We start from the raw sequence: 62,965 nt of genomic DNA, 5'->3' as shown, positions 1-62,965 counted from the left end.
ATGTTATAGGCAGGGCAAGACAAATGTATTTATTGAGCACGTTTCATACACAAGGCAATTCAAAGTGCTTCACAATTCCAAACAATCAAAAGAAACAGATAAAATCATAAATCAATAAAACATAAATACAATCACAAATTACATTACAAGTTACATGTCTCTAAACATTTCATACTTGTATGGCTTTGTAAATATTCCTTGAAGTTAAATTGTTCTGTTCAAAGCGTTTTCTTTTTTTCCTGATCCACCTCTTATGATACTATATCCTTCAATCCTTACGTAATTTTGTTTGTATTGTGTGCACCTGCCTGTTGCTTTAATTCTCCAAATTTCCCTGCTGTTGGATAAAAAACGGATTATCTAATGTTACCTTATCTTAGATAACACTTTTTAATGGGATAAATGTACTAGGTTCTTTCAAGGTCATAATTACACTTTTTGAGTGGGCTCCAGTAACATTTTACATATAATATCTGCTTTGAAAGTTAATATGAACTGCTGTTGAAGATGACCACTCTTATCTACCTGGATATTCTGTGGAGGACTGAAAGACCCCTGTCCATTATGTTTGTCTGTGGGTTGGTGGTCTGGGTCTGTCGGGGCCAGGCAATCAACGAAGTCTCACCTCCTCTCCGTTTCTGCAGCTCAAGGTTTTCTTGCACAAGGTTTTTCACATGCTTGTATAGATTTGTTGTGTTTCCACTGTATGTAACTGGTTTTTCACAAATAAGCATTAAAATAGAGCCAAACGGTGCTTCTTTTCCTCTCCTCCATGATTCCGCTGCTCCGGTCTCTCTCTGAGTCCGAGCAGCAGCAGCAGCACTGTTGTGTTTGTGTGGAGAGAGCTGAGTAGGCGGGCCAGGCTTAGCCAGTCTGCTTGTATAGCTGGTGCCACTGAGCCAGTGCATGGAGGGGGAGCAGCAAAGCACTGTGACACAGACAGGGAGACTTTGGTGAATCTGCTGCAGTCAGTGCGTGCAGGAGAGAAATTCAAGTATCTTTTTACACGACTTTGCTATATATCAGTACCTGCATTTACATCAATATTATTGATACTAGGATCGATCCGCCCACCTCTAATACATATGCTTCCAATTGGTAAAATCACCAGACAGCATGGGATTAATATCTACTGTTATGTTATTACTTCGACTACAGGCATGTCTCGATGACATCAAAATCTGGATGATTTTTCTGCTTTTAAATTCTTACAAGACAGACATTTTCTTCTTTAGACCAGAATTACCCAAAAAATAAACTTGTTGATCAATCACATAATCTGGATGGTGTTGTGGAAAATTGTATTGATGTAACCCGGATCATATCGCAGGATGAACCTGCATAACCCTTCCGTGTGAAAGAAGCTCACATGCTTACAGATGTACTATTGTGTTTCCACATTCAAGGACACAGAGAGGAGTTGAGTTACATAGGAACACGATCGTACCAGTGGCTGCACTCCTCTGAAGATTACGCCCAATTTCTATGTTTACCCAGAATGTATCAAAGTTTAGTGTGCACTTTTCCTCTCGCTCTGTTTCCTGACTGCGTTGGAGGACAGAGACATTCAAACTTTCTCACTGTCACAATTTGGGTTTGGTGTTTGTTCAGTTTTGCACTTTTCATTATTTTACTTGTTTATCAGTCAGGGTTCTGCAAGCTTTTAGTTCAGTTCTGTTTACCTGCCAGTTCACTTAACTGTCTTCACCAAATCAGTTTGTGTCACTCCCCTGTCAGTTGTCACCAGCTAGTCAGAGCTATTCACTTCCCTTCCTTTGATTAGTTCCACCTGTTTTCTGTAATTAGTCTCTACTCCGTTCACCTGCTCACTCCCCTATTTATACCTGCTTCACTCCTCCGTTCTCTGCCAGCGTTCTTTTCTAATTGCCTGTTGATGCCGACCCGATTGCCTCTAGTTATCTGAGCCAGCCTGATCCCTGTATCTGACTTTCCTGCCTGTTTCTGCCTGCTGACTTGTGTACCGGACTTAGCCTGTTTCTGGATTATCCGAGTTTGCCTTAACCCCTGTCTGTTCTTCCTGCTTGCCTGTGTACCGATCTGGATTTTTTATCTGACCACCGAGCCTGCCTGTGCTCGTCTAGCCTGTCAGCTTGTTTGTGTACTGACCCGGAGTTTGCTATCTGACTACCAAGCCTGCCTAATCCCGTCTAGCCAGACTACTTATCTGTCGACCTATTTTCACCCACATTCTGTCTTTAATAAACCTTCTTTAATCATATCCACTTGTCTCGTTTGAATACTGGGTCCGTTTGTCCCCGTTCATGACACTCGCCTTTGTAATAAAACTTACAAAGACGCATCTTTTTTCTTTCTCATGAGTGGTGTGCTCGCTTAATTGATAATTGTTTATACCCACTACAATGGCATTCAATTGGCCTCTTGTAGTAAAGTCAAAAACCTTGGTGTTATTTTTGACCAAGACATGTAATTTAAATCCCATATTAAACAGGTTTCTTGGATTTCCTTTTTCCTCCTCAGGAATATTGCCAAAATTAGAAATATTCTGTCCAGGAGTATTGCTGAAAAACTAGTCCATGCATTTGTCACCACAAAAGGAAGTCCACAAAATGCAGTTCAAAGCCTCAAGCTGATCCAAAATGTTTCAGCAAGAGTTCTGACGAAAAGCAACAAGAGGGATTTCTCCTATTTTAGTTTCCCTTCATTGGCTCCATGTTCTAAAGAATAGAATTTCAATTCTCCTTCTCACATATAAAGCCCTTGATAATCAAGTTCTATCATGGATCAGAGATCAGATCATCCCACATGTTCCTAACAGAGCACTTCACTCTGCAGGTTCCTAGAGTCTCTAAAAGATCTTTTGGTTATCAGACTCCTTTCCTGTGGAATCAACTCCCAGTTTTATTTTGTGAGTGAGACACCCTGTGTGATGAATCTTAAGAGCTGGACCCGATATTTCACACAACACCAGGTGAACGTTTTAATACGTTTATTTAAAGGGAAAGTATAGCAGAACTGGGGAGCTTCAGGGAACGGGACTGGCAGGTCTGAAGGGGTGAGAGACAGGTTATTGGCCGCAGGCTTGCACAGGGAAAATGTAACAGCTTCAAAGTAGCCACTAATCTTAATTTAATCCGTAACCAGCGTTCAATTTTATGAGAAAACCTCTCCTGAAAGGGGCAGGCAATAAGGGAGAATACAGAGTCAGTCCAAGGTCATACACAGAAGGTCGGGGAAAGGCAGAGGCACAAAAGGGGGAATCCAGCAGGCTGAGTCCAAGGTCTGATTCCAAATCTAAAATCCAGATATCCATAAGCAGAGGTACAGTCGGGCTGGGCTGAGAGGCAGAGTCAGGGAACAGGCTTGGGTCTATGTCCAGAAACTTAGAACCACAGGAGGATCTGACAAGGGTAAGGCAAAAGGCAAGAATCCAAAAATGATCTGAAGTCAAAACACAGGTAGGCAGGCTAGGATCGCTGGAAGGTCTACTCATGCGGTGGTTTTCGAGAATCTGGCATCAGCACTATGGAGAAGACAGGCTTAAATAGTGCCAAACACAGGTGCCAGTAATCAGGGCAGTAAAAGATGCTAGCAATCAGAGGATAGAGATGGAACCATCCAGAATGCCGTGATAGCAGCAGACAGCAACAGGAAACAATCATAGCAAAAGCTGTTATCATGACACCCTGTCTACTTTTAAGACTAAAACACAAGCATAAAACGTTTGTTTTTGACCAAGCTTGTGGTTACAGTGGCTTACGTTATCCTGAGCTATTGCTGTAGTTATGCTGCTATAGGCTTAGTCTTCTGGAGGACATCAATATCTATTTCTCTCACTCCGAGTTCCCCTACTGTTCTCCAATTTTGCATTATTTGTTGGTATTTCAAGCTTTAAATTGATGTCCTCTCTGTCTTTTTTTCTCTTCATAGACCTGGTCTAGCATTCTATTAGCCGTGAAACCATCCAGGGGGAAGATCATCTCCCATTACCCTCTGTAACATAGAAAGTAGTCCTGGATAAATGTGTGCTCCTGTGCTTTTTTGTGTCTCTGCTCTGTCGTCTCAAACCCCCAGTCGGCCGTGGCAGATGGCCATTCACACTGAGCCTGGTTCTGCTGGAGTTTTCATCTCCTCTGTCTCTTCATGCATGCTCAGTATGAGAGATTGCTGCAAAGCCATCAACAATGCAGACAACCGTCCAACTGTGGCTCCACACTCTTTTATGTAGAAGGAATGCTGCTTGTCAAGATTCGATGCAATCCTGGGTTTCCTTAGATAGGAAACTTTTTTGACCAATCTGTCTGTATGATTTGATTGAATTTGACTTTGTAAGGTGCCTTGAGATGACGTGTTGTGAATTTGCACTATATTAATTAAATTGCATAGAAATTGACTGTGATTGACTGGCGACCTGTCCAGGGTGTGTCTTGCATCTCGCCCTTTGACAGCTGGAGATAGGCACCAGCACCCCTCACGACTCCACAAGGGATAAGCATGTTGGAAAATGGATGGATGGATGGATGGATGGATGGATGGATGGATAGAAATTGAATTGAAGTGCTCCATCACTCTATGTTCCATACTACCAGAGAAAGTCCAGTCACTCCGATAATACACTGACATCTCATTGAAAGAAGTTTAAGCAGCAAAGGTTAATGGACATTTGAGTTTGTTTTTGCTTTTGCATCTCATCATTACACGCATATACATACCACATGCGAGAATTTGCATTATGCCACTGATACTAACACATTCCTTTGTAGTTTTTGTTAACCTTATACTTTATCCTTAATAAATGTTCCTTTTGTGCACTTTAATGTGACATGATCTCCTGTTTTTGTTGTGGCAGTTGTGATATTACTGCCATGATCATAAAAATGGTTTGACTGAATTAGATTGTAATTCTGATCACACAGCCGCAAGTGAGAGAGAGACAGCAAGAAAGCCTCTCTCTCACTCTTTCTCAGCAGGAGGTTAGCTGTGACCACTCCCTACAGATAAACGTCACAGCACATCTCTTCAGCTCTCTCACCTGACTCCAAGCTGCTGAGACACACACCTCCAAACCCTCAGATGACCAGCAACCCCCCCCCCCCCCCTTCCCGGGGCTCCCAAGGAAAGGGGGGGGGGGTCTCCTTCCTCAGCAGCCATATGACTGAAGAGCTCCCACCCCAGCTCTACAGCAGCTCTCTCTCAGACCACATCTCCCTGGAGCAGACAAAGGAGAGGGCCTGGACCATGAGGCCCTGGTCGGCCTGACCGGCGCACATCCAGCACCTGGGGAACTTCTCGTTGCCCGGGGTACATGTCCGGGCAAATAAAGAGCTAAGTCTACTCTCTTGAACCTCATCCCCTGTGGCAGGAACAAAGATCCTGCCTGCAAAACAGCTCTGTTGTATTTCTTCTCAGCCTGTACAGGGAAGAGAACCCCAGACAGAGTTGTAAAGCCAGCAGAATGACCCGCTGTGGAATTCTGAGGAAAAAACCCTGCTCAAATCAGACTGCAACCGGGTCAGAGAGATTCTCCCTACTTTTACGTCCTTCCTGGAATGGCCAATGTGGACACAACTCACAGCTGAGGGTGAAGTAAAAGGTTTATTGGGAAATGTTTTGTAAACCGTTGGACACATGATGCTTACAACAAAGGGCTAACGAAATAGCTCACGCTTGCCTTCCGTTTATTGTACTGCTAATACCATTTGAGTGTATTTTATGGTTTTAACAGGAAGGTTATCTCCACAAGGGTTTCATACATTGATGGGACATTAATGTTTACGTTATCCAGCCTACTCATTATGACTAAAAATTGCATTGTGAATGGGTTGAACACATGCCAAATGTTTTTTTAACTCCATTCCATGCTTTTTGGAATCAGACCTTCAGTGAACAAGGATTCACTGAAGTATTCTGATTATGATCAACCACTTTTGTTTTGTCTTTTGTTTGTTTTCCATGTAAATAGTTCCTTAGCTTAGCTTCTTTTTATCTTCATTTTGCTTAGTAGTTTTAGTTACGTTTCACTAGTAGAGGATTTGTTAATCAAAATATTGTGTTAATTCAGATAAACGGCAATACATAGTGATGTTCTCTGGATGTTCATTTTATTTCTGTTATAAAATTCTTGGACTTGAAAAGAAGTTGTCACTCATTTATTCTATGTGTGTGCAGGTCTTGCTGTTAAAAGATTGCTAGTGCTCGAATTCATTCCTTTCAACCATTGTCTTGATATCATCTTAAGAGCTGATCATCACCAGACAATACTTAACAGACAGAGGTTTATTTAATAAACATTAAATAACTTTAAACAGTGTATAATTGCACAACATGGCTTTAAGCCAGCCATAACAGTAGCGTCCTCTCACTCTTATTTTCATATGAGCCCAACCTGACGGGACGTGTCTCCTGCCAACCCACATAATGGTCAGATGTAAATTATTTTGGCTGATCCCCTGCCATGGTGCTGTGTTTACTTCACATTAAATGTCTGTGCATGCTCAGTGCGTTTTACATATTTCTGCGGCATTGTCACAACACCACCAATGGGCCCGGCATACCTACTTTAGTGTCTTCAGTTGTACTGCATACTCTTATGTGGACAATTTGTCTTCCTGTGGACATGGCCTCAGTTACCTTCTAAAATCCCCTCCCAGTTGTCCTGCATCACTCTTATTAAACTCAACCGGCCTCAGTCCTCCTCAGTATTTAAGCTCCTCTGTTTCATTGTTCCTCTGGTTCCTTCTTCCATTATGCTCTTCCTGGTTCTATGTCCTAGTCTCCCCTGTAAGTTTTCCTTTATTTTAATTAAATCTTGCTTTTCACAATACTCCTACCAAGTATTTGTCTCCATTTTGATCCTACTCCAACACCCCTCATGTCAGTTTTCACGTTTTGCAAAGATTTTAGCTATTAAAAAGGGCTATACATGATCATTGTGGGGTGGGTGTGTTTTGAAACTGCAAAAAAATAAAATAAAAAAATGAGATAAACAAAACATAATTTCAAAAATGTCCAAGTAGCTCTCTTCACAGCTCAGTGGTATAATTGTTATGGGACATGGTTCAGGACACAGGTAGAAAACTATTAGCAGTGAGTGATCCCTAGAGCACACTGACCTCATTTATTGTAAAATAGAAAAAATAAACTATCAAGACATACTGTTGGTAGATGATAAAACTATATTTCATAATTACATACAGTCATGATTAAAAAAGAAAAAAAGGTATAATGATTTGGTCATTACCAGGTTGCAAAATTATTGAAATCTAATCTCACTCTTGTTTCCTGTTTTAATATTGTATGAATTTCTCCAAATATGGTGGAGAGCATCTTGGGCAAACATGTATAATTTGGTCTTTTCTTTCAGAAGGACAGTGTTCTGCAAGTCTTGTGATTTGACAAGAAGCAGTGAACTGACACAGAAGCAGCACTGAAGGTCTCCTTGAAGAACCGAGCTGCGCACTTCTGTTACACCTCACCTTGACAAAAAACGCTGCAGCAGTTGAGAGCAAAGGTAACTGTGGCTGACTGAAAACAAGATAAATGGCTCTTTGTGTTGCTTTGGCACAGATGCTTCTGACAACTTTCTGTTTGTGGTAAGGCGTATTGCGTCACTTCCTGTTTTCTATTGCTGCGGTGTGGATTGTGGTTTGGTTTTCCAGACTCTCTCGTGCTTATCCTTAATCTCTTTGCTGTGACATCCGTTTTTAACACATAAGCACATTTAAAACACATTCTCTTCCCGTTTGGGAACTCCTCGTGTTTCACACAGTTTGCTTTTCTTGGCGTGGTAAAATGTCACTAACATAGCTTTAGCCTAGCTATGTCATGGTTTTTATATGTTTTGCCCACATGCAGACACAATACGGAAGACAGAGTGCAGTTTAAAGATGTTCATTAAAACGGTTCAGGTACAGGGATCGCACGGTTGTGGAGATCCGTCGAGGTCTGAATGTCAATGCCGGAGGAACTGTGGGAAGAGGAGGACAGTGTTTACGAAAGACTAAACCAGATAGAAATTCCCAGAAGCCGTGCCGCTTACCATTTAGTGGAGCGAACCTAACCGGGAAGGGGAAGGTGAGGGAAACTCTGAGGCCGAGTGCTCACGAGGGTAGCCGGTGGTTAGCAGCTGGAGGGCGGACTGATGGCAAGGCGGCGAGGGATCCGGAGCGAGCCACGACAGACAGGGGAGATCTCTGGTTTGACCAGAGATCAGAGGGAACCAGCAGAATCCAGGGAAGGGAATCTCGAGCCCAGCTGGGTAATATCCAGAGAGTACGAGGGGGAATGCCAGAGCAACATCTGAGCTTCGGGGATTCTTGGAAGCTGGTTCGTTGAGCGAGACGTCAAGGCGGGTAAGTAATCCAAACACAAAACTACAAGAAAAGCAGGAGATCCAAAATTAGTCAGGTTTCAAAGGTACGAAAAACTTACGAGTTCAGGTTTGCAGGATCAGGTCAGAGGCCACATCGAACAACGACTGGGTAAGGCTCTGGCGTCTTCCATCTGTCTATGCCTTCCTTAAGACGCCAGTAAACAGCGCTCCAAACGAGCCGCAGGTGTGGGTCACGCCCCCCAGCAAACTAGAACCACCTGTGAAGCAGAGTTCTCTGTTGAATGATGATGTTCAGTAATTCCTCTGCCTCCTTTAGTGATATTGGCACATGTAATAAATGTAGTGCTTTTGTAGTTATGGAGGCAAGGGCCTCAGAATTCAGGCCTCTGTGCAGTTGAAAAACTAGCAGATAGCCACCCTTTAGCTTGTGTGGAGCCACAGAGATTGGCTTCACGTAGCGGTCCTCCAGCAGCACCCGAGCAGCCGGGTGAAAAGGCCGGCTGGGTGACAATACGCAGGAAGCAAGCTCTAGATTCCATCCCCAAGGTCACCACCAACCCATCTGTGTTTCTAACAGATTTCCCCAACTCAGCGACACACCCACTGAGAAGTCGACTGTGGTACTTGGCAGCTCCATAATCAGAAACGTGACACCAGGGACCATAGTCAAATGCCTGCCAGGGGCCAGAACGGGCAACATCAAATCCTACCAGAAACTGCTGGCTAAGGAAAAGAATAAATACAGTAAGATTGTTATTCACGCTGGCGGTAATGACACCCGGTTACGCCGATCGGACGTCACTAAAGTTAGTGTTGCTTCGGTGTGTAAGTTTGCTAAAACAATGTCAAATTTTGTCTGGTCTCCTGCCTGATCTGACCAGTGATGACCGCTGGTTGTCTGGGTGGTGTCCTGAAAACGACGTGGGCTACACTGATAACTGACGAACTTTCTGGGGAAAACCTGGTCTGATCCGGAGAGACGGCATCCATCCCACTTTAGATGGTGGAGATCTTCTTTCTAGGAATCTGGCCGGATTTGTTAGTTCCCCAAAATGCTGACAACCCAGGGTCCAGAACAGGAAGCAGAGCCGTAGTTTAACACACCTCTCTGCAGCGTCTGTACATTTACCCACCCATTACCCTTTTGAGACAGTGTCTTTCCCACGGCCAAAACTGAACAGATTAAAAACGGATCTAAAAGGAGCAAATCATAAGAATCGCATAAAAATCAATATGACTCAACTTGAACGAAAAAATAAAACAATTAAATGTGGTGTATTAAATGTAAGGTCTCTCCATCCAAAGACTTTGTTAGTTAATTAATTGATTTCTGAAAATTAGATTGATTTATTTTGTCTCAGAAACCTGGCTACAAGAGGATTACATTGGTCTAAATGAGTCAACTCCCTCCAATTATTTAAATTTCCACATTCCCAGAACTACAGGAAGAGGAGGAGGAGTCGCAACCATCTTTCAGTCTGATTTATTAATTATTCCCAGGCCAATTATTAACTACAATTCTTTTGAACATTCAACCCTCAGTTTCCCTCATTCAAACTGCAAAGCAATAAAACTTCTTCTTGTCGTGTTCTTTTTAAGATGTTTGACCCACATGCAGATGGGCGGTCCGGTGGAACAGAGAGGGATCCGAGCAGTGGTGGCGGTATGAGTGATCTGTGGACAGCTGAAGGAACCAGTGGGGTCCAGTGGGAGTCCTCAGCCCAGCTTGGTAACACCAAGGGACCGTCAGGGTTTAGCTTGGGCATGAAGAAGAGTCTGGAGAGGGAGTCGTCAGGAGTCTAGATTCAAGGACGTCTGGGCTCGAGAAGACGCTTGGAGTGGAATCCAAGACAAGAGGCAAAACCTGAAGCACAGGAGACAAGGGTTAACAAAGGAACAAGAGAGCCTTCAGGAGACACAAGGCAAGGTGCTAGAGAGCACGAGCTTGATGTGGGAGACGTGGAAAGTGGGATGGATCCGAGAGTGAGGAGGAAAGCGGAGATGGACAGCAGTGGGGCTGATAATGGAGGTGATCTCGTAAGGGCCAGTGTAGCGGGGAGCCAACTTACGGCGCGCAGAAGGGAGGTGCTGGGTAGTAAGCCAGGCTCGCTGACCGGGACGGCAACGGGGAGCAGGATCTCGCCTCCAGTCAGCGAATTGGTGGTTTTGCTCAGCAGTTCTGTGCAGGGCCCGGATGATCTGGGACCAGAACTTCTGGCAGCGGTTGATGTGGTGTTGGACGGAGGGGATTGCAATCTGATGCTAATCAGAGGGAAGGAGTGGAGGTTGGTAACCAAGGGAGGCTTCGAAGGGAGATAAACTGGTGGCGGTGTAGGCGTGAGAGTTATGGGTGTATTCTATCCATGGGAGGAACTTGTTCCAATCAGAGGGATTGGTGGAGGTCAGGCAACGGAGTGTGGACTCCAGTTCCTGGTTAAGTCGTTCTGTCTGACAATTGGTCTGCGGGTGGTACCCGGAGGTGAGGGTGTACCTGGCCCCAAGGGCCGAGGCAAACTCTCTTCACAGCCGCAAGGTGAATTGAGGGCCACGGTCAGACAGAATCTCCTTCGGGATGCCGTGCACAAGAAAGGCATGCTTAACCAGGAGCTGGGTCGTCTGGAGGGCAGAGGGGAGCTTATGGAGGGGAACCAGGTGGCAAGCCTTAGAGAAACGGTCAATGATGGTGAGAATGACTATCATGACTTGGTAAACCTGGAGACCAGTTATGAAATCTAATGCAATGTGGGACCACAGGCATTTAGGGATGGGCAGTGGCTGGGGGAGACCCGCAGGGGGTCTGTTGGAGGCCTTGTTTTGAGCACAGACGGGAGATACTCCCGACGTCTTTGGGCATTGAGGGCCACCAGAAACATTGTGAGAGGAAGGTAAGGTTTCGGTGGATTCCTGGAAGGCCTTGGTTGTGTGGGCCCACTGATAACGTGGGGACGAACGGAGGAAGGAACATAGGTTCGATCGGGAGGGCCACTTCTGGGGTCCGTTCTAAGCAAAGAGTTTGGATGATTTGTTCTTCGATCTCCCAGTGGAGGGCGCCGAAGGTGCATGTTGGTGGTAGGATGGGAGCTGGTTCTTTATCCGCATCCTGCAGGGCATGGAGACAAGAAAGGGCATCAGGTTTTTGGTTCTTGGAGCCGAGGCGGTAGGTGATGGACAGATTAAAGCGGGAGAAGAACAGTGACCAACGGGCTTGTCGTGGGTTAAGGCATTTAGCGGACTGCAGGTAGGCTGTGTTTTTATGGTCTGTCCAAATGATGATGGACTGCTCGGATCCCTCCAACCAATGGCACCATTCCTCCAGGGCGAGTTTAATGGCCAGCAGTTCACGGTCATCAACATCGTAATTCAACAAAGGAGCTTGAAGAATGGCTTCAAAGAAAGTGCGCGAAACTGAACATGTAGACAAAGAGATCGAAGATGAAGATAGGAAGAGAAAAGAAAATCGGCAGAGCCAGTTTATCAACAACCCAAAAACAACACAGCCAAAATCGCTTATGAAATGCACGCACACACATCAGAAATATTCAACACAGTTAAAACAAACTCCGTCTCGGAGTAATTAAGCATTAAACTAATTTCTAATAGGCTCTGCCCAGGCACAATATATATATATATATATATATATATATGTATATCACCTTGTGGGTGAAAAAGAGAAATAAGAGTAAAATCCTCGGCTCCGGATCTGCGGGCGTCCTGCAGCTGTGGCAGCGGCACATGTCCGTGAGTGGCAGAAGGAAGAGGGAAAAACCCACACAGTCTCTGAGCTTTCAGACGCTTTGTTTGGCCAAAACAAGAGCGGAGTATGATGATCACTTGGAGATAGTGGCTTCCAGTAGGGTCAAAAATGAATTCAAAGTACTTTTAAAGTTGCCTTCCTGCATAGAAAAACAGGTTGGTTCAGCAACTCGGACCAGTGAGGACTCAAACCCGTGCCACGTGGGGAAAATCCCAACGGGAGGAACAGCTGTATGTCTTCCCAGTTGGAGTGGTGCTAGTGAAGAAGGATGAGTTGAGCACGCTGGGCGCTTTTATGCCCTTCCATAGCAACAAGATGAGGTCGCCAGGGGCTGGTGGTCAGTGTAACCATGTTGCATGCTGAGAGCTGGAGCCTGTCATGTCATAAAGATGGAATGGCTGTTGATTGCCCACACCTTGTTCTTACCATTGAGCTGGCAGGTATTTGGCTGTTGATGCTCTCCTTGTGCCCTGTTCATGGTTGCCATTTGCTTGTGGATTTCCGTGGTACTTATATCTCTCTCCAACATCTGGTATTCTCCCTTCTGGGAGTGCAATTCCCTCTGTGTGGATTAACTTCTCTCTTTCTGTCACCATCCGGACACATTTCTCCAGCCCGAATGACTTTCCGATGCCCCTGCCGTAGATCAGCGTAGTGTGGATCAGTGAGTCAATGTCTCACTCACTTTTAGCGTACACCTTGAAGTTGGCCTCAAGCGTGCTTTTCCACATCCTCACAGACTTTGCCATTAATGAAGACCTTCAGAGTGTTGTTGATCTTGTACAGCTGTGTTGATCCATGTGCCCACTAATCTTAGATGCTAGGATGCCTGACAGGAGCTTCCATTTTGTGGAGAGACAGGTTATTGGCTGAGGATTTCAAGATTCTTTATTGTCACTTTGTGTTACCGAGTACACATAATGAAGTCAAACAAACATACAAACAAACAGTCAATGAACAAGGGTTACAGTGTTTTTTTTCCATTCTAGCGTTCAAGAGAGATTAAAAAGTAAAAGGATGATTCAAAAGTTTGTATGGCCCTCAACTCTCACCCTCATTCGGGTGATCAAAACATCCTTTGAGCCAAGCCAATAACAACCCTAACAACTCCTCGTTACAGAGGAGTGGACCAGTTTCAGTCCAATCTGCTGGCTTAATGGCTTTAACGACCGCCCATTACTAAGGGGTGGACCTGTTTCGGTTGAATTTGCATGTTATATAAGCCATTGCAAGGCTCTTGTTTGCCAATGGTATAAAGCTTGCTACTCCACATTACTCCAGACTTTCTGAATTGAGAAAGCTTCCTGGAGAGGAAGCGAAACGTCTTCAACTACGGAAAACAAGTCAAGTTGCTTTGTTTTTTACCTTTTTTTGGAAGAATGATCTGGCACTGATCAATGGGTTTGAAGGCTGGTTATATACAAACTAATGCAGGTGGATCAAATGAGCAGATGAGTGATCAGAACAGACATCAGTGCCGAGATCCTGCCAGAACTCAAACCAAGACTGAACACAGAAACATACCAGAAAAGAAACAAGAAATAACACAAAACAGAACCTAAACTACAACAGAAACTCAAACTATGACACTTTAGCTGTTAAGTGGAGAGACCTTTTCAGTTTCCTGAGGAAGAAGAGCCATTGTTGGGTCTTCTTCACCAGGTGGGAGGTGTTCACCGTCCAGGAGAGGTCGGAGGAGATGTGAATGCCTAGGAATCTAATGCTGTCCACGGACTCCACCACTTTCCCCTGTATGCAGAGAGGAGCGTGTTCATTCCTCCTGGACCTCCTGTAATCTAGTATGACCTCCTTGGTCTTACTGGTGTTCAGAATCAGGTTGTCACTGGACTTAGACTTAGACATCTTTATTTGTCATTTTGTATGTACAGAGTGCATACAGAATGAAATTTCATTGCATACAGCTTGTACTTAAAAGTAAACAATTGAAATGTAAATAATGCAGGAAAATTGCAGCAGTGATTAAAAAGTAAACAATTGAAATGTAAACAATGCAGGAGAAGAGGACAATGAAAACCATTTGTATGTGCAGAAATGATGGTGCAAAAGCCATTTGTGCAAAACTGCATTTGGAAACTGCAAGTTCGGCAGCATTTGTAATGCTAGATTAAGATGCAATGGTGCAAATGTGCAAAAAGTGGTGCAGGGTCCAGTTTAGAGTTCAGCAGTTCAACAGTCTGATGACAAAAGGGAAAAAGCTTTTGCAGAACCTGGTGGACCTGCAGAGGATGCTGTGGAACCTCTTCCCAGAAGGTAGCAGGGAGAACAGTCCATGGTGGGGGTGTAAGGGGTCTTTTATGATGTTTCGGGCTCGGGACACACAGCGCTGAGATGAAATGTCCTTAATGGAGGGAAGAGGAGCACCGATGATCTGTCCTCACCACTCTCCTCACATTTTTCCAGTTGGTGGCATGGCAGTCTCCACACCACACTGAGAGACAGCTGGTCAGAATGCTCTCTATGGTGCTTCTGTAGAAGGTCGTGAGGATGGGCGGGGGCCGGTGGGCTCTCCTCATCCTCTGCAGGAAGTACAGCCATTTCTGTGCCCTCTTCACCAGTGACGTGGTGTTCACAGACCAGGAGAGGTTTTCCATGATGTGCACCCCCAGGAACTTGGTGCTGCTGACCACCTCCACAGCTGAGCTGTTGATGAGCAGTGGAGCGTGGTGCGGCCGGTTCTTCCTGAAGTCGACGATGATCTCCTTCGTCTTCTCCACGTTCAGGATCAGGCTGTTGTCTCTGCACCAGCCCACCAGTTGCTCCACCTCCTCTATGTAGTCCTGTCGTTGTCGTTTCTGATCACGCCCACCACCGTTGTCGTCAGCAAACTTCACGATGTGATTGGTGGTGAACCTGGGGACGCAGTCGTGTGTCATCAGGGTGAACAGCAGGGGGCTGAGGACGTAGCCCTGAGGGGAGCCCGTGCTAAGGGTGATGACATCAGAGGTGTTCTGTCCAACCCGGACTGACTGAGGTCTGTTGGTGAGGAAGTCTAGCAGCCAGTTGCGAAGGGGTGTGCCGAAGCCCAGATGTTCCAGTTTTCCCACCAGGTGCTGTGGGATGAAGGTGTTAAACGCTGAACTGAAGTCCAGGAACAGCATCCGCACATCCGTATTCTTCTCCTCCAGGTGTGGCAGGCTCAGGTGAAGAGCAGAGAAGATGGCGTCCTCAGTGGAGTGGTTTCGCCGGTAGGCAAACTGGAACGGGTCGAGTGTTGGGGGAAGACTGGAGACAATGTGTTGTTTCACCAGCCTTTCAAAGCACTTCATCACGATGGGAGTCAGTGCAACAGGCCGGTAGTTGTTGAAGCAGGTGACTTGAGGTTTCTTCGGCACCGGAATGATAGAGGCAGACTTAAAGCATGCTGGCACTGTGGCTTGGTCCAGCGAGGTGTTAAAAATGTCTGTGAGGACACCAGCCAGTTGACCTGCACACTCCTTGAGCACCCGCCCAGGTATGTTGTTGGGACCTGGGGCCTTCCTCGGGTTGACTCTCCTTAGAGTCTTCTACAAGTTGGCTGTGTCAAGGCAGAGGACCTCCTCTTCCTGATGGGGAACAGCCTTCACTGCTGATTAGTGCCTCAAACCTACCAAAGAAGTTATTTAGTCCATTGAGGAAGTCCGCATCAACTTCACCCACCGGGGGTAAGGGCGTGTTGTATTCAGTGATCGCCTGTATGCCTTTCCACATGCTCCTGGTGTTGCTAGCGTCATGGATAAGCTCCTGGATTTTCTTAGTGTGGTTCTGCTTTGCTAACCGGATGGCCTGGTTCAAGTTGGCTCTCGATGACCTCAGTGCCTCCTTGTCACCAGACTTGAAGGCTGAGTTCCAAGCTTTTAGCGCTTGACGGACCTTCACAGTAATCCAGGGTCGTTGGTTGGCTCGGGTGATGATGTTTCTTGGTGGTGCTGATGTCCTCAATGCATTTGTTGATGTAGGCTTACACAGTCATGGCGTACTCATCAATGTTTATCTTGTCGTCATAAGTTGCAGCAGCCTTGATCATGTCCCAGTCAGAGCACTCAAGACAGTCCTGGAGTGCCTCCATTGCTCCCTCAGTCCACACCCTCACCTGCCTTGCTGTAGGTTTAGCTCTGATCAGCAGGGGCATGTATGCAGGGAATAGCATCACAGAAAGATAAACTAAAGAGCCCAGGTGGGGGTGGGGGGCTGCCTTGAATGCACCTTTAATATTTGTGTAAACCAGGTCTAGAGTCTTCTCTCCCCCGAGTTGCAAAATCCATGTGTTGGTAGAACTGAGGCAGAACAGTTTTTATATTTGCCTGGTTAAAATCCCCAGCAATGATGAAAACACCCTCCATGTGTGCAGATTGGCTCAGCGATAGTCCGATTGAGGACGCTCATAGCCTCTGTTGTATTAGCGCTAGGAGGAACATAAACCGCTGTGATAATAACAACAGTGAACTCTCTGGGCAGGTAAAATGGTCTGCCACTAACAGTTAGCATCTCGATGTCCGGAGAACAAAAGCTTATGACTAATCTAGCATTTTTACACCAGGTGTTATTGATGTAAACGCAGAGTCCGCCTCCTCGGGTCTTGCCGCTGAGTTCTTTGTTTCTGTATGCGCGGAAAGTAGCTAGCCCATCCAGGCTAACGGCGTGGTCTGGGATTGATGATGTGAGCCATGTTTCGGTCAGGATCAGAGCGCAGCATTCTCTAAACTTCATCTTTGCAGAAAGTTCGAGTTGTAGATGGTCCATTTTGTTGTCTAGTGAGCGGACGTTGGACAGCAGGATGGAAGGGAGCGGCGACCTGAAGGGGTTAGCCTTCAGCCTGGCTGCTAAACCCCCGCGACAGCCGCGTTTCTTCAGCCGGCTACACCGCTTTCACTTGGCCCTCCTTCGGCGTCAGCTGCTCGGCGAGTTCGCGGCGCCGTGACCTCATCCCTGTAGTGGGACTCATCATTGTTGGAGATGAGACTCACTACAATGGTGTTGTCCGCAAACTTTCACCACTGTCTTTGTGGGGTGGACAGCAGAGCAGTCTAGGGTGAAAAGGGTGAAGAGAGCAGGGCTGAGGACACAACCATGCAACATTCCTGTGTTGAGGTTCAGTGGAGCAGATGTGTGTTTCCCTATCCTCACCACCTGGGGCCTCTTGATGAGGAAGTCACTGATCCAGGAGCGTCCTCTGTGGAGCGATTCTCCCTGTAGGCAAACTGCAGGCTGTCCAGGACAGCGGGAATGGCGTCCTTGCTGTACTTTAGGGGGATCCTCTCAAAGTACTTCATGATGACGGGGGTCAGAGCATTTGGACGATAATCATTGAGGCAGGTGATGGTTGGTTTCTTGGGGGCAGGCACGATAACGGATGATTCAGACAGGCAGGAACCATGGAGAGCTGCAAGGAGAGGTTGAAGATTACCAGAAAAACCCTTGCTAGCTGGTCAGCACACGATTTAATCGTCCGGGCTGGACCTGCGGCCTTGTTGGTGTTGATCTTTTTCAGGGAGGAGGTCACTTGGTGGAGCTGCAGGACGAGAGGCTGATGGTGCTCCTCTGGCTGGATAAGATGTTCAGGCTCTCTGTTGCTTGGAGAGTCAAAGCGTGCAAAGAAGCTGTTTAAGGTATCAGGGAGAGCCGGATCATTGCTCAGCCGCTGGTCGCTTCGCTGGTAGTCTGTGATGCCTCTCTACATGTCGCATGGATTTTTGCTGCTGAAGCGGTCCTTGATGTGCTGCTTGAATCTGTACTTTGACTTCTGAATGCCTCACTTCTAGTCCTACTGTAGGCCAGTCTGTCTTCAGATCTGAATGCTGCATCCCAGGCCTTCAACAGAGACCGCGCCGAGCTGTCCACCCATAGTTTCTGCTTAGAGAACACTCTGATTGTCTTTGTGGGTAGGACAGCATCAGTGCATGGATATAGTAAAGCACAGATGATGTGTAGCTTTCTAAGTCAGTGCCCTCTTTAAATACATCCCAGACAGTGTTTCCAAAACAGTCTTGTAGAGCTGAGCAGGCCCCTTCCTTCCAAACCTGAATGTTTTTCATCAGGTCTGGTTCTGCAGATCAGTGGCTTGTAGGCAGGGATCTGCTCTGCAGAGATGTGATCTGATGAACCGAAGAGGGGCTGCAGCAGCTTTGTATGCTCCCGGGATGTTAGAGTAAACTTTATGTAATGTATTATTGTCTCTGGTCGAGAACTTAATAAATTATTAGATCTTGGGGAGCACAGCTTTTAAATGAACATGGCAAAAGTCCCCAGCAGCTATCGTAGTGGTTTCTGGATTACTGTTCATTTGGCCAGTAACAAAACAGTAAAGTTCCTCAAAAGCTATCTTAGCATTAGCTTTTGCAATGATTATCACAGAGCTGAGCTACGTATCTAGCCAGTTTAAATGATCTGCACTTAACTGCAATGTATTTCAGGTCAGGTGAACAGAAGGAGATTTTTACCGAAGTGCACCAGATGTTGTGAATACAGATCATCAGACCAGAGATAAGGTTACCCTTATCTCTGGGCCTCCAAACTGGATAGAGTGGAGCTTCTGTTGTCCGTCGCAGGTGGGGATGAATAAAGTCCAGATTCGATGATCGGTACAGTTTGTGCACTCCGGGGTTGGGTCACAGTTCCAACAGCTCCTCTCTCCTGTATTGTATAAGAGCTTGAAGTAGTGATAAAATGGGTAAAAACCAAAAAGCAAACAAAACTAACTGGAGCTCCTTGGTGGCTGCAGTATCCTGGGCTGCCATGAGATAGTTGGTAAGGGCCGTCCCCTTATGGGGGTCTGTCATTATCAGGACTACTCAGCCATTAGTCAACCATTCATGGTGGATCCCATTCATCAGCAGTTGGTTAATTTGCACTGCTAGGCATTCATGAAGAGAAATCAGCTCCTTCAACCAGTAGGTGTGGATCATATCCGGGCCTGGTGCTGTCTAGTTCTTCATACATGAGAGTCTTTGTTGGATGTCTGCCATTGTGATGGTCACTGGACTTTGTTCAGGGAGATTATTCTGGTCTGCCCTTAGATCTATTAGCCACTGTGCATCATTGTTATGTGATGCTTTTTATCCCATATCATGAATTCTGACAATTGGCTTTCTTCTTTCTGTGTTGCCTTGATTTCAGCTTCCAACCTTCTCTTCCATGGTGGACATTGTCCATTATGGCCGTGCTTAACATTACCTTTGCCAAGCATCTCAAGGATCACTGGTGATGTACTGTAAATCAGCTCATTGGTCTCTGTGATGCTCACCGTAGTGCTGTATTCACATAATCTAGGCGATCCTGTGGGTTAGGGGTAGGGTTAGGGTCAATGTCGGGGTTAATTTCACCATGATCTTATCTCTAAGGTCAGATGTTCTCCCATTCAATTGACGGGGTGCCCCCTATCTGACTGTGTGTCTGAGTTCCCCCTTGAACTACCTGTGAAAATATCTCTTGGATCTCTAGTTGTGAAAGCAAATGCTGTTTGTGGATGTTGGAATACTGAGTTACTAGCTGTTTCGCTGTTAGTTTAGACTGTGGATATCGAAGAATTCATGTTTTCTACAGTCTTTTCATGTAGCCCCGTTGACTAGGGTTACTGGAGTAGTATCATTCCAATAGTGCCTTATGGTCTTCTCGAGTCCTTTGTCGTCATGTTCCAGTAGCCCATTTGTCATCAAAGTGTCCTGGTTCCTCAACTCTTGACGCAGACCTTTTTTGACCGGTATGAGCCGGTATGGTTCAGTTTATGCGCTCTCATCATGTATATGAGGTAGGGAGTTAGCCTTAATGGTCTTGCTCAAGGACCAATACTGGATGATGTTATAAGCCCACTATATGTACTATATGCACACTATATATACAGTGCTCAAAAAAATAAAGGGAACATTAAAATAACATATCCCAGATCTGAATGAATGAAATATTCTTATTAAATACTTAAATACTGCTGACAACATAATCTCACAAAAAACTATCTATGTAAATCAAATGTATTAACCCATAGAGGTCTGGGTTTGGAGCCAGACTCACAATTTAAGTGGAAAAACACACTACATGCAGATATAACTTTGATGTAATGTCCTTAAAACATGACAAAAGGAGGCTCAGTAATGTGTGTGGCCTCCATGGGCCTGTACAATGCCTGGGCATGCTCCTGATGATGTGGCGGATAGTCTCCTGAGGGATCTCCTTTGAGACCTGGACTAACGCATCTGCCAACTCCTGGACAGTCTGTGGTGCAACGTGGCGTTGGTGGATGGAGCGAGACATGATGTCCCAGATGTGCTCAATTGGCTGAGTTCTTGGAGTTAAATTGAAGTCTGAGTTCCCCAGACTTCAATTTAAGTCTGGGGAACGGGCGTGCCAGTCTTTAGCATCAATGCCTTTGTCTTGCAGGAACTACTGACACACTCCAGGCACATGCTATATATATATGTGTATATATGTGTGTAGAGAGAGAGAGAGAGAGATAGATAGAGAGAGAGAGAGAGAGAGAGAGGCCAATTGGCTGAGTTCTGCAGCTGAGTGTCTTGTGCAGTATGAATGGACAGAGCAGAAGCAATTTTTTTCATGTTCTTCCGATCCCAACTACGAGACAAAAACTCTTTGTTCTCATGGCGTATATAACAAGCTTTAGTCAAATAGAATTGATTTTCAGGACAGCCTTTTACGCCCATGTAAGCCACTGGGCTTTCACATAACAACCTTTTGTTACATTTTGGAACCAGTTCTGTATATTTGTACATTTGGTGTTAAACTACTTTTACAAGTTGGCAAAGAACAGCTCATATTTACACTGCCCTGATATAGTAAGCCGTAGAAATTAAAGAGGGTGTCCTTTGTATTCACTAAAATTGTAGATAGAGAAAATTCCTCTATGATGATTGAACAATTTTGGAATAAACATTTCAATTAAATCCCACAAGCCAACTTTCCCAAGACAAAGTCAATTTTAAATTGAGATATAAAACACCCATAATACTGTATAAGAGGACATGGCCTGTAGTTCTTCTTACATACATAAATGAATGTATCTGTACAATGAATAAAAAAAATGTGTAAGACTGTGACTGAGTTTACACTAATATGATAGATAACACTCACTAATGATGTAATGACTCTGCCTGGTCCTGCACAGTGTCTCAAAGTTTTGCCTCCTCAGCTCCTGCAATCAGGTCTGAATAGTTGCATCTGCAGCAGCTCCAATCAAATGGAGTTGCAGCACCTGGGGAGACCACTATATATTCTTGCCTCGCCCAGTGTGTAACTACCAGAAACTTGAAACCTTTGTGTGAGTAGACCATCAGGTGTTCTTTCAATTCAATTCAATTAAATTTTATTTATATAGCGCCAATTCATGAACCATGTCATCTCAAGGCACTTTACAAATTTAAACTAAATCAGATTACAGACTGGGTCAGATTATACAGATTGGTAAAAAATTGTCCTAAGGGAACCCAGTAGATTGCATCAAAGTTCCGACAAGCAGCATTCACTCCTGGAGAAGCGTAGAGCCACAGAATCTCCAGCAGAACCAGGCTCAGTAAGAACGGTCATCTGCCTCGACCAACTGGGGGTTACAGAAGACAGAGCAGAGACCCAATAAGAGAGACAAAAAAGCACAGAAGCACACATTGGATCACTCCATCAAAATCAGTGCAACTTCTCTGATTCTGAGAAGGTTAGTGGCTTTTATTAAGTGTTCTCACATCTCCACTGAGCTGTTTTCTGCCATTAACCTTGTTATCCTCCTTGCGTGGGGTAAGGATGCACGCTCCAGTCGCTTCCTGTTCCAGCTACACCAGTATTTCAAAAAACGTTTTTAACTCTTTCCTGCTGTTGGCTGAATTATCGGGTCTCCATCTTCTGATCTATTACAAATGAGGAACTGATCCATAGCAAAAAAGGGACAGTTCTAACTATACAAACCTTCCATCACAATATTTCATGAGTAACATCAGATCATTAAAACAAATGATTCAAACCAGTTTATGTTATAAGACGTGAGTCCTGACCTCAGCCAAACAATACAAATTTTTGATTACTTGCCTGTTCTTGTCCAATATCACTGTTTGACCTCAAAGACATGCGTTTGGAAGAATTATGAAATCTTCTCATTCGTACAAGTTCATCTCAGCGAAAGCCTTTGCCAGAAGAGCTTAAGCTGATAATGATGCAAAGGTCAGTATAACATCACAATAAACCCTATGAACAAAGAATAGGATGTCAGTTAAGTGTATTGTGTTTTCAGTGTAAATGTGCTGTGAATTATGTTGTGAACAGAAGGGACAATAACTGCCCTTTTTAATGTCATAACTGTTCTCTGCACATTTAATATCTTCAGACTTCACAGGGGGTTTTGTTTGTGTAGGCGTGCATGAATGTGACTGTACACGTATGGGTCTAGATGTGCGTAAGCTGGGGTCTTTCTAAAGCATTACTGGAATAAATGTGCTCACATATTCAGAGTGACGTCCTCTGGAATAGAGCAAGTTATACAGATGTGTGTGTGTGTTGGCCTGTGAGCAGGTGTAGAGAAAACTGGGCAAGAACTGAGATGACGCCAGATCCCTAGAGATACAATAGCTTCACATACACTTAGGTGAGAACAGTTCCATGTTTTCCATGATGACAGTCATGAGGTCATCATAACAATAAATTATACACTCCGGTCAGGAGGGAAATAATTTTCTCTAGCAGAAACACTTCCTCGTGGAATGGTGCTGTTTTCTTTGGCAGTCACTTTACCCTAAACACAAACCAGGTTAATCTCATATATCTGATTTGTACTGTGTGAGTCTGCAGTGTGTCATTCTTTTGACTTTCTTAGAAAGATTTATGACATTTTAGAATAAAATACATTGTCTTTTGAAAGTATTTGCGCTTGTTAAACTTTTCTGCAGTTTGTCATTATACAGTGACACATTTCAATATATTTTAGATAGGGTTTTATGTGACTAACAGATAAACCCTATTTCCATTGCAAGTCCCAGGATTTAAAGCCGCAGGCTTTGGTTTCCCGGTGTAAACCAAAGCCTAGGGCCTTCAAGTTTGACATGTTTCCATTTACTAGTGGCCATTTATGTACAGTCATGGACTAAATTGTTGGTACCCCTCTGTTAACAGAAAATCCAAGAATGGGCTCTGAAATACCTTGAAACTTTGGAAGCAAATGTGTCTCAATATTCAAGTTAGAATGCATAAATAGAACTGCTTTTTCCTTTTCAAAATGCAGCTGCAATTTGACTCATAAATAAAGTAAAAAAAAACCCAAAAAAAACTGCATTTTCATTTTCTTTTCAGAGACTGATCATTTTGTAAATTAATTAAAATGATTAATGAAATAAAATGTAACATTTAATTTTCAAAAGATACCCTGGCAAAAACTGAAAAGTCAAATTTGAAAATTAAAATGTATTAGCATTCATTCCAGTCATAGCTGCATTCAAACTCATAAATAAAATGAAAAATAACTCATCCAAACAGCAGTTTTATTTTCATCTTCAAGACTACTGATTGTGTGACATAACAAAAGAGAAAACTAAAAAGAAATTGCTTTTTCATTTTCATGTCTACCAAAAAAAGGTGTAACATAAATCATTTTGAATTCACAATTCCAGGTGCCGTAGGAGAGTGACGTCAGTGACCCAGACTGCTCAGTCATTGAAGTCAATCCTCCACTTTGAAAACCATAGACATTATATGCGTAGATTCCTCATTACGTGCTGGAGCGCATCCTGTGGTGCCGCCATATTGGATGGGTCTCTCCTGCTGTAGGCTGGCATTGTAATATTCTGGGTTCTGTTCTGATTTATGTTTAAGTTATTTTGCCCTCCTGCCTTAGGTTCTCTGGTTGCTTTGAGTTTTGTCTTGTCTAGGTTCTTGTTTACTGTTAGTTTATCCTGTTTTGTCATCAGTTTTAGTCTTAGGTTTATTTTCTGTTTTAGGTTTGTACTGGCCGTGGAACACTGGACCAGCTCTATACCCTCAGCAGGATTCTTGAGGGGGCATGGGAGTTTGCCCAACCAGTCTACATGTGTTTTGTGGATCTGGAGAAGGCATTCGACCGTGTCCCCCGGGGGATCCTGTGGGGGGTACTCCGGGAGTATGGAGTACCGGACCCTTTAATAAGGGCTGTCAGGTCTCTGTACGACCGGTGTCAGAGTCTGGTCCGCATTGCCGGCAGTAAGTCGGACTCGTTTCCGGTGAGAGTTGGACTCCGCCAAGGTTGCCCTTTGTCACCGATTCTGTTCATAACTTTTATGGACAGAATTTCTAGGCGCAGCCAAGGTGTTGAGGGGATCCGTTTTGGTGGCCTTAGGATTGCGTCTCTGCTATTCGCGGATGACGTGGTCCTATTGGCTTCATCAGGGCGTGATCTACAGCTCTCACTGGAGCGGTTCGCAGCCGAGTGCGAAGCGGCCGGGATGAAAATCAGTGCCTCCAAATCCGAGACCATGGTCTTGAACCGGAAAAGGGTAGAGTGCCTTCTCCGGGTTGGGGAGGATGTCCTGCCCCTAGTGGAGGAGTTCAAGTATCTTGGGGTCTTGTTCACGAATGAGGGGAGGATGGAGCGGGAGATCGACAGGCGGATTGGTGCAGCGTCTGCTGTGAAGCGGGCGCTGTACCGATCCGTTGTGGTGAAGAGAGAGCTGAGCCAAAAGGCGAAGCTCTCGATTTACCGGTCGATCTACGTTCCTACCCTCATCTATGGTCACGAGTTTTGGGTCGTGACCGAAAGAACGAGATCCCGGATACAAGCGGCTGAAATGAGTTTTCTCCGTAGTGTGTCTGGGCTCTCCCTTAGAGATAGGGTGAGGAGCTCAGTCATCCGGGGAGGACTCAGAGTAGAGCCGCTGCTCCTCCACGTCGAGAGGAGCCAGTTGAGGTGGCTCGGGCATCTGGTCAGGATGCCTCCTGGACGCCTCCCTGGTGAGGTGTTCCGGGCACGTCCCACCGGGAGGAGACCCAGAGGGAGACCCAGGACACGCTGGAGGGACTATGTCTCCCGGCTGGCCTGGGAACGCCTTGGGATTCCTCCTGAGGAGCTGGCCCAAGTGGCTGGGGAGAGGGACGTCTGGGCCTCCCTACTGAAGCTGCTACCCCCGCGACCCGACCCCGGATAAGCGGAAGAAGACGGACGGACGGACGGACGGATGGTTTGTACTTCGGGGTTGTTTTGTTTCTTATCAAATTGGGTGTAGTTTGTTTCTGTCCACTTGTCTTGTCAGCTTTTTAGGTTTGTCTGATCTGTTCTTGTGTTGAGCCTCAGCACTGATGTCTGGTCTAATTACTTACCCTGCACACCTGTCCTTCTCCACCCCTGCTGCAATCACCTCTCACCGGTTAAACCTGCTTCCATCTCCATATAAACTGTTGAGACCAGACATCAGTGCCAGGTTGTCCTGTTGAGTTTATGGGTGAATCTCTTCCTGCAATATTCAGTTTTTGTTTGCTTTTGGAATTTTGACTCCCTGGTCTCCAGAAACCTGAGCCATCTTGCCTGTCTGTTCCTGTTTCACCTGCCCTGCTGGACTGTTTGTTTATCTGCCGTCTTTTGTCTCGACGGTCTCTTTGGCTTTTCCCTGTTTTTGATATTAGTTAATAAACGAACCTGATCTGAACATCTGTTGGTCTGGCTGAACCTACGTTGCTGTCAATATTGCTACAAATCTCTTTGTTTCCAGTCTAGGACTTCACTTTAGAGTGAAAGTAGAACTCCCCTAGATGCTTCCCACCAAAGGTTCTGATGTGGAATTTTAAAATAAAAGACCCTCAAAATCTAAAAATTTGTTCACTTTTATCTAAGTTATCAATATTGCCACAAAACATCCTGTTTCCAGTTACTGATTTCCTTTCAAAGTGATAGTAGAACCCCCTGGTTCCTTCTCAACAAAGGCCGACAAGATCTGATCTGGAATTTCAAAATAAAAGCCTCTCAACATGTCTACATTTGGTCACTTTTATCTAGGTTGCTGTCGATATTGCTTAGAAAATCCCTGTTTCCAGTTACCAATTTCACTTCAGAGTAATATTAGAATGCTCCTGGTTGCTTTTCACCAAAGGTCACCAAGAGCTGATGTAGAATTTCAAAATAAAAGCCTCCCAAAATCTCTACATTTGGTCATTTGTTTATATGCTGCGTTCAATATTGCTAAGAAACTCCCTGTTTCCAGTTACGGTTTTCACTTCAGGGTGATAGTAGAACAGCTGTAATTGCTTCTTACCAATGGTCTCACCATCACTAGTCATTTGTTTTGTTGTCAGCAATATTCATCCCAGGCTAAGCTTTAGCACTAGCCCTGCTAGTTAGGAGAAAAAGAGCAGCAAGGAAGAAGAGGCTGTAGGTGCACAAAACCCTCAGCTCCAGGGTGTCATGGTTTTTAGGTGTTTGGCCCACATGCAGAACACAGTCGGGAGACAAAAAGCAGTAAAAGATGTTTATTGAAAACTCAGGGGTACACGGAGGTGGTATGCTCATAGAATGAGCAACCGAATGATCGAGACGTCAGGATCGGAACACTGTGGGAAGAAAGGAACAGATTGAACGTGGGCAAATGGGGAATCTAGATCTGTGGCGTGATGCTTACCGCCAGGTACGAGTAACCTATCCGGGGGGAGTGGAGTAGAAGAACGGATTCAGTAAAGCTCCTTCTCTTGGTAGGACTAGGTGACCGAGTGACAGGTAAGCCAGCAGGAGGAACAAAGGCGGGGAGCCTGAGCAGCACCACAGCAGGAAGCAGGGAACAGAAGGCAGCCGAAGGAACCAGGGTGAATCCAGGGAGGGGGAACTCTTGCCCGGCTTGGTAAGACCAAGGGGGCTCGAGGGGAATGCCGGAACAGAATCTGAGCGGCGAGGATTTTTAAGCTCCAAGCCGTAGCTGCCAAAACGAGCTGCAGGTGCGCACCACGCCCACCTATCAACTACGATCACCTGTGATAGGAAAAGAGAAGAGAGCAGGCAGCGCAGACAGCGCAGCCTACTGAATACTGACACAGGGAGCCGCTGGGGGATTTCAGGCGTGTCAGTCTACTTTCGGCTCAGTATGGAGCAGTTTGAGAGTTTGCTGGGGAGAGTCGGACCAAGGATCTCAAGGATCCATACAAATTACCGGGAGCCAATTTCTTCTAGGGAGCGTCTGGCAATTTGTCTGAGGTAGGTGATTTACATTAAAATAATATGTAATAAAATAAATCTAGGCTACTTTTCATTTTATAGCCTGTTTTGCTGGAGTCCCGCTAGTCATGTCTTTCTCCCGCCCACACATCAGGGTTTTTTTCAGCCTGCACTCTGTAAATGGAATTTAACTTGTAATAATTACTATTAGCTCATTGATTTCTTTATAGGCTGTTTATAAAATATCCTTCGACTGATTAGGCTACATGGAAACTGTATTTCAAATTAGCTTTATTGGAGGTGGTTGAAAGTTGTGCAGTTTAATTTTTATTGAGCATTATGATGTTATTCATTTCAGATACCTTGCAACTGGGGACTCCTACACCACCATCGCTTCTAGCTACAGAATGGGCATCTCCACTGTGGCAGACATTGTGCCAGATGTGTCCAAGGCCATTTGGGACAGCCTGGTGGATGAATTTCTGCCTGTACCAAAGGTTGCTGATTGGCATGAGATTGCTCTGGGCTTCCAAGAGAGGTGGAACTTCCCCAACTGTGTGGGAGCAATAGATGGGAAACATGTGGTAATCCAGGCACCACATAATTCAGGTTCCCAGTATTTCAACTACAAGGGAACATACTCTGTTGTACTTCTGGCAGTTGTGGATGCAAGGTATCTTTTTAGGGTGGTGGATGTTGGAGCTTTTGGCCGGAACAGTGATGGAGGGACCCTTGCTGCTTCCACCTTTGGAGAAGCCCTGCGAGAAGAAAAGCTGCATCTCCCAGAAGATGCTCCCCTTCCAGGCGCCAATCACCTGGGGCCCATGCCTCAGGTAACTTATATTAATTATACATTATGCTCTACAGTATATATAGAGTGGAATGATTTGCCTCTGAACAGAAATAATCTCTGGTTTTCAATTCACATGCAGCATCACATTTGTATAAAATTGCCTTTTAATTGTCTGATTACTTGTTCTGTAGCATTATGTTAAATATTAAAGTTTTTCATTATTGGTTATTGAATTGTAGCTTGTATCTCTGGTTAAATGTGTTTTTTTCTTATTTTATCACAAGGAGGAATGTGCTGAGGCCATATCCTGGAAGAAACCTCTCCCAACCAAAGAGGATCTTCAACTACCGCCTATCAAGAGCGAGACGAGTAGTTGAGAATGCCTTTGGGATTCTTGCTGCGCAGTGGAGAATCTACCACCGGGTGATTGGAGTGAGCCCTGAAAATGTGGATGCTGTTGTGAAAGCTACAGTGGCCCTTCACAACTTCCAGAGGTGGAACTCCACAGCTGAAAATCCTGTCCCACTGGAAGAACGTGACATCCCTGCACTTCAACAAGCAAGGAGAGCGGGCGCCAACAACGCCACCCAAGAGGCTGTAGCTGTCCGGGAGGCATTGAACAGTTACTTCTCCTCCGTCGCCGTTGGTGAAGTGCCCTGGCAATACAGCGTAGCCTGACTTGCCCACCTCTCACCTGTCAACCCTCTGCTACTCTTCCTCTTCATAAAACAAAGGCTCTTTTAAGAGCCACTCACTTATTCTTTAAAGGGCTGATTTCCATAAAAATATTTATTCCAGCATTCTTTGTGTGTTTACACATACCTGGCCAATAAAACCGTGATTCTATCGTTCTGCTAGATGTGTACTTTACAAATAACCATAAATAGTCAATTAAATGTGATATGTACGTTTCCTGACTTAAAACTTTAACAGACATAGTGCAGTGATTGACTTTATTTTAGTTTACATTACCTGTTATAGTCATTATTTTCATTATCTTCATACAATTCTCTCTGTCTCTCTCCGAGGTCGGTCGTGTCTTTCTCTCTCTGCAGCTTTTACCCCCCCCCCCCCTATCCTGCTTTGCTTTGCTATGTCTTGTCTTCTGAGCACTTTCTTCATATCAACCGAACTCTGAAAAACATGGATCTGGTAAGCTGGTCTCTCAATACTATTGATAATTTTTTTTCGACGGGTAGGCAACGGAAGGGGGACCCGTCTGGTCCTGATTTGACTTATTTTGTGAGATACACCCTAAATTCCTGGAGGAAAACGGTGTGTCTTTCGACCTTGTCATTCCTGGACGTTTGAAATTTTCACATTGGATTAAGGATACTGGGATCTCTACTTATTGGTTTTTGTGGATTTTTGAAGTATCGGCAAATACAGCGGATGTCGGAGCCATTTGGCCTTGATCAGGCTGCCGGCTGCATGACGCGCTCACTCTGGCTGTGAACGGACAAACCTGGCAGGTGAATGGAGCCAAGCCGAAAAGCTGGCTGCGCTGGAACGCAGACTGACTTTGGGGTTGAACTCAAGGGGAGATGGGATAAAATCTGGGAGTGAAGCGCGAAAAAGCCCAATAATTTGGAAAATTGGATTTATGTGGAGCCAGCAAAAGACTTAAAAGCTGACAGGAAAGGCAGTGCAGCTTGTCTCATAACAAATAACATATTTGGATTCCCTCCCTATCTTCTCCTGGATTGTTATGACGGAGTGCCCAGAAAAGCCCCCGGCTACCCCCCTCCCCCGCTGACACCTGAGGATGCTTCTCTGAACTGTGGGCCGGCTGATAACATCAAGGACAATGGCCTCTGGAGAGTGTTCACGGAGAAAAACACTTTCGCCCAAACACACACGCATAACTGATACTCATAAAAACTGATGAATTACACTCACGCGACAGGTCTCAAATGTTTACCTTCTGCATACATGTTGTCTTGTGTTTATTTGTGCTTTTGTGCCATGAGGGTTTTTTTGTGTCGGTTGTTTGTCTCTTTATAGGTGAGAGCATAAATAGGCAAACATCTGTCTCTTTTTTTTTCTCCCTCCCCTCTTTCCCCCATGTTGTTGCTCTTTCTTCGAGAGTTTTCAAGGCAGCGCCTAGGGACCCCGTGTAAAGCGGGGTCTGGGGCAGTTTGGGGAACGCACCTCACGGCTAGCGCTCATGTAGCAGCGGCCGACTGTGTGTGTTCCTGGCAACGCAAGGCCTCAGTCAATCGTTCCCCCAAAATGTTTGTTAAGTGTATGTGATGGACGGTTGTACTGGAACTGAAATTTCGATTGTAATGCAAATTGCAGTTGACTAATAAAATTGATTGATTGATTGATTGATTGATTAATTGAAATACATATAGGTAAGAACTAATCTGACGTCCTCAAGAACATATTCATTACATTCATTACCATATTAATATTACTTTATTTGCAATGTCTTGGAACACAAATGCAGAGCTTATACACTAAGCAAGAATTCATCATAACATGAATCAAAACTCAAACAATGAATTAAGTAAACTACTTAAGTATTAGAACAAGGACTGAATGACTTTGATTTTCTTAGGAAAACTCTGCCCTGTGAAAAGCGGTCATGATTTCTATTTTAATTTCACTCCTCTTTTCACGTGAAAGGTTTCTGAGACGTGATGCTAGACTTAAAAGAAAGAGCTCCTCCTCATCTGCAGACTGGTTAAGCACATTCATCACCTGACTCTCAAACTCATCCTTCTGTTCCTGCCTTTTTTTGGTTTTGCTTGATCCCTGTGGAGCCAGGGGTGCCCGTTGGATGTAAGACGCTGCAGGGGCATGGGAGGCTGCTGAAGTTGCAGGGGCACGGTAGACTACAGCTGAAGCTGCAGGGGCATAGGAAGCTGAGGTAGATGGGTGCTCCTGGGACACATCAATAGCTACTGAGTCAGGCAGGGTCTCAGAAGATTCATCAGTGGCCAGAGATGCAGGGGTAGACGGGGAGCTGTGAGATACTTTGGTCAGGTAAAGGGTAAAGGTTTCAGGTGGTGGTGACTGAGCAGCCAGGAGTGCTGAAGTAACGTGGGGAGCAGAGGACCTCTCTTCTAGAGATGGGGACATATTGGAGGAAGTGGCCCTCTCTCTGACATGAGGCTCCAGGAAGCTCATAATGGAGAAATACTTCCATGTGGTCTTGTGTTCTGCCCCTGCACCACTCTTCTTCTCTCTCATGGTCTTTCTTTCCTTAATATATCTGTCCCTGAGATTTTTCCATCGCCTTTTACACTCATCCTCTAAATAACAGGAGAAAATGTGTTAATCATAGTACATGAAAGCTATAATTTAGTCCTACTTCAATTAAGAAAATAGATGTAGAGCTATTGAGGGAGAACACATAACACTAAGATTTACATATTGCCTACCTACCTACCAACAAGCTACCTGACTTAAAACACACCTGACACGCCTACTTGGTTGGAAATGTGTTTCCATGCTACTGCTTTCCTCCCGATGTCCCTGTACAGTCGCAAACTTGTGTCATATAGTTCGGGGAATTCAGACACACACAGTATAAGCTTTTCTCCATTTTGCTTCCTGGTCTTTCCAGCCGATGGCCCGGTTTCTATTGGCCACGCGTGCATTCGTCACGGTGCGCCGCGGTCAAAGTTCAACTATGTTGAACTTCAGCGCGAGCTCGCGAAGCGGTGCGCTGTGCTTGCGCTTTGCTCGACGCAGCGATAAACCACCCTGGCATGGCGCAAGCCATTGAAAAGAATGGGTTTCACAGCGCAGCAGTGCGGTCGTCGCAGCCTGTCTGAAAGGCCCATTAGTGTCCAACGAGGTTGATGAGGATGATGAGCTTTCCCAGTCGGATTATGAGCTCTACCACATCATTCAACGAATTCTGTGGTAGGATTGTGTCAGTCCGCTGACAGAGATCAAGAGAGCCTACTTCGGATACAATCTCTGACTTGACTAATCCCCATGACTAACTGACTGACGGACTTGAACATTTATTGAAGTTTTCAAGCAACTAATTCCGGGAAGAACGTTCTCCAAAGGACATTTTCGTAGTTTTATTTTGGGCCCATAGGTATTGTTATTTTTGTATTGTACGCTTTTCCATATTGGTTTACTAAAGGTACATTTAATTACAAATATCTGCGTCCATCAATTATTGCTATTTTCTCAGCTCCTATGAACCAGAGTCTTAGACGTGCACACAGGCCAGCTGACAGCCTTGCCAGGGCCCGGGACAACACAGTCTTTTTGGGCCCACCCTCTACACTTTCCGCCACCACACACACAAAAAAAAAAAAAAAAAAAAAAAAGTCAACTTAACTGTATACTTCTTGCCCTGGAAATCTCTGTATTTCATACTGGATATTTTCAACCCATCTATTGAATTTAGTACACTAGTGGATCTTTTCTTCATAAGAGAACAGCAGCACTGCAGCCAAAATATGGCCTTTTTTGACCTGCTGTATATTAGCCAGTCCCTAAGCTTGATGTATCATGAAACTGTTGACCATGTGGCCCCCCCATGCCATGTCCTGGCCACCCCACTCGCCATTATAACTCTGCTAGCATCAATTTAGCATTTCCTTCCATTATGCACAGCCAGCAGAGCAGCCACTCTTCCTGACCTATCAGTCTTTTATTTGTATCTGCCAGTATCTACTTTCCCCTAGTAACTGTTTTTTTTTTCAATAAATGTATGACTGCACATCTTATTCTAAATATAATTAGAGAATAAAGAGGAATGGTTGTTCAACTCAAAATGTTAACTGTACTATTATCGGTCTATGCACATTAGATCATAAGTAACATTATAAATCAAACAATGAACCAAAATATATTAGTAGGCATTTACTAAAGTCTTTAAGATAGTTTTCTACATGCATCTTTACTACAACAGTAGAATAAAATCCTGAAATTATGGCTTTTAGTTTCAGTGCCACTCCAAGAGTTTAAAGTGGCTCCATCTGGCCCCCCCCTACGAAATAATTCTAGAGGCGCCACTGGGGACAACTGACCCGTTTGTCCCCCCCCGTCGGCGGGCGTGCCCTGAAGTGGGGGTTACACAACCAAAGAGGATCTTCAACTAGCACCTATCAAGAGCCAGACAAGTAGTTGAGAATTCCTTTGGGATTGTTGCCACACAGTGGAGAATCTACCACAAGATTGTTGGAGTGAGCCCTGAAAATGTGGATGCTGTTGTGGAAGCAACATTACATACAGTATCTCGCACTTTCATTCCCTAAACCTTTAAATAAATCTGTTAAACCGTTTACCTACCTCCGTGTTTGTTGCCTTATTCAGAGTCATTATCGAAAAACTAAACCTGACAATTATGCAGTAAAGACATTTGTGTTCATTTTTTTACACATCTTTACAAGATTAGACAAATGTATGCATGTCTATAAACAGCAAACATTCCTCTGAGAACAACCAACTTCCAGAGTAAAAAAATAATGAAAAAGCATTCAATATCCCTTTGGTTACCCTGAAGACCACTTCAGTGATTATAAGAACAGCTGGCTGCTCAGAGGCTAAACCTAAAAGCAAACCTTTCCTGAATAAGGATTTGAATGTTCAAAAATACTCAGTCATCAATAACCTCTGAGACTTCAGAAGTGTTCAGAATAGAGTGAAGATTATAAAAGGAATAAAATGCCAGCTGTTTGCCAAATTCATAGAATTATACACTTCTGGTTTTCTCTTGAAAGGAAAATGCACATCAAACATTAGAATTGTGTTCTGATCAACAATTTTAAGATTAGAAAAAAAAAGTTCCACATTAGTGTTTTATTCTCACCAATACCTCTTTGTATGTCAGGAAAGTCCTTTGAAATCTAACCAGGTGGATTAACAGGATTTAAATATCTAACTCAATCTGAACAACAGGTAAAGCTGTGAGCATGATGTGGTGGACAGAGTTGAAATGCAGGAGTCAAATGAATAATTAGAAAATTATGGATTTTTATTTAAGTCCAAAAAGTTATTCTTACACGGATTACTAAACTCTGGTTGTGGTTAGAGGGCCTGATGGTGGCGATGTATGGCAGTTTCACTTCTCTCGGTCGCCCCAGGGAAGCTGTGCTTATCACTGTCAGCATGCAAATGTGTGCGTGAATGGGTAAATGACTGAATGTAGTGCTTTGGAGTCTTCGGACTTGAAAACAACGCTATACCAGAACATCTAAAAAACAAATGACTCTGACGGGTATATATATATATATATATATATATATATATATATATATATATATATATATATATATACATATATATATATGCCCCTTATGATGAATAAGATTGTTGGACTTCGTGTTCCCTCGCCCGGACGCGGGTCACCGGGGCCCCACTCTGGAGCCAGGCCTGGAGGTGGGGCACGTTGGCGAGCGTCTGGTGGCCGGGCTTTTGCCCATGGAGCCCGGCCGGGCTCAGCCCGAAGAGGCAACATGGGTCCCCCTTCCAATGGGCTCACCACCTGTTGGAGGGGCCAAAGGGGTCGGGTGCATTGTGCAACGGGTGGCAGTAGAGGGCGGGGACCTTGGCGTTCCGATCCTCGGCTGCAGAAGCTGGCTCTTGGGACGTGGAATGTCACCTCTCTGGTGGGGAAGGAGCCTGAGCTTGTGCGCGAGGTTGAGAGGTTCCGACTAGAGATAGTCAAACTCACCTCGACGCACCGCTCTGGCTCCGGAACCAGTCTCCTTGAGAGGGGCTGGACATTCTTCCACTCTGGAGTTGCCCATGGTGAGAGGCGCCGAGCTGGGGTTGGCATACTGGTTGCCCCCCATCTCGGTGCCTGCACGTTGGGGTTTTCCCCAGTGAACAAGAGGGTGGCCTCCCTCCGCATTCGTGTGGGGGGACGGGTTCTGACTGTTGTTTGCGCTTATGCGCCAAACAGCAGTTCAGATTACCCACCCTTTTTGGAGTCCTTGGAGGGGGTACTGGAGAGTGCCCCTCCTGGGGACTCCCTCGTTTTGCTGGGGGACTTCAACGCTCACGTGGGCAATGACAGTGGGACCTGGAGGGGCGTGGTTGGGAGGAATGGCCCACCTGATCTGAACTCGAGTGGTGTTTTGTTGTTGGACTTCTGTGCCCATCACAAACACCATGTTCAAGCATAAGGGTGTCCATATGTGCTCTTGGCACCAGGACACCCTAGGTCGCAGTTCAATGATCGACTTTGTTGTCGTTTCATCTGACCTGCGGCCGTATGTCTTGGACACTCGGGTGAAGAGATGGGCGGAGCTCTCCACCGACCACTACCTGGTGGTGAGTTGGCTCCGATGGCGGGGGAGGAAGCTGGTCCGACCGGGCAGGCCCAAACGCACTGTGAGGGTTTGCTGGGAACGTCTGGCAGAGTCCCCTGTGAGGCGGAGCTTTAACTCCCACCTCCGGGAGAACTTTAAACACATCCCGAGGGAGGCGGGGGACATTGAGTCTGAATGGACCATGTTCCACGCCTCTATTGTTGAGGCGGCTAGTTGGAGCTGTGGCCACAAGGTTGTCGGTGCATGTCGCGGCGGCAACCCTCGAACCCGCTGGTGGACACCAGCGGTGAGGGAAGCCGTCAAGCTGAAGAAGGAGTCCTACCGGGCTTTTTTGGCCTGTGGGACTCCGGAAGCAGCTGATGTGTACCGGCAGTCGAAGCGGCAGGCGGCTCGGCTGGTCGCCGAGGCAAAAACTCGGGCGTGGGAAGAGTTCGGAGAGGCCATGGAGAAAGACTTCCGTACGGCTTCGAAGCGATTCTGGCCCACTCTCCGGCGTCTCAGGAGGGGGAAGCAGTGCAGTACCAACACTGTTTACAGTGGGGGTGGTGTGCTGCTGACCTCGACTCGGGACGTCGTGTGTCGGTGGGCGGAATACTTCGAAGACCTCCTTAATCCCACCAACACGTCTTCCATTGAGGAAGCAGAGTCTGAGGACTCTGGGTCGGGTTCTCCCATCTCTGGTGCTGAGGTTGCCGAGGTTGTTAAAAAGCTCCTCGGTGGCAAGGCCCCGGGGGTGGATGAGATTCACCCTGTGTACCTTAAGGCTCTGGATGTTGTGGGGCTGTGTTGGTTAACGCGGCTCTGCAACATTGCGTGGACATCGGGGGCTGTTCCTCTGGATTGGCAGACTGGGGTGGTGGTCCCCCTATTTAAAAAGGGGGACCGGAGGGTGTGTTCCAACTACAGAGGAATCACACTCTTAAGCCTCCCTGGTAAGGTCTATTCAGGGGTTCTGGAAAGGAGGGTCCGTCGGATAGTCGAATCTCGGATTCAGGAAGAGCAGTGTGGTTTTCGTCCTGGCTGTGGAACACTGGACCAGCTCTATACCCTCAGCAGGATTCTTGAGGGGGCATGGGAGTTTGCCCAACCAGTCTACATGTGCTTTGTGGATCTGGAGAAGGCATTCGACCGTGTCCCCCGGGGGATCTTGTGGGGGGTACTCCGGGAGTATGGAGTACCGGACCCTTTAATAAGGGCTGTCAGGTCTCTGTACGACCGGTGTCAGAGTCTGGTCCGCATTGCCGGCAGTAAGTCGGACTCGTTTCCGGTGAGAGTTGGACTCCGCCAAGGTTGCCCTTTGTCACCGATTCTGTTCATAACTTTTATGGACAGAATTTCTAGGCGCAGCCAAGGTGTTGAGGGGATCTGTTTTGGTGGCCTTAGGATTGCGTCTCTGCTATTCGCGGATGACGTGGTCCTATTGGCTTCATCAGGGCGTGATCTACAGCTCTCACTGGAGCGGTTCGCAGCCGAGTGCGAAGCGGCCGGGATGAAAATCAGTGCCTCCAAATCCGAGACCATGGTCTTGAACCGGAAAAGGGTAGAGTGCCTTCTCCAGGTTGGGGAGGATGTCCTGCCCCTAGTGGAGGAGTTCAAGTATCTTGGGGTCTTGTTCACGAATGAGGGGAAGATGGAGCGGGAGATCGACAGGCGGATTGGTGCAGCGTCTGCTGTGAAGCGGGCGCTGTACCGATCCGTTGTGGTGAAGAGAGAGCTGAGCCAAAAGGCGAAGCTCTCGATTTACCGGTCGATCTACGTTCCTACCCTCATCTATGGTCACGAGTTTTGGGTCGTGACCGAAAGAACGAGATCCCGGATACAAGCGGCTGAAATGAGTTTTCTCCGCAGTGTGTCTGGGCTCTCCCTTAGAGATAGGGTGAGGAGCTCAGTCATCCGGGGAGGACTCAGAGTAGAGCCGCTGCTCCTCCACGTCGAGAGGAGCCAGTTGAGGTGGCTCGGGCATCTGGTCAGGATGCCTCCTGGACGCCTCCCTGGTGAGGTGTTCCGGGCACGTCCCACCGGGAGGAGGCCCAGGGGAAGACCCAGGACACGCTGGAGGGACTATGTCTCCCGGCTGGCCTGGGAACGCCTTGGGATTCCTCCTGAGGAGCTGGCCCAAGTGGCTGGGGAGAGGGACGTCTGGGCCTCCCTACTGAAGCTGCTACCCCCGCGACCCGACCCCGGATAAGCGGAAGAAGACGGACGGACGGACGGACGGATATATATATATATATACTGCGATAGACTGGCGACCTGTCCAGGGTGTACCCCGCCTCTCGCCCATTGACAGCTGGAGCACCCCTTGCGACCCCACAAGGGATAGACATGTTAGAAAATGGATGGATGGATGGATATATATATAGACACACAGTTGGGCAAGTGCCACTAATTGCACAAGTTGTCCTACTTAGAAAGAGGAGAGAGGTCTGTACTCTCTATGATGTGAGGAAATCACATTATAGAATTTTTAAAGAATATATTAAGATGCTTTTTTGTCATACATTCAAGGTACATACAATGGAATTTTGTAGATCCGATGGAGAGTTAGCCTGAACTGCTGCAACTGAGCGTGCCACCACTAATGGCCAACCTGACCAGCATGTCTTTAGTGGTAGGGGAAACCGGAGCAGCCCGAGGAAACCTTGCTGTGCAGCAAGAGTGCTAACCACTTTGTCACAGGGCCATTAGTAAATTATGTTGGAAGTATTTGAACCAAGTATTTGGTCAATAACAAATAGAATCAACTTAATACTTTGTAGCATAACCTTTGTTCGCAATGACAAAGGTCAAACATTTCCTGTAAGTCTTTACCAGGTTTGAACACACTGTAGCTGGTATTTTGGCCCATTCCTCCATGCAGATCTCCTCTGGAGCAGTGATGTTTTGGGCCTGTTGCTGGTGCCCCCACATGCAAACACTCTTACCAATAAAAAAGAAAAGGTGGTTGTGTGTACTTTGTTAGAAATGGGATGTATGAGTGGAACAGTCAGTTATCCTGGGAGCTGCATGCTCACTTAGGTAGTCTGGGACACAAGGTTATGGCACAATCTATCAGATAGCACCCCAGTGGTGACACATTATTTTACTGATGACGTGAGGAAGTGTACGGCCTTTGCATGGGCGTGTACATAGACTTCTTTATAATGCTTACGGGAGGATCATTAGGGGCTCTTGCTACGTTCCATTTCCCTGCATTGTGTCTTATCAAGAGCCCATCATCGCTGGTGTGTCTGTAAACATTTATCTGACTTTTCTAGATTAAACTAGTTAAGGTATAGATTTCTGTTTCACGCGTCGTATATTCAAAACACTACAACTGTGGGTCACCCTAGGGAAAAAGAGCCGGGTCTACCAAAGTGTTTCACTGCCAACAGGTTGCGGTAGCTCTAACAACTTAGTACTTAGTGTGTACTTAGGTTGACTGGGGGCTCGTTGACCAAACGGTGTTTGGGATCATCATCATGCTAAAAGACCCAACCACGTTCCATCTTCAATGCTCTTACTGATGGAAGGAGGTTTTGGCTAACAGTTCTTCTTGAATATTTTCACACATTGTATGGCATGAGCGACGAGAAGACTTTAATAGTTAAAACAATTTTTAAGAGTTGGGTTTCACAGCAGCAACGGACCATTGACGAAATGGCATAGGCTGTTGTCAGTGGCAGGCTGTTGTGTAGATGTTCGATTTGAAACACAAGGTGTCATTAATTATTTCTCCTTTAAATCAAGGTTAAAAACCTATTTGTTTAGAGTTGCTCTTGAATGTTAGTGTTCATTTCAAACTGTTGTAGGTCACGGAAACTTCATTAGATCAATTTTGTAGTCCAACTTATCCATACTTTCCTCTGTATGTTTTCTTTTCTTGTGTTCTGTTCATGTACATCACTATGACTTGTCTTCTTACTGAAATGTACTGTACAAATAAACTTGCCTTGCCTTAACTCCCCTTGGTACTCGTGCTTCTCTTCTACTTCCAGTACTTAAGCAGTCAGTTTCATGTTCTTGTTGCTGGTTCCCCTGGTTTTGCTGCCTCTGTTTTGGTTTCCCACATGTGCTATGTGTCCTGTTTTTGGATACCCATTAAATATTTCACTTTTGTCACTTGACACTGCATTTGGGTCCTCCTTCCAAAAATCATGACAGTTTGATTCAGATGGTGTTTAGTACTGTGTGGCACAGTGTTGTATAGTAACGAAGTAAAAATACTTCACTACTGTACTTAAGTATATTTTGGAGTACTTTATACTTTTCTCTAGTATACATTTTTTTTTTTTAATTTTTTCCTTTTGCTTCACTATATTTCCGTACTTAATTGCATACTTTTACTCCGATACATTTTCAATGTTTGGTTTAGTTACTCGTTACAAAAAAAGTGTCGGTTTGGCTCAGCCAGAGATCGCCCGGTGCGCCTCCGTTTGAAGCGCTCGGCGTGTCATTAGGCGCCCGCCTATGCATTGAAAATGCATGGCGGAGGCCTTATGTTATGCACCTAATAAGGGTTTCTTTAATAATAATATTATAGCTTTTTATTCTTCCGTCACCGTGAATACAGCCCGAACCGTAGGCTGTACCCCCGCAAACTATATATCAAAACGTGCGTCTCGACGGTGCGAAGTGTGCTATTTGTACTTGACGCCATTTAAAGTTACCATGGTGACAAAATTAACCAAAAACCACTTCTCAAAACCACTTCCGACACACAGTTGACCTCACAAAAATGCAGAGCTCAGCATGGCACTTTTTTTTCGGTACAGTGGTTTAGGTGTTGGGCTGGTGCACCAAAGGTCGCAGGTTCGCAACCCGCCGGGGGGGTACCCAATATTTCTTCTTTTTTTTTTTTACAAGTAACAAATAAATAATTTGAACAACTGATATAAATGAATGAATGATGGAAAAATTGCAACAGCAAGAACTACTGCTCATTAGCAGGCGCAATATGGACTTTTCAGCTCTGCACCGTCTCACATAAAAAAAACAACAGTTTTCCTGAAGTTTTTTTTAATCTATTTTTCACCGGACTTTTTCTTCCAAAACTGCACCGCGTTGCTGCGCAATAGCACACATGAATTTCTGGACCTTCGAAGCTATAACAGTGATACATTTAACAGGTGTTACGGTAGCTGGTTGCGCTGCTGATAATATAAAGATGAGGAACACAGCGCACCACTAGAGGGGCGCTAATAATCCTTTTGGATGTGGTCAGCACCCATTAAAACACGAAGAAGAAGAAGAAGAAGGGCGCACCGCTTTTAAAACAGAAGAAGAAGAAGTGGTCATAAACGGTGATGCGGAGCTGTTATGGTAAGTGTGTTAAGCCGGGCATACACTGTACAAGTTTTTCAGTCGTGGTACTTATATCGTCTCAAACTGTGCGACGGAACCGCGGGTTTAAAAGTTCACCGCTCACGATCTGTGTACGGCGCAACTACAGACATCATATACGTAGACGCGTCATAGGGCGCAGGTTCGCACGTCAACGTCACCGCCATATATATATGTGGCAGAAAAAAGTTGAGTTCTGTTATTGTGAACGTGGATCAGAGAAGATGCCTCATTCCTGTGCTGCAATAAATACACACACACACACACACACACACACACACACACACACACACACACACACACACACACATATACATATATATATATATATATATATATATATATATATATATATATATATATATATATATATTTGTGTGTGTATATGTTATGAGGATAACTATCATGCTGAGCATATATGTATCCCCTTCCAAAATGGATTAGCAGTATCCCACATTCTAGATTTTTGGCATATAAACACCTCTTATAACAACAAGCACCTGCTGAAAATTTGAAGCTGTTAGCTCTTTTAATGAAGAAGTTACAAGGGGATACAAAAAATATCAGGGTCAGCCTGCCAGAATATGTATCCCCTTCCAAAATGGACTAACAGTAGCTCACATTCTTGAGTCTTGCCACATAAACACCTCTTATAATCACAAACAACTGTAGAAAAGTTGAAGCTGTTAGCTCTTTAAATTAAGAAGTTACAAGGGGATACAAAAAATATGGGGTCCAGCCTGCCACAATGTGTAACACCTTCCAAAATGGACTAACAGTAGCCCACATTCTTGAGTTTTGGCACAAAAGATGGGTTTTTAGTTTCAGCAGACAGACATGCAACAATCTAATGACATAAAGCTAATACTTTCGTTACACATCTGGAGATGACCACAGAGCCGTTTACTTTATCAGAACGTGTTATACTGAGTGATCAGTTTAGTTTTAACCGACATAGCAATCCCTTACGATCGTACTAACAAGTGTTACGTTTTCAATTTTAACCCATTAACTGAACGATAATGTAACGGCACTATTCCTATATTTCGCTAAGAGAAATAAAACATCTTGATTTTCATGCCGAATTGTCTGGAAATGAGGCGGAGTTTACTGCGTTCAGAAAGCTGAATGCGCGCTCCCGACGCAGGGGATACAAATCCTGGCGGGGATACCTAGTTTGGCACGACACCGTGCCCATTTAACACCCCAGTCTTTTGCTCTTTGTTTATCAACAACGAGATATGTCGATTTTAAAAACAGAACAATGTATTAGGAATTTAAAAAAATCTATTTCATTTTATTAGAATGTGATGTTTAAAAATATTTAGACTTCGCAAAGCTGGAGGTTAAAAGTTTTATTGATTTTAAACACTCTCCTGATGCAGGGGATACAAATTCTGGCGGGGATAAGTCGTTTGGCTGTGCTATCCTAGCGCAGCAGGTCTTGGTGATATCACAGTAAAATGAGCAAAAGTCTGGGCTATTTCTGCCCTGTGATGGACTGCCGACCTGTCCAGGGTCTACCCCGCCTTTCGCCCATTGACAGCTGGAGATCGGCACCGGTCCGAACCCAGCAGGGATAAACGTGTTAGAAAATGGATGATGGATGGTCTGGGCTATTTCTTTTTCCTTGCCATTAAGATCTTTGCCAACTGGCGCCAGAAAATGCTATTATTGCGCTTTCTTCGTCTGGAAACACCTTACACATTGAACGCACTCAGCTGACAATACAGCGATCTGATTGGCTGAGCAGCAAAAATCGAATCACGTGACCTCTCGGCCCGGAGCGCAACAGTTCAGATTTTTTATCAGCAATAACTTATTAATGTGCAAGTGAAAACGTGGGATTATTGGTGTTTTGAGATCACTGCTATGTGTAGCAACTTATCTAAGCGCAAGAAAGTTGCCGTCTGACAGTTCATCCGAAACTTCTTAAGGAGACGTCCCACAGATTCTGGCCCACGGACTCGTTTTGAGGAAACTACGGTTGTAGTTCAGCGTCTGCCTTGCGGTGGTTGCGGAGAGGTGTCTGTTTTGTAGAATAAATCATCCGCCGATGAGTTATTGATCTGGAAAGCCGAATCTGAAACCAACGAAAAACATTTCAGATCCCAAATGTACAGCGTTCTAATTCTTCCAGTCTATTAGCAGCTTCCCGTAAGAGGTCGGACACTGAACGTCTGCCTGCTGAGTTATTATTAAACAATGCTTCATGTCGGGGAAAAGCCATGTAGATTTGACCGACGCAGTAAAATGCTAACCAACCAATGGGAAGAAGTTGAGCCCTTAAGACACAGCCCCTCCTCATTTGCATAATGAGGCAGAAATGTATACAGAAATGTAAAAAGGACTGGCAGAAATGTAAAAAGGAGAGACAGAAATGTAAAAAGGACAGGCAGAAATGTAAAAAGGAGAGACAGAAATGTAAAAATTGCAAACAGAAATGTAAAAAGGACAGATAGAAATGTAAAAACGAGAAACAGAAATGTAAAAAGGACAGATAGAAATGTAAAAACGAGAAACAGAAATGTAAAAAGGACAAACAGAAATGTAAAAACGAGAAACAGAAATGTAAAAAGGACAAACAGAAATGTAAAAACGAGAAACAGAAATGTAAAAAGGACAGATAGAAATGTAAAAACGAGAAACAGAAATGTAAAAAGGACAAACAGAAATGTAAAAACGAGAAACAGAAATGTAAAAACGAGAAACAGAAATGTAAAAACGAGAAACAGAAATGTAAGAAGGACAAACAGAAATAAATAGCATCTGAGAAATAAATAGGGCAAAAAAATACAAATAAAGAATAAAACAGACAAAAACATTATAACATGCACATAAATAAATACTTAAAAAAATAAGTAATTAATAAATAAAGTGGCTAATTAAAGGAAATATATACATTTTGTCTCACTGTATAATTCATTTTCTATCTGCATTTATTTGTGCATTGTATTTTTGGTGGCACATAATTGTATGCATATTAAGTTATTGAGCATTTATTTATTTCTGTATTTATTTTTAAATATGGAAGACTTGGTGCTCCATACTCCAGGTCTCAACAAGAGTTCATCTAAAGATGTTTTAGAACTGATTGGTGAACTTTAGTTTGTATTTCAGAAAGTTAGTTATAAGTAGAGTTGTGTGGTTTTTTGTTTTCTGGATACAATCCGGGTTAGCACCCGAACATCCCTTTCAGACAGCTTTCTCGTGCGTCCACAGTTAATCCTGTTGGATGTGGTTCGTCCACATTACCCTGGACCCCGTGGCTCTTGATACATCACAAACACTTGCTGTCTTGGTCACAGATGCAAGGCAAGGCAAGGGAAATTTATATATACAGCACAATTCAGTACATAGACAATACAAAGTGCTTTACATGATTAAAATATAGCAAAATAAACGCAAGTAGGAATAAAATGTAGATAGAAAATAGAATAAAAGCAAGTACAGATAGAATGTAGAAACAAAGAAGAACATTAAAAACAGTAAAACAGTTTAACTAGAACAGTCAAAGGCAATTTTAAACAAATGTGTTTTTAATCTTGATTTAAAAGAACTCAGGCTTTCCGCACTTTTACAGTTTTCTGGAAGTTTGTTCCAGATAAGTGGAGCATAGGAACTAAATGGTGCTTCTCCTTGTTTAGTTCTGGTTCTAGGTATGCAGAGCTTACCTGACTCCGCCAGATAGATTTGCTCCGCATATCCATCTGGAAACCTTCCGTTGAAGTAACTTTGGGAAGGGGCGAAAATACTGGTTAGCTGATTGGCCTATGTTGGTGATAGACGGGCCAAATGAACCAATCAGATTCGTCGTCGCTCTGTTACGAGCGACGACGAAAACACAACCACAAGCCAAGCTACTCTTGCTGCTGCAGGTAAAGGCTCGTTAGCGCAGCAAAGAAATACTCTGTAATTCCAATAAAACTTGCTCGATAGCCACGCTAACGCTAGTTTCATCGGCCGAAGCCGCCATGTTGTTTAGACTGAACTGTCGCACTTCCCGTTGCGTCACACCTCAACCCGCCTCAAAGCCAACGCTGATTGGACGTTTGTTTGGTGAACGGCTCCAAATTTTCTTCAACGGAGAGTATCCAGACTGATCTGCGAGTGAAACCTTGAAAACTCGCGAGATCAGGATGGTCTCACGAGGCTAATGCAGAGCAGGCTGGAGCCAGAAGACCTTAGTGGTCTGGAAGGTTGATACACTGATAACAAGTCTGTGATGTATTTAGGTGCTAAGCCATTTAGGGATTTATAGACTAACAGAAGTATTTTAAAGTCTGTTCTCTGAGATACAGGGAGCCAGTGTAAGGACTTTAGAACTGGGGTGATGTGCTCTACTTTCTTAGTCTTAGTGAGGACGCGGGCAGCAGCGTTCTGGATCAGCTGCAGCTGTCTGATCCACTTTTTAGGCAGACCTGTGAAAACACCGTTGCAGTAATCAATTCTACTAAATATAAACGCATGGATTAGTTTTTCCAGATCCTGCTGAGACATCAGTCCTTTAATCCTGGAAATGTTCTTCAGGTGATAGAAAGCCGACCTTGTCACTGTCTGTAAATGCTTTTGGAGGTTCAGGTCTGAGTCCATCACTACAACCAGATTTCGGGCCTGATCAGTGGTTTCTAGCTGAAGCGAAGCTGTGTGCTAACTTTTGATTTCTCCTCTATTGGTCCAAATATTATTACTTCAGTTTTGTTTTTATTCAATTGAAGAAAGTTTTGACACATCCAGCAAGATGTGCACCAACAATTTGTCCTCCTTTGAACTCACCCATGTCACCCATAATTTTGTGTGCATTGCAATATTTTGAGCAAAACTGTGCTCTTACCCTGCTAATTGGACCTTCACGCTCTGCTCTTATTGGTTCAATGTGCAATTAATGATGATTGGCCACCAGGCTGGTCCAATTTAGCCATGAAACCTCCCACACTAAAATGAGAGGTGTTTCAGTTTAATTGTCCAACCCCTTTATATATTGTATTTCACTTACTGAATTGAGTTACTGAAATAATTGTCTATACTTTTATTTATTAAGATTTAATGCTACTGTTTATGTAAGGCAGAGGTTACAAATGTAAACGTTTCAACCTTTTGTTTGGACCGTTTTTGCCTTTTCTTCTTTCTATTAAAAACGGCTCTAAGAAAAGAGGTGGAAACGACGCCCCCAAAATGACGCTTGTGGCCAAAAAGTGTATTATGTCAGTAGTGGTTTAGGACTACCGTAGCAAATGAATGGGAAACGTTGACCGTCGGCTGTCGCCAATTAGCTCATTAGCTGCGTCTCAGATCGAAATACGCAGTTTGCAGCTCTGCAGACGCAGAGTTTTCCTGGTCGGCAGGTTTTGATGAAGACAAATCCTTTTCACTCAGAAGGTTTGATTTAAAATCCCCAAGCGATGAGAGACTACGACCAAGGAACTCGGAAGCTTTGCCTTTGACGGTCATGCCCACCACCAGGCGGGCGCCTTCTTCAACTTCTTCAGAAGTTGAACGATTCTAGTTTCAAAGTTGCTGTGCGCCAGCGGGGGCGGGGCCTGGCGCTCCACGCAGCCAATCACTAACGCGCCTGGCCTTTGATTGACAAAATAGAGACCCCTGTCCCCCTTTAACTCTGTTCTCTTTGGTTGTGCTGTCTTAAATCCCACCTTCCCTCTTCCTGATTGGCTGTTTTCTATTACGTGTGTGTGCGTGCATGTGTGTGCGTGCATGTTCGTACGTGCGCTTGGAGCACAAGATTTCAGTTTTGATTTTAACTCAGATACAGCCGTTACCACAATTAATACTAGACTACGAAACTAGTCCCAGTTAAGAAACTAAATATTATCTGCACTAAAATAGGTGAAAGCTGCTGAGTGCAGTTCTGAACAGAAGCAGCAAGAAAGAGTTTTGAATTGTTGAGCTTTAGAAATGTAAGTAACCAACGTTAATATCTCAAAATAGCATTTAATTCTGAAGTATAACACATTTTATCAACAAAAACCTAATCTCCTTCATAATACTAAATATTCTGTGCCAGGCAGGAGTTCTGAAGACTGCTGGAAAGATGGAAAAGCAAAGACTGTAGGTCATAAAAATTCAGATTCTTAGCCAAAGCCGTCTGAAAAAGGTGAGAGTGTCACATTTACCATTATTTCATTGTTATTGTTGCTTTCATTTATTTTCGACCATTTGAGGCAGTTGCTACTCCTGTTTAGACCTTTGCGTAGTTATAATAGTATGATTAGGGTTCCACAAAATAATAGTGTTATTCATTTGACTATTTATATTTCTAGAATTAGGATAAAGACAAATAAAACAAAGGAACACAATTTACATTGGTTTTATTGTTCATAGATTTCCACACTGACCATTAATAAATTAGCATAAAGCAGGGCCGGAGCTAGCAGATTCAGAGGGCAGAGAATTCCCAAAGTATCTAACATATTCTACCTCCTGCAATGGAAGGGAGAAATTGTTATGGGCTGGCTGATATACAGCAGGTCTAAAAAGGCCATATTTTGGCTGCAGTCCTTGCTGTTCTCTTATGAAGAAAAGATCATCTAGTGCATTAAATTCAATAGCTGGTTTGAAAATATCCAGAATCAGAATGTCTGATTTTTGACCTTCAAATTTGACCTTCAAAGTTTACCAAAATCTAAAAAATGTCATTCAAACTGCATTTGCTTTGTTTTACTTTTTACTTATACTTTTCATTACATTACTTGAGTACATCTAGTTTTACATTAATTTTCATGCATAAGTACAAGACATTTCAGATACTTTAAGACTTTAACTCAAGTAACATTTCAGTCAGTGACTTGGACTTTTACCAAAGTCATATTTTGGAGAGGTACTTACACTTTTTCTTGACTCCGAGATTTCAGTACTTTATACAATACTGGTGTGGCATGTGTAGGGGCAACCAGGTAAAGTATACAAAGACACATGTGTGTAGCCTACAGTCAAGCATGGTGATGATGAGAGTGTCATGGTTTGTGCTGCCGGCTCTGGGGAGCAGGCCAGCTGACAGCTTTGCTAGGGCCCGGGACAACGCAGTCTTTTTAGGCCCCCCCTCTACACCTGCCGGCACCACACACACACACACACACACACACACACACACACACACACACACACACACACACACACACACACACACACACACACACACACACACACACACACACACACACACACAAACACACACCAAAAAACTGTATACTTCATGCCCTGGAAATCTCTATATTTTATACATTTATACTTATGTTGACCTGCTGTATATCAGCGAGTCCCTAAGCTTGATGTACCATGAAACTGTTGACCTTTTGGGTTTTGTGATTTTTATCTTAGTATTATAATTAAATAATAATAATAATAATGTTATGTTCAGAATGTTTTTTTTCTAATCCACCTCTTATATCTTTCAATCCTTATGTAATTTTGTGTGTGTTGTGTGCACCTGCCTGTTGCTTTAATCCTATAAATTTTCCATCCTGGGATAAAAAAAGGATTAGCTAATGTTATCTTATCTTAAATAACACTTTTTAACAGGATATATGTACTGGGTTCTTTCAATGTCTTAACTACGTTTTCTGTGTGGGCTCCAGTAACATATGATAGATAATATCTACTTTGAAAGTTAACATGAACTGCCGCTGAAGATGACCACTCTTATCTACCTGGATGTTCTCAGGAGGACTGAAACGCCTCAGTCAGTGACATCAGTCTGTGGGTCTGTCGGGGCAATGAGAGAAGTTTCATCTCCACTCTCTGTCGCTTGACGTTTTCTTGCCCACGGTTTTTCATGTGCTTAGATAAATTAGTTGTGTTTCCCCTGAATTTAACCGGCTTTTTACAAAACATACAGCTTGCTGTGGTTTCATTTACGGTATTGAAATAGGGCCAAACGGCGCTTCTTTCTCTCTCCATGTTTTTCCGCTTCTGCGCTCTCTCTCCGAGTCTAATCAGCAGCAGCGAGGTTGTTTGTGTGTGGATCTGAGTGGGCGGGCCAGGCTAAGCCTGCGTGCTGATTGGCTGGCGCCGCTGAGCCATGTACGAGAAGGGAGGGGGAGCAGCAACGTGCCGTGACACAGACTGGTCCTGCAGTCAATGCGCGCTGACTGACACTCTGACTGACCATTAAAATGGTCAGAGGGTCAGTTTTGGGCCCCCCCTCTGTCCTGGGCCCAGGACAACTGACCCGTTTGTCCCCCCCTGTCGGTGGGCGTGCTGGGGAGCTACAGTTGATTGAAGGATACCAGCATATATTGTTACAAGCAGAGCATGAGAACTTCCTCCAGACCTGGACGTCAGGAAGGTGAAGGAGAACAAGGTCTCAAACATCACATAGATCTTAGATCTTTTACCTTCTTATGATATTGTAACTTTGTTTTTATGCTATTGTTGTCTATGGGTATCATTGTTTAAGTGTAAACCTTTTTAAAAGTAAAAAAGAAAATCAACAATCTTTATTGTAACCATCATGTAACCATGATTAAATTTTGGTGAGACATTGGCTCAAGAATTCCCACATATCACACAGATTCAAAACAAGACATAATGTTCAAATTTTAAGTGGGATATTAAAGCCAAGAACTAGTCAATAACACTAAATACATGATAGAAAACCAGTGATGATGGCCACAGATCTTTTGTAGTAAAAATTGCAAGGAACTTTGTAAGTAGCTTTCCCTTGTCAGAGTTTTGGGAAAGAATAGTCAGCCCAAACTTGATGGTCTTCTGGTTTACTCCCACACGGAATTTATGTTGTTTTACTTTCACCTTCAGGTCAGGTCTAATAAAGTTCTTCATATTTTGCAGTGCTTCATAATATTTCATTTTAGTTTCACATAGCTTGCATATGATTCAGCTCTTATCCAAGTCATTTTCCTTGTGGGGCAGATGCCGCAAGATGCTCTGCGTACTACATAAAGGGTGCTGCACTTTCACACTTCTGAGCTCTTTTTTTAGCATTCCATAAAATTAGGATCATAATTTAATTTAAGATAATCAAGTTTTAACTTTGTTAATCCAATCAGAATCGTCCATGTCCTCATCCTGATCCATCAAAAAATTGATTTTTATCTCCCACTGATGCTCTTTGGTAAAAAAGATTTTAACAATGATTCTAAAGGTTCTTAAAAAAGCCTTTCAATACCATGCTATAAGTTATTTTAAGATGGTAGTCGTCTTTTGTGTTGGCTTCTCTCAGACAGCTGTTAGTGTCTGTCTCCACGACCAGCTAATCTAGATTTATACTGTACAAAGACAATAAGAGAGCTATCTTCTGTGGGTAAGGTATTACCTGCTTATAAGTGTCGTCTGCACACACACTCACAAACACACACACGTACACGCACACGCAAAGCACAAGGTAAACTAAACTAACAACGCACATGAATACTTTTTGAATTCCATAATATTGCCTATAGTTGGATTTTATCTGATTGATGATCTAATGTCAGGAGCTTTAGCAAAAACAGTGTTTACGAATTCTTTCTTCAGGTGTGTACTCCTCCTTTTCTGTAGGTAATGCAATAAAAAGAAGGTCTTCATTTCAACCGAAAAACAACAGTGTGTGTACCCATCTGCCACAAGCTGCCAACATCTGAGTGATGAGTTAAATTAAACTGAAGGTTTGTAGCCTGAAGCAGAGCCCCCTGACATGCTCACTGTTGAATAATACATTCACTGTCCTTCTCTGAAGTATGCAAAGTCCTCTGTGAAAGCTGGAAGATAATACTGGGCAAAAATGGAATGGGCTTTTGTTAGACATTTTGTATGATTTTGATCAAAATATCTACCAAATTTTATTAAACTTCTCACAAGATGTTAAGTGATTCATACAAGAAAACACATTTTGCATTGCTGTCTTACTTCACAAACAAAAGAACAAGCTGATAACAGAGTGTGTTCACAGTGGGAAGAAAATACTTCTAGTATTGTGCATGAAACCAGCAGGTCTGTTGTCTGTTGGTGTGCAGCTGAGATTGTAGGAGGCAGAAGGCAAACAAAACTGTGAAACAGTCATTCACCTCTGTGCTCTTTGTCGGCTCTAGGAGCTCATAAGATTCATCAGCAAAAGCATGTCATGTTATTAATCTGCACCACATGCATGGGTTTAATCTTAATAATGTTTCAAACAAGCAATAAAACCTTCATGGGAAGCACAATACATTAATGGGCCTACTTTTTGTAATGATACAGTTCTAATTAGTTTGTTTTTACCACCATGTGTATTGTGAGGAGTCTTTTAATTGTTTTTTATTTTTAATAAAACTGTCTGATGATTAATAATAATTGGAAGAATGACCTAAAACTGATTATTTTGCTAGGTTTGGCTGGGAAGGCCTCAAGAGACGCTGCTATGCTGGGGTCGCCCGCCAGAGAAGCTGCCATGTCGGGGTCGCCTGCCAGAGATCCTGCCACACAGAGGTCTGCCTCTGGAATGTCGGGCAGAGATCCTGCCATGCAGAGATCTGCCTCCAGGATGTCCACCTGAGCTTTTAGTTTGCCTTTTTTGGGTTGCTTTTTGTCTGTATTTTTGGACTCCATCCCTGTTTGCAGTCTCGATGACATCCAGACCCGGCTGCAGAAACAACTTACAGGAGGGGCATTCCATTTTTTCAGGGGGGGCACACTTTTTCAAAAAAACATTTTATATGCTTCAGGCTGAACAGTGGCTCTGTGACTACTCCTACAGTGCTGAGAAAGAAATCATCAATAAAATCCCAAATTCCAAAAAAAAAAATTAACAAACAAAAAGCAATAGAATATTCAATGTTCCCAAATGAGGCAGGTTTCATCCCAGTTATGTGTCTTTTGAGCACATTGAGCTGGAACAAAAATAGCTTATGGGCAGGTTGTAAACATTTGGGAAGCTTTTCACAACATTTGTTGGGCTTTTAGAGAGAATTACCAACAAAATATATCAAAATAGTTGTGTATGTCTGGAAGAAAACTAAAACCATTTTAATAAAATGCAATCTCCTTAAACTTATTTTATGGGTCAATTTATTTTTGAAATGAGTCGAATCGGACATCAATGAATAATAGTTATAATGACTAATATTATTTAGTTATAATAAAATAAGAAAAGAATAATGTTTAATCAAGTGTCACTATGAAATTGTATTGGTCAATGTAAACGCTCCTAGAGAGGTTCAGTACTACTGATCAATTTAAAAATATTTCATGGCTGTGAAGGAGAAATGTTTGATTGAGCTTTACTCTGTAAGAGAAATTAAGTTTATATTAAAGTAGATTGACAACTCATGCTGGGACGCTATTGATAAACGTTTTTTTTCCAGTTGATATATTATGATTGTTAAAGGGATCTTGTGCGTTATTTGGTTGCCTGATTGTGTTTTTTTCTTTGCTTAAGCTCAGTTGTGTGCTAACAGCATGTTCTTTTGTGTTTAATAGTTCTATGCTTTTAACATGGGAGAGTTTAAGATTTGGCCTTGTTTTTTTCTTTTAAGTTGGGAAGGTTTTATGCTGGTTTGGTCTGGAAGCTAACAGAGATACAGCAACCTGTAGTTCTGTGTCTGTACTCAAAAGTCCAGCTTAAGCTACACGCTGATAAACATGAGCGCCGGTGTCAGGCTGAACACTGATTGAAGTAAAAATTCATACTAACAGAGGTTCTGTAATTACAGCAGCTAGGGAGTGCAAGGATTAGAACAAAGCAGAGTTCCCGTCTGCCTGCAAGTAACCCAAGTTCCTTCAGATTGGCAGTTTTCCTGCTTGGTTCTGCTCCTTGTGCTGCTAGCTGTCCTAGCTAACCCTCCTAGCATGAATGTTTACTCCAGTGTTGACTTCAATGCTGACGTTTCAAACAGAAATTAATAGCGCTGCTTCCAGCTCGCTCTCGCTTGCTGCGTTGTCACTTCTTGTAATTATTTGATTATCAAACTGAATATCCATCCCGCTCTACCGACACCAACAGTAACCACAGCCGAGCCGCGGCGTCTCTGAAGGATAAGAACGTCTGACCCAGCGACCCCCCCCCCCTTCTCCAGCTTTAATTGGCTAGCATGTTGCCTTCAGTTGTTAATCTGATTGGTTGAATTGTATGATTGAAAAAACAAAGATAATACTAACATAATGATGGCCACTCCGAGGTTAAAAAAAAGACAGCTTCCAGTCCAGGGCAGGCACGTCGGGCCCGCTAATCATGGTGTCTAATCAGCATCTTGACATGGCACACCTGTGAGGTGGGATGGATTATCTCAGCAGAGGAGAAGTGCTCACTGTCACAGATTTAGACTGGTTTGTGAACAATAATTGGGGGAAATGGTGATATTGTGTATGTGGAAAAAGTTCTAGATCTTTGAGTTCATCTCATAAAAAATGGGAGCAAAACCAAAGTGTTGCGTTTATATTTTTGTTGAGTGTATATATTCCAGCCTCTCCCAGTATGTTGCTGCCAGATTCTTGAAAGCCACCATGTCAGTAAACCATCAAGCATTCCTTGCATGCCTGTTATCAACCTGTCTCATTACTTTGATTTCTCCTATCTGTCTTGCCCCTGTCAGATTCTCCCGTTGGCTTCTGTATTTGGACCTCAACTACCTGAACAGTTTCTCAACCTACCCTGCCTGCCTCGGCCCCTGTCTGGATACCTCTGCCTGGAGTGTGCCCGGTGTGTGCCTCTTGTGAACGACTCAAAGCCTATATCCCGGATTCGCTCGTTTCCTAATCTCTATTGGAAACCTCTATCTATAATGGTACATACACTAGTATGTACCACATGTGTTGAAACACCAGCAGGTTCAGGGCACGTGATCTTACATACAACTTATAATCAACCATATTGTAACTGCTTCCATTGTTGTAGCTACAGCAATCATCATATCCGTGTATGACCCAAGTCCTGACTTTAGATTCATTCACACTGAGTTGTTCTCAGCCACGAAACCCTGTTCTCTTTCCCACAGTGGTTCCTGTATGCTCATGTCAGTTCCTGTTCCAGCAGCACTAGTTCATTCAATAAACCTTTTGAAACGTTTATTTCTGTGTTGGCTGAATTATGGGGTCTCCTGATTTTATGGGTTTGTTACAATCATCTATCTCCTGTATCGAGCTCTGTCTCACCTGGAGTAGCCTGGAAGCAGATTTTTCTTTGTGCTTTTGATATCGCCCACAGTATTTGAGGGCACAGGGCTGTGCCTTTGACAGGCTGGCCTGTAGTAGGCCCCACAAATAGGCCCAACAGGGAAGTGTGATGGCATCATTCCTGTTCACCCTCTATACTGCAGACTACTAATCTACTAACCTGGCTGCCATCTCAAGAACTTCTCAAATAACTGTCATAGTCAACCTAATCACAGTTGAGGACAACTCATAGTGACAGAGGACTTTGTGGATTGGTGCCAAATGAACCATCTCCTGATCAACATAGGGAAAAAATATGGAGTGCTTGATGGATTTCCTTAGGCGTAGACCTTCCGCAGACCCACCCACCACACCACACCAAACATTTAGGGAACTGAAATTGTGATATGGACTCTTAGAAATACTTCACAGTTTATTGTAACTATATTGTAACTGCTTCCATTGTTGTAGCCACAGCAAACATCATATCAGAAAAAAACACTTGGTATCAGAAGCTATCCTGAACAATTTTGTTATGTTTACACAAATGATAATTTGCAACAGTAAAACTTGTGAACAGAATGGTAGTTAGTAGTAAATAGTGCTTTCTAAGTTTAGTGCGATTGATTTTAGTGTTGCTTTACTGCAATAGGTTCAAATGTACTTTTTGAGAAGTTGTCTGCCATAATTTCCCCTGCATTATCTGATAGCTGCTGTATAAAAAATGTAGATGTCATGTGAGTACAGATTGGACCAAAAGACAAGGGTCCAATCTATACAACTGATACAGTTGAATTTAGTTCCTGATTTCCTGGTGATGCCCCAATAAATTTTATATTTTATTATTCATACCATTAATTATTTGTTTTATTTGTTTTTTTCTCAATTCTTGCTAGTAACTAGGCTTGTTCCTGCGATGCACTGCATTAGAGTTGCTTCATAGGAGGCATTGGGCAACACATATAGTTTCCCCATGTGGTAGATCCTCTATTTATTTCTGCTTGGCACTTGTGTTTAAAGATGAACTTAAAGTTTTTTGTCATATTTGCAATTTTTTCATGCTGTTATGGTACTTGCCACTTTTTATGCTTCATCTTTTAAAGAGGCTAAAGGGCATTTGGAGAATGTTGTAAGATCAATGTCTGAAATGAGGTTATCGATTATGGCAAAGGCTGAAAAAAGCCCCAGGGCTTTCTGTTCTCATTTGTACCCTTTTCCTTTTTTTTTATCAGTGATTTTCCACAAAGAACGAGAAAGAACAAAGAGAAGAATTTTTCAGGGGTGGCAACATACAACTTATATACACTCACCGGCCACTTTATTAGGTACACCTGTCCAACTGCTCGTTAACACTTAATTTCTAAGCAGCCAATCACATGGCTGCAACTCAGTGCATTTAGGCATGTAGACATGGTCAAGAGAATCTCCTGCAGTTCAAACCGAGCATCAGTATGGGGAAGAAAGGTGATTTGAGTGACTTTGAACGTGGCATGATTGTTGGCGCCAGAAGGGCTGGTCTGAGTATTTCAGAAACTGCTAATCTACTGGGATTTTCACGCACAACCATCTCTAGGGTTTACAGAGAATGGTCCGAAAAAGAAAAAAGATCCAGTGAGCGGCAGTTCTGTGGGCGGAAATGCCTTGTTGATGCCAGAGGTCAGAGGAGAATGGCCAGACTGGTTCGAGCTGATAGAAGGGCAACAGTGACTCAAATAACCACCCGTTACAACCAAGGTGGGCAGAAGAGCATCTCTGAACGCACAGTACGTCGAACTTTGAGGCAGATGGGCTACAGCAGCAGAAGACCACATCGGGTGCCACTCCTTTCAGCTAAGAACAGGAAACTGAGGCTACAATTTGCACAAGCTCATCGAAATTGGACAATAGAAGATTGGAAAAACGTTGCCTGGTCTGATGAGTCTCGATTTCTGCTGCGACATTCGGATGGTAGGGTCAGAATTTGGCGTCTACAACATGAAAGCATGGATCCATCCTGCCTTGTATCAACGGTTCAGGCTGGTGGTGGTGGTGTCATGGTGTGGGGAATATTTTCTTGGCACTCTTTGGGCCCCTTGGTACCAATTGAGCATCGTTGCAACGCCACAGCCTACCTGAGTATTGTTGCTGACCATGTCCATCCCTTTATTACCGCAATGTACCCAACTTCTGATGGCTACTTTCAGCAGGATAATGCGCCATGTCATAAAGCTGGAATCATCTCAGAGTGGTTTCTTGAACATGACAATGAGTTCGCTGTACTCAAATGGCCTCCACAGTCACCAGATCTCAATCCAATAGAGCATCTTTGGGATGTGGTGGAACGGGAGATTCGCATCATAGATGTGCAGCCGACAAATCTGCGGCAACTGTGTGATGCCATCATGTCAATATGGACCAAACTCCCTGAGGAATGCTTCCAGCACCTTGTTGAATCTATGCCACGAAGAATTGAGGCAGTTCTGAAGGCAAAAGGGGGTCCAACCCGTTACTAGCATGGGGTACCTAATAAAGTGGCCGGTGAGTGTATATATATATATATATATATATATATATATATATATATATATATATATATAAACTCTTGGCCCATTGTGTTGGGTGTGTATGACTTGACTCAACAGAAGCTGCTTTCTACACCAGCTGATGTACCTCCTATTGTGGCAACCAAACACAACAGCTTGTACAGCTGTGACCAGTGTGGTATAAAGTACTGAAATCTCGGAGTGAAGTAAAAATATAAGTACCTCTCCAAAATATGACTTTGGTAAAAGTCCAAGTCACTGACTGAAATGTTACTTGAGTTAAAGTCTTAAAGTATCTGAAATGTCTTGTACTTAAGAATGAACATTACTGTAAAAGTAGATGTACTCAAGTAATGTAATAAAAAGTATAAGTAAAAAGTAAAACAAAGCAAATGCAGTTTGAATTACATTTTTTAGATGTTGGTAAACCTTGAAAGTCAAATTCCCTTAAAATACTATAAACAACCAAGTGCAGGAGAAATTTAGACAGAAAATACAACCTTTTTGTAAGCTTTCAGTTTTCCTTCTTCAAGTAAGGTCTGTGCTATGCACTTTAAAATTGTACATAACCAAGTGCAGGCAAAGGGTGTGTATACTAAAAAAAAATTGGTTAAGTGATACAGTGATAGTTAACCTACAGGAAGTGGTAAACTTGTTAATAGATACACCTGTGGTTGCAGGTATCATTTAGGTAAGAAAATTAGGACTCCCGGCTCTACTATTAGATGCTCTACCTATACCACAAGGTTAATTTAAACTGCTTTACTACTGAACCAGCTTCTTATCCTGTCTTATTGATAAAAGTGAGGAATCATTTCCCTAAAGACACAAAACTAGGGTTAGGGCACTGATGTACATAGGTTGCTATTACTACAAAGTATACAAACATACCAGACATACCAGAGTTCAAAAGAGGACAAATTCTTGGTGCACGTCTTGCTGGCGCATCTGTGACCAAGACAGCAAGTCTTTGTGATGTATCAAGAGCCACGGTATCCAGGGTAATGTCAGCATACCACCAAGAAGGACAAACCACATCAAACAGGATTAACTGTGGATGCAAGGGGAAGCTGTCTGAAGGGGATGTTCGGGTGCTAACCCGGATTGTATCCAAAAAACATAAAACCACGGCTCCCCAAATCACGGCAGAATTAAATGTGCACCTCAACTCTCCTGTTTCCACCAAAACTGTCCGTCAGGAGCTCCACAGGGTCAATATCCACGGCCAGGCTGCTATAACCAAACCTTTGGTCACTCGTGCCAATGCCAAACGTCGGTTTTAATGGTGCAAGGAGCGCAAATCTTGGGCTGTGGACAATGTGAAACATGTATTGTTCTCTGATGAGTCCACCTTTACTGTTTTCCCCACATCCGGGAGAGTTACGGTGTGGAGAAGCCCCAAAGAAGCGTACCACCCAGACTGTTGCATGCCCAGAGTGAAGCATGGGAGTGGATCAGTGATGGTTTGGGCTGCCATATCATGGCATTCCCTTGGCCCCACTACCAAGGACTACCGAACTATTCTGGAGGACCATGTGCATCCAATGGTTCAAACATTGTATCCTGAAGGAGGTGCCGTGTATCAGGATGACAATGCACCAATACACACAGCAAGACTGGTGAAAGATTGGTTTGATGAACATGAAAGTGAAGTTGAACATTTCCCATGGCCTGCACAGTCACCAGATCTAAATATTATTGAGCCACATTGGGGTGTTTTGGAGGAGCGAGTCAGGAAACATTTTTCATTGTCCAACCCCTGTAAGCCTGCCATATATAATGGCAATTACTGAGCTCATGTTTAGAAACACTCTCGCCCAGTGAACGCTGGAGATAGACACCAGCAACCCCCGCGACCCCATGAGAGATTAAGCGGTTTGGAAAATGGATGGATGGATGGATGTTTAGAAACAATTCATTAGAACATCTGAAGCGCTTCGGACACAGATGCCACATGTGCAGAAAAGAAAATAGCTGCAGATGTAAAATGCTCGAATATAAATAGATCAAAATGGCAAGAATAGTTGAGTTCTGTTTTTTTTAGCAACTAAAAATATCTGTGGTCCCATCATAGTCTCATTGTAAAACAAAGATGCAAGGGCGTAGATTTGATTTGAACTTTGGTAGGGACACCTACAAACAAACCGTGCCTGTTCTGACGTCATTGGTCCTACGCAATATGCATGCTCCTATTTTTTGATGCTTGACTTGAGGGCCAGGGGCATCTCGTCTGTCTAAAGAGAAAATCAGCATTTCCTGCAAAATTTTATAACCACGACACACACTAGATGCTGTTTGTTAATGTTTAAAGCATCATCGGATCTGATGAATGTCGAATTGGGACTTTTTTCCATTTGAACAACCAGCAACAGAGACAGACGGTAAATATGTGCCTATTAAACCAAATATAGTCAAAATATGTCTGTTGTCTAGATTTATCCTGTATTTTCTTTAGAATATATAGAAATGCACAGAGATAAACCCCACCCTCATTTTTTTTAATCTAAGATACTCTGTCTGAATTATAAAACAGCAAAATTATACATTTAACTATACATTTGACAGATACATTTATTGTATTTACTCTGCACTGGAAGTAGACGTGTAACTGATACTAGCAGCATTTCAAATATTAAATTCAAATTTCAACAAATGTACAATTGGGTTGTAGCTGCTCTGTGTAGCCCATTTCATGTAATTTATCTTAACATTGCAAACACATTTCTTATATCATATATCTGAAATGTAGATAACAGCTGCTCCTTACCTACATCCTCTCAGACAACTAATTATTTCCCTAACAATAGTGAGTTATCAATGTTTAAATGTGCAGTACATCTTAATACATAAGGAGCATGGAGGACCCAATACAGTACTTTGAGTAAGATTAGTGACACCAAGACTGAATTGTTACATGTATGGTTGTCCATTTCATCACTTCAAATGAGAACATATTAATATACTATTGGGATATACTAGTAAGACTATTAAAGAACAGCAGACTAAACTTTAAGATATGTAAAGGCCTATATTAAATTAATTTTGCGACCACATCAACAGATTAAATAATTGCTTACTTTTTTGGTGTACCAAATTACTCTTTTAATGATGTAATATTTTATGGGCTAAACCCCTGATGATGAGAATGTCTAACTCTGCCTCTGGTTTGTACTAATTTACTAATGGACAGTGTGGAAATCTATGTACAATAAAACCAATGTAAATAGTGTTCCTCTGTTTTATTTGTCTTTATCCTAATTCTAGAAGTAGAAATAGTCAAATAAATAGCACTATTATTTTGTGGAATCCTAATCATGACATAACTACACAAAAGTCTAAACAAGAATAGCAGTTGTTTAGGTGGCATCTAGTGTTCTTATATGCAAAAGAAATTACACCTGCTATTTATAGCTGAACTGCCTCAAACGGTCGACAATAAATGAAAATAATGAAACAATGAAATATTAGTAAAAGGGAAACCCTCACCTTTTCTTTTCAGACGGCTGTGGCTAAGAATCTGAATTTTTAATAGCCTACAGTCTTTGCTTTTCCATCTTTCCAGCAGGCTTCAGAACTCCTGCCTGGCACAGAATATTTAAATTATAAAAGAGATTAGGTTTTTGTTGATAAAATGTGTTATACTTCAGAATTGAATGCTATTTTGAGATATTAATGTTGGTTACTTACATTTCTCAAGTTCAACAAATCAAAACTCTATCTCCTGCTTCTGTTCAGAAATGCACTCAGCAGCCTTGCAGATAATATTTAGTTTCTTAACTGGGACTAGTTTCGTAGTCTAGTTTTAATTGTGGTAACGGCAGTGTCCCAGTATAAATCAAAACTGAAATCATGCGCTCCAAGCACGCACGCACATGCAATAGAAAACAGCCAATCAGGAAGAGGGAAGGCGGGATTTAAGGCAGCACAACCAATAAGAGTGGAGTTAAAGGGGGGGGTGTCTACCTTGTCAATCAAAGACATTTAGCAACCTGAGACAACACTAGGTTCAGCTTGTGTGCATGACAATGCACAAATGTAGCACTCAGGGCTATTTCTTTAACTAACCTTGGCCTGCAGGCCATTGAATGAAGAAGCTATGATCGCAGCCCCATCATAGGTTTGACCTACTAGTTTCTCTCTAAAATTATAACTCTGCGTGTTGTGGCCTAAAACTTCAAACACAGACTGACCATCTCGTCCTGCTGATGCATCAAAAAAAATCCTATGAAACCTTCCTATATTTTCCTATATGTGCTTCAGCAAAATCTTCAACTAGTGCATGGCATGATAAATCTGTAGTTTCATCCACCTGCCATCAAAAATCGGGCCACTTTGAATTTCACTTTTGATCTCATCAGAAACAGTGGGAGCAATAGCAGGAATCAGATAATTTTGGATGGAATGTGACATACAAGAAAACACAACTGATGATTGGAATTGTGAGGCCAAGACAAGAGTCCTATTTTGCTAATATATCTGTAAATGATCTGTAATTCCCTTTATTGACTGACTCACTGTCCTCATCATGTTCCCTGAATGCCAGCTCTTGGCAGCCAAGTAAAGAAGTGACATCAATACGTTGATTCAAGGTTAGATGATTAGCAAAAAACATGACAATAAGATTTAAACTAGCCTAATGCTTTTCCCCTAATCCCTACAATATGTTCAAGTCTTTCTAGGAGAATATTGTGATCAACTGTATCGAATGCAGCATTGACATCTCATAGGACAAGTACTAATAATATCATTCATAACTTTGTAAATATTTATATAATTCATTAGCAACAACTTTCTAAAGAATGTTAGATAAGAAAAGAAGATTAGATATAGGTCTGTAATTTATTAAGTTATCTTGATCAAGAGAGGGTTTCTTAAGTAAAGGTTTAATAACAGCTATTTTTAAAGTATGTGGTACATATCAATTTACTATGGATAAATTAATTACATCTAAAATGGGGGCATTCATCATAGGGAATACTTACTTAAATAACTTGGTTGGGATTGGGTCTAACATACTAGTTCAAGATTTCGCTGAAGCTAAAATTTTAGATAATTTCAGAAAGCTCTACTACGTCTAAACAGTTCAAACACCAGGTTTTAAACAACAAAATAAGCAGCTCTAACTCTGCGAAGGGTCTTTTTTTAAAACAGAAGTGTCATGGTTTTTGCCAGTGATTTAACCCACATGCAGGACACACTCAGAATATCAACACAGTTTATAAAGGTTTATTGAAACAAGTGATGCATATTGTCAGGAATCCAGGAATAGGAGCAGAGGCTTGGGGTGGAGGTGGAGATCCACCAGGGAGAAATGAGTGGAGTCTGACTCTGTTCCAGGAGGCAGGTGAGTTTTCAAATGGATCTGGATCTTGAGAAGGGAAGCAGGGTGAGCAGGGCGTGATCACAGGAAGACTGAGGCAAAAAAGCCCTGAGGCTGCCAGCTGGGACTGAGAACCTGGGAGTCTTCTGGAGGATTTGCAGGCAGGTTTGAGCACTGGGAACTGAGCCAGATTAAATTGAATTGAATTGGATTGAATATGGCTGCACAGTGGCACAGTGGGTAGCACTGTTGCCTTGCAGCAAGAAGGTTCAGGGTTCAAATCCAACCCTGGAGTTTCTGCATGGAGTTTGCATGTTCTCCCTGTGCATGTCTGGGTTCTCTCTGGGTACTCCAGCTTCCTCCCACAGTCCAAAAACATGACTGTTAGGTTAATTGGCCTCTCTAAATTCTCCTTAGGTGTGAGTGTGTGCGTGAATGGTTATTTGTCCCTGTGTTGACTGTTGACCTGTCCAGGGTGTACCCCACCTCTTGCCCGGTGAATGTTGGAGATAAAAAGGCTCTTGGGTGGACAAGGGGCTCAAATGCATGAGGTGCAAACCAATATGGGATGTGGAAGGGAGGGGAAGAAACAAAAAATGCCCAAACCTTATGTCTTTGCTACTGTTTAATTGTAAAGGAGCATATGAATTACTAAGGTGCATGGAAATAGTGGGATGTGTAACCTTGGCATGAGTGCCCTACTGCTTTCATACTGAGTCTTGCCCACTGCCAATCCCTAAGTGACTTCCATTAAGTTATGGTACTAAAGGCATTAGTCAATAACGATGTCAATAGATAACAGCATTATTATCTATTGACATTGACATTTTCAGTAATAGAGTAGCTAATCTAACTAATTACTTTTTTCATTTTGTTAGTGGCCTTAAGTTGCTTACAATATAATGCGGTGCATTGCTACAACTCTATCCAAGACTTTTCTTTTGTTTAGTTTGTGTTGTTTATTTTATTGTTGATAATAATAATAATAATAATAATAGTAGTGAGGATTTGTCTTCAATGAACTCAGAACCACACACACAGAGCTAAAATTGAGAATTTATTGAAAGGTAGATGGAGTGGTGGATGATAAAACCAGAGAGGCAGGACTGAACTGGAACAGGGGAGTAGATGAGAGCAGCAGCTGACGGCCCGGAGAGAGTTCTTGGAGACCAGAGCACAGTAGCAGGATCCACAGCACAGCATAGAGAGAACCAGAGCACAGCAGCAGGATTCACAGTCCGGCAGAGAGTAAGCCACAGCACAGCAGAGAGAGAACCTTGCTGGTCAGAGGCACAACAGCATAAGTAGCTAGGCTGGATGAATACTTGCAGATCTGAGTCTCAACAGGAACGTAGCACAGATGAGGCTGAAGGTAATCAAAGGCAGGCTGAGGTATAGAGATGCAGAGGTGGCAGGGTTCCAGCAGCAAGCAGGGACCATACAAGTAGACAGACGAGGAGTAGGTGTTGTCTGATGACGAACCGACAGAGGAGTGAAAGCAGAGGGAGGCTTAAGTAGGGAG

The 62,965-nt window shown here is 43.5% G+C and overlaps 1 protein-coding gene across 3 annotated transcripts; it reads left to right on the top strand.

Moving 5' to 3' along the window:
* Window positions 1-4,491: 4,491 nt before the first annotated feature.
* On the top strand, window positions 4,492-53,515 carry LOC110366475 (protein ANTAGONIST OF LIKE HETEROCHROMATIN PROTEIN 1-like). 3 transcript variants are annotated; one of them, XR_002426712.2, is made up of 4 exons: window positions 4,492-5,560; window positions 7,343-7,489; window positions 50,841-50,940; window positions 53,043-53,515. XR_002426712.2 is itself a non-coding variant. In XM_036148599.1 (3 exons), exons 1-3 carry the CDS (start codon window positions 27,086-27,088, stop codon window positions 28,324-28,326), a joined length of 678 nt encoding a protein of 225 aa, XP_036004492.1. In that variant the 5' UTR covers window positions 25,942-27,085; the 3' UTR covers window positions 28,327-28,917. The 3 variants fall into 3 exon arrangements, 1 of the variants encoding a protein (XP_036004492.1); XR_004933023.1 differs by lacking the exons at window positions 50,841-50,940; window positions 53,043-53,515 and adding exons at window positions 27,515-27,989; window positions 28,234-28,917; XM_036148599.1 differs by lacking the exons at window positions 4,492-5,560; window positions 7,343-7,489; window positions 50,841-50,940; window positions 53,043-53,515 and adding exons at window positions 25,942-27,195; window positions 27,515-27,989; window positions 28,234-28,917.
* The last annotated feature ends 9,450 nt before the right edge of the window (window positions 53,516-62,965 follow it).

The sequence above is a fragment of the Fundulus heteroclitus genome, chromosome 16 (assembly GCF_011125445.2).
Source record: "Fundulus heteroclitus isolate FHET01 chromosome 16, MU-UCD_Fhet_4.1, whole genome shotgun sequence".
NCBI lineage: Eukaryota > Metazoa > Chordata > Actinopteri > Cyprinodontiformes > Fundulidae > Fundulus > Fundulus heteroclitus.
The sequence above is the reverse complement of the archived record's forward strand: the minus strand, read 5'-3'. Positions and strand labels throughout refer to the sequence as shown.

Bases quoted from the DNA above. Each gene is read 5' to 3' on its own strand.
- LOC110366475 (XM_036148599.1), top strand. From the start codon at position 27,086: ATGGAGCAGTTTGAGAGTTTGCTGGGGAGAGTCGGACCAAGGATCTCA. The intron at 27,196-27,514 runs GTAGGTGATTTA...TATTCATTTCAG, and splicing joins CGTCTGGCAATTTGTCTGAG to ATACCTTGCAACTGGGGACT. The intron at 27,990-28,233 runs GTAACTTATATT...TTTTATCACAAG, and splicing joins ACCTGGGGCCCATGCCTCAG to GAGGAATGTGCTGAGGCCAT.